The sequence below is a fragment of the Emys orbicularis genome, chromosome 1, assembly GCF_028017835.1.
Source record: "Emys orbicularis isolate rEmyOrb1 chromosome 1, rEmyOrb1.hap1, whole genome shotgun sequence".
In the NCBI taxonomy this organism is placed as follows: domain Eukaryota; kingdom Metazoa; phylum Chordata; order Testudines; family Emydidae; genus Emys; species Emys orbicularis.
In genome coordinates, this window is record NC_088683.1 from 367,125,136 (window position 1) to 367,197,224 (window position 72,089).

The 72,089-nt window shown below is 45.2% G+C and overlaps 4 protein-coding genes across 4 annotated transcripts; 1 reads left to right on the forward strand and 3 right to left on the reverse strand.

The window, feature by feature from the left end:
• Positions 1–455: 455 nt before the first annotated feature.
• On the forward strand, positions 456–1,394 carry LOC135893085 (olfactory receptor 52E2-like). The gene has a single exon (XM_065420874.1). The coding sequence runs from the start codon at positions 456–458 to the stop codon at positions 1,392–1,394; it is 939 nt and encodes a 312-aa protein (XP_065276946.1).
• Positions 1,395–15,667: 14,273 nt separating this feature from the next.
• On the reverse strand, positions 15,668–16,639 carry LOC135882738 (olfactory receptor 52N4-like). Its single transcript, XM_065409755.1, has one exon. The coding sequence runs from the start codon at positions 16,604–16,606 to the stop codon at positions 15,668–15,670; it is 939 nt and encodes a 312-aa protein (XP_065265827.1). The 5' UTR covers positions 16,607–16,639.
• A 23,643-nt stretch (positions 16,640–40,282) lies between these two features.
• LOC135873019 (olfactory receptor 52N2-like) lies at positions 40,283–41,221 on the reverse strand. The gene has a single exon (XM_065397488.1). It carries the CDS (start codon positions 41,219–41,221, stop codon positions 40,283–40,285), a length of 939 nt encoding a protein of 312 aa, XP_065253560.1.
• Positions 41,222–47,358: 6,137 nt separating this feature from the next.
• On the reverse strand, positions 47,359–48,297 carry LOC135895429 (olfactory receptor 52N4-like). The gene has a single exon (XM_065423540.1). The coding sequence runs from the start codon at positions 48,295–48,297 to the stop codon at positions 47,359–47,361; it is 939 nt and encodes a 312-aa protein (XP_065279612.1).
• Between the last annotated feature and the right edge of the window lie 23,792 nt (positions 48,298–72,089).

Consider the following 72,089-nt stretch of genomic DNA (forward strand, 5'->3'; position numbering starts at 1 on the left):
AACTACCTCTTTAGCGTAGGGAAAATTCACAAGCCAAAACAAAAGATAACCTAATGCATTTCTTTGCCTTACTTACAATTTTTGTAATTTTATATGGGTCATTTCCGTTATGTTTTCAGGAGATGTTGTACCTACCTGGTCTCTCTCTTCATCCGGAGAGGGAACAAACAAAGAGAGCCACAAATAAAACCTCCACCCCACCCCCAAAGTTTTGAGAGTATCTTCTTTCCACATTGGTCCTTCTGGTCAGGTGCCAACGAGGTTATTTGAGCTTCTTAACCCCTTACAGGTTAAGCGTTTCAGTACAGCTGCCCAGGAGGAATTTTATGCTACCCTTATCTCTATGTTTATGACAGTACTATTTTTTATAAAACATGTAAACCCCGTCACTCTGCTTCTCTCCCTTCACAGGCACCTTGAGCATTTCTGAATCGTATCGACACATTGACCACTTCATGGCAGCTTTCAACGTCACCTATTCTGACCCTTCAACATTCATCCTAACAGGCATTCCTGGCCTGGAAGCTGCTCATGTCTGGATTTCCATCCCTTTCTCTACATTCTACATTATCAGTCTATTGGGAAATTTCACGCTTCTGTCTGTTGTAGGTAAGGAGCAGACCCTGCACAAGCCGATGTACCTGCTGCTCTGCATGCTGGCACTTACAGACATCGCCACACCTACCTTCGTTGTGCCAAAGGCGCTGGGCATATTTTGGTTCAATTTGAAAGGCATTACTGTGGCTGGATGCCTCACCCAGATGTTCTTCCTTCACATGGTTTCTGTTATGCACTCAGCCACCCTCGTGACAATGGCCTTTGATCGCTATGTTGCAATATGTAACCCTCTGAGATATTCCACTATCCTCAGCAATGCACGAATAGCTAAGCTAGGGCTTGTAGGTTTGATAAGAGCTGTTCTCTTCATTCTGCCCCTACCCCTGCTCATGAGTCAGCAGCCATTCTGTGCCAACCGCATTATCCCCCATACGCAATGTGAGCACATAGCTGTGATGAAGATGGTATGTGGGGACATCACAGTCACCAGGATATATGGTTTGGTGCTAATGTTTGTAGTTATGGGGTTTGACCTGACGCTCATTGCCCTGTCCTACATTCTGATCATCAGGGCTATCCTCAGAATCTCCTCTAAGAAAGCCCACCAAAAATCCCTTAACACCTGCACAGCCCACATCTGTGTGATGCTGACATATTATACCCCTGGCCTCTTCTCCAACCTGACACATCGGTTCGGTCAAGGCATTGCTCCCCACATTCACATCATCTTGGCCGACCTCTATCTCCTCATTCCTCCCATGCTCAACCCTATCATTTATGGGGTCAAAACTAAAGAGCTTCGTGACAAAGTAGGCAAATACACCTGCAGAAGGTGATCACCTGGGGCCACTGACTTGAAACCTGTGTGACAAGAGGGGGAAAGCATATCTCCTTGTTAATCAAGGGTGCCCTGTCCCAGTTTGGTTGAGCTCAGCATGGTGGAAGTTCACAGTCAGAGAAGTTCCTCCCACCCAATATCTGATAATTCCATCACTAAGCACTGCTCTCAACGGTGCTGAGTTTCCTCTCTCTGACCATCACCTGACCTCTTTCATTGTCACCCATCATCCTCCAATCCCCCACACCCTGTTACTCAGCCTTTCTGTGAGTCTAAGGCTATTTCTGCACTACTGCAGTAAGTCGACCTACTCCACACAACTCCAGCTACGTGAATAACTGTAGCTGGAGTCGATGTACCGTAGGTTGAGTTACCACTGGGTCTACACTGCGGGGAGGTCGACAGGATAAAATCTCCCATCGACTCTTCTCATTGTGGGTAGACTACAAGGGTTAGATACACTAAATCGACCTCTGGTGGATCGATCTCAGAGCATCGATCCCCGCTGTAGTGTAGACGTACCCTAAGACTACCATAAGATACTGTACCATTTTCATGCAAAGTGGTTTTCCATTAGTCTCTATGTGGTCAGGGGTCTTGTTCAGTTTTACAAACAGAAGCTACACTTTCAGATAGCCAAAGAGAAAACAAAATTAACGGCAATGCTGAACTTCTTTATCATATGTACAGTGATCCGGTGAGCAAAATTTACCTGATTTTTCTACGTCGAATCCATCAGGAAACCCGGAGTAAAACGCAACAGAGGGTCCTGTGGCACCTTTAAGACTAACAGAAGTATTGGAGCATAAGCTTTCGTGGGTGAATGCCCACTTCATCAGATGCAAGTATATTCCTCAGATCCCACTGAGGAATACACTAAGAAACTGCACCATCTACTCAGGACACTCCCTACAGTAACACAGGAACAAATCAACATACCCTTAGAGCCCCAACCGGGGTTATTCTATCTACTACCCAAGATCCACAAACCTGGAAATCCTGGGCGCCCCATCATCTCGGGCATTGGCACTCTCACTGAAGGACTGTCTGGATATGTGGACTCCCTACTCAGACCCTATGCCACCAGCACTCCCAGCTATCTCCGTGACACCACTGATTTCCTGAGAAAACTACAATGCATTGGTGATCTTCCAGAAAACACCATCCTAGCCACCATGGATGTAGAGGCTCTCTACACAAACATCCCACACACCGATGGAATACAAGCTGTCAGGAACAGTATCCCTGATGATGACACAGCACAACTGGTTGCTGAGCTCTGTGACTTTATCCTCACGCACAATTATTTCAAATTTGGTGACAATATATACCTCCAGACCAGTGGCACCGCCATGGGCACCCGCATGGCCCCACAATATGCCAACATTTTTATGGCTGACCTGGAACAACGCTTCCTCAGCTCTCGTCCACTAACGCCCCTTCTCTACCTACGCTACATTGATGACGTCTTCATCATCTGGACCCATGGGAAGGAGACCCTGGAAGAATTCCACCATGATTTCAACAGCTTCCACCCCACCATCAACCTCAGCCTGGACCAATCTACACGGGAGGTCCACTTCCTAGATACCACAGTACAAATAAGCGATGTCCACATTAACACCACCCTATACCGAAAACTCACCAACCGCTACGCCTACCTTCATGCCTCCAGCTTCCACCCCGGACACACCACACGATCCATCGTCTACAGCCAAGCGCTGAGGTACAACCGCATCTGCTCCAACCCCTCAGACAGAGACCAACACCTCCAAGATCTTCACCAAGCATTCTCAAAACTACGATACTCACACAAGGAAATAAAGAAACAAATCAACAGAGCCAGACGTATACCCAGAAGCCTCCTGCTACAAGACAGGCCCAAAAAAGAAACCAACAGAACTCCACTGGCCATCACCTACAGTCCTCAGCTTAAACCTCTCCAATGCATCATCAGTGATCTACAACCCATCCTGGATAATGATCCCTCACTTTCACAGACCTTGGGAGGCAGGCCAGTCCTCGCCCACAGACAACCCGCCAACCTTAAGCATATTCTCACCAGCAACCACGCACCGCACCATAACAACTCTAACTCAGGAACCAACCCATGCAACAAACCTCGATGCCAACTCTGCCCACATATCTACACCAGCAACACCATCACAGGACCGAACCAGATCAGCTACAACATCACCGGCTCATTCACCTGCACGTCCACCAATGTTATATATGCCATCATGTGCCAGCAATGCCCCTCTGCTATGTACATTGGCCAAACTGAACAGTCACTACGCAAGAGGATAAATGGACACAAGTCAGATATTAGGAATGGCAAGATACAAAAACCTGTAGGAGAACACTTCAACCTCCCTGGCCACACAATAGCAGATGTAAAGGTAGCCATCTTACAGCAAAAAAACTTCAGGACCAGACTCCAAAGAGAAACTGCTGAGCTCCAGTTCATTTGCAAATTTGACACCATCAGATAAGGATTAAACAAAGACTGTGAATGGCTATCTAACTACAGAAGCAGTTTCTCCTCCCTTGGTGTTCACACCTCAACTGCTAGCAGAGCACCTCTCCCTCCCTGATTGAACTAAGCTCGTTATCTCCATACTGATTTATACCTGCCTCTGGAAATTTCCATTACTTGCGTCTGATGAAGTGGGCATTCACCCACGAAAGCTTATGCTCCAATACTTCTGTTAGTCTTAAAGGTGCCACAGGACCCTCTGTTGCTTTTTACAGATTCAGACTAATACGGCTACCCCTCTGATACTGGAGGAAAATGCTAATATTTCATTTGGAAAGTCCTAATACAGGAGAACTGCAGTAGGATTTGGGAACATTCTACTAGCACTTGTTTGTGAGTGTTTCCTGTGCTATTTTATTATGGGGTTAGAGCAGTAAACCTGATATTGTTTATTTGGCCTCTTGAACCCATTTCATAACAAATGAAAGCTTGGTCAAGCAATTGACTACACAATTGATCAACAACCAATATGAATCACTCCTTCCTCTCAGATTCAGTATTCAGACACAATGAAGGCACCCACAGAAGTAATTCTCCTGAGCAAAAATGCTGATGAAGTTTATGAGACTCCAGCATTAAAGAAATTAATGGAAAATTTTAGTTTTGTTTTTCTCATTGTGCTCCAAAGAAAGATTCTGGAAATAGTAAATGCTGGTTCCGAACCTCTACAATTCAAAGACACACATCTATATGAAGCAGTAGGATTACTTCCCAAATGCACTGAACTGCTAGCTACATTTCAAATTGAGTTAAACGAAGCCAGACATTCAGCAAGTAAATTATCAGGAAAATGGGGCAGAGAACTAAAGTCTGAAAAGACATGCTTGAGAAAGGCTAAAAGGCATGGGAGTAGCTCATTTTGTGTTAGACCAGGGAGGAGAGCAGACCTGCTACCGGCAGTTCCAGGGAGATGAGCTGAGGAAAGGCAGAATCTCCCCCTGAACAACTGCCCAAAGTTCCCTCCATGAGGGAAGGGAGGGCCTGCTGCTGGGACAGCCTGAGAGGGAAGCATTCATCTCTCATATGAATGTTGGTCTTGATTGATCCACTTTATTTGCTGTTTGGAGTACCCCAGCAGGGAAGAGCTCTGGGACTAAGCTGGCTCCCGGAGGTTAGGCCATACCACAGGAAGAGGCAGTTGCTGCCCAAGAAGACAGGAGAAAGACCTTGTTACATGCAACCAGTGTTACCTCGGTAACTTTTACTCAATCACCTGAAATTTCCTTGTGGGGAGGGAAATCTCACCCCAGGACGAAATCTGCTTCCTGACAGTTTATCTTTGGAGGGTAGCTAATGTGCCGCCAATTTTTAAAAATGGCTCTGGAGGTGACGCCAGCAATTACAGGCCAGTAAGCCTAACTTCAGTACCGGGCAAACTGGTTGAAACTATAGAAAAGAACAAAATTGTCAGACACCTAGATAAACACCATTTGTTGGGGAATAGTCAACATGGTGTTTGTAAAAGGTAATGCCTCACCAATCTACTAGAATTCTTTGAGTCAGACCTCAAAAAATCATAAGATTGGCTTAAAAGCCTCAAAAATAGGTACTTTGGTGTTTATTGTGTCTTCTGGTTTCTAGGCCATTAAGTTGCACCTGGGTCATGTTTTCAAGGTTTCCTCTGTAACCAGAAGGCTGAGAACTGCTGTGTTCTTTACAGCTGAGATTCTCACTTAATCCCAGGACTCCAGGAGTTGGTGTATTGAGAAAAACATCAAATATCATGAGACTTGATATCAAATCATGAGAGATAGCAACACTGTTACATCGGCAGAGTTGCTCACTGGCTGTAGTGCAGGGTGATTTCTGGGGTCGGGGGAGGCTGTGTGCTTGTGAAATGTGGCAATAATAATACTGAAGCACAAACAGTATGTGTCGGCTGACTGAAGTGGCTAAGGAGCGTGAGTATCAACCTCAGGGAAGACTGCTAAGGAGAAGGGCACATCTCCCAAAGTGGTTGTGACTCTATACTTTGATTTCACCAACCAACTATCAGTGTGAACCCTTCAAGCAGTACAATAGCCTTAACATGGAGTTACAGACAGTTGCCTGGGTACTCTCTGTCTTGCCAACAAGTTAAGCCTTCCTTTGTGATAGATGGTCCCTTACACCAAAAATCACAATATTCAGGTTACTCCCAGTCCCAAATGACCAGTCACTTACCCCAAATGCACCTTAGATCTCACACCGAAGACACCGCTACAATAAATTAAAGATTTATTAACCAAGAAAAAGAAGTGAGTTATTTACAAGTTTAGAGTAGGTCAGTATACACACACCAATGAGTTACAGTCTTAGGTTCCAAAAGGAGATAGAAGCTGCTGTAATATGCAATCTCTGTGTGTCCATTAAGCCTAACTCAGGCTAAGCAGCTGGGGATTCCTTGCTTATGCTTAGAAATCTTTGCCCCTCAGAATCCGAGCAGCGCAAAGAGAGACAGTTCCTTCTCAGCAGAGATTTTTAGTCCAACAGTTCAAGCTGTTGGGGCGAGGCCAACTGCTTGTCTCCTCTTCATGGGTGTGGGGGGAGCTATGAACAGTCTTTTATCCTCTAATGTTCCACAGTGGCTTGTCTGGTATCTATGGGCCTTCTCTTGTTGGGCAGGAGATGACACCTCTTGGGGATAGCTAGTATCTCCCACTTAGGAAAGCTTCTCCCCTGACTATGGGGGTTTCCAGTTTCATAGCAAACAATTTTATAGTTACAGAGCACTGAAATATTACCTTTAACATGGGGTACAGATGTTACCATTAATGCAGGCAGCAACTTGCAAGCATTTCATAAAGTGTGAACACTAAACACATTTTTATTAATCTAACACCTATTTTAACAATACCAACACACAGGTGAGCCAGACTGGTTTCCAGCTATCTGTTTGGCAGTGCTCAGTGAGGCTAGGGACCTTGGTGTCAGCTTGCAACTGGTTTGCCAACGTCACAACATGCTTGGATTGACTGAGTTTATTGGGGCAGCCAGGAGGACACTTCCCCCTGGTGTTTCCATCAGAAGTTGGTTTGCTGAACTGTGTTTATATGTAAACCATAAGGCAGTATCTCCAAGTCATCTTAGCATATGCAGTGGGACCCAGAGAGTTGGAGGATTCCAGCCAGGGGAGGAGATGGTCCGCTGTCCGCTTTGGGGCAGCTTGTGTGGCGGGTTACAACCCCTCTGCTGTCCCTTCTAAATTGCTTTTATAAACTGAAAAATAAATGAACAGTACATACCTCAGTGGCTATTCATCATTTCCTGATTTTACATGCAGAGTTAACATTCAACCCAACAGAGCCTAGTGCAACTGGTGTGCATTTATGCAAGGATGCAATGTCGGCTGCAGGGGGCTCGGCGGTTGTGGGGGATTAGTGGCGTGTTAATAGCACTCTTTGCCTCTTCATTCAGCACCACCGATTATAAAGCACAGAGTAAATGCTGAGCCGGTTACCTCTCAAGTAAACTGATGTAATTCCATTTGTTTCACCTGAGCACAAAGCTGATTTGACCAGCGTTCTTATTTTTTGAATCCCTCCTGTATGAAGTTTAATGCCGTGGAACTAGCTTTGGAATAAGCCCTCCCACCAGGATTCTGAACTATCATGTGGCCATTAATATTGCAGCATTGGTAAAGACAATGCCTCTCCTAATACCCAGGCAAAATCCAGCCACCGCCTTGTGGGTGACGCTCTTGCCGCAGTCACTGCAGACGAAGACGCTCTCTGCCGTGTGGCCACGCTGGTGCTCCACCAGGGTGGTGTGCCGCCCAAAGCTCTTGCCGCAGTCGGTGCAGATGAAGATGCGCTCCGCCACGTGGCTTTGCTCATGCTCGTCCAGGGACGCCACATCTCCAAACCGCCACCCGCAGTCAGCGCAGGCCAATGTCAGTTCCCCCACAGGGATCCTCATTTGGGAGGCTCTGGCACTGCGGTTCCCAAGGGTCCTGCTACACTCAGCGGGAGCGTCCTGACCACTCCCTGGCTGGCTTCCAGGTGCCAGAGGGCTCTTGTAGGGCTTCCCTGCCAGCACCCAGGGGGCCTCCAGCTCCTTGGTATGGTCCTTTCCTGACCCTTCTTCCTTAATGGCTTTCGCAGCCCAGTCACCTTGTTAGAGGGCTTATTCCTTCAACCTCTCACTTCCCTGGTCCTTCTCTCATGAACAGAGAGCAAGAATAGCTGAAGTCCGAAGGTGCAAACAATTCGATGTTTATTGGGGTGAACTTCCAGCAAGCTTAAATCCAAGTTCCTTTTTTCCTTATTTTTGAATCCCAACTTACTTCCTGTTTGCCCCTAATTTATATAGTAATACTCTCAGCTATACCTTAACCAATCATTTTACTGAAATTTACCTAACCAATCCTAACATATTGTAACATGATTCTCTAACAAATTATATCCCACCACCCTAATTAACTTACACCTAGCAAACTTAATTATACAGCAGACAGAAACAGTTAGAGAACCAGACAGATTAACAATAGTAAAGTGGGGGCCATAAAGATAAAACATACAGAAATGAGGGTTTCACAACCACAACTATTGAGAAGTGATTTCTTGCCAGACAGGTTTTCTTTAAGCATCTTTATCTGGTGGTGACAGGCGTTATCAGGACAGGATTGTATTCCTAACAGCCCCATAGCACCTTATTTCCATGTGACTAGTTTGGGATGTGAGGATGTGACCGTTCACTTCCCAGGTTATGGCTGCCTCTGCTGCTTAGCCAAAGGCCTTAGCCTAAGAACAGGGCCTCAGACTGTCACAGTGAGAAAAGGCCCTTACACCGGCAAACAGTGATTTTGATTCTTTCTTTTATACCTCTATAACTAGCTAAATGATAAACATATATCTACATTCTTAAAGTATAGGCCTTTAGAGGCAGGCCTGCATATCTATATCCTAACACACCTGTGCAGGGCAGGGGAAAGAGAAGCCAGAGACACTGTTAGTGGCTGCTAAGGCAGGGAACAGCAACAGGCCAAGCCACTTCCTGCTGGAGTGCAGTTATCAGAGGGTCTGTGTAAACAGCCATCTCCTCACACAGCTCTGCTAGGGTGTGTTTTTACTGCTTTCCCCCGTTATCTGGTGCAGGGACTCTGGTCTCAGTTCTCCCCGTCGTGCCCCTTGTGTAGCCAGGGCATCTCTGCAGAGGGCATGGAAGAAGCTGCCATTCAGAGGGAGTTTGCACAGGTGTGCGTGACCATGCAAAGTGCAAGGCCGTGGCAGTTCAGGCCCAATTCTCACTTGGCACCAGGAGTAACTCCAGGGAAGCTAACGGAGCTACAGTGGAGTCAGAATCAGGCCCGCTGCCTCTGCTGGAGGGAAGAGAGGGATTCTCTTCTGGTTTGTGCCTCTACAACAGAGATGCTAGTGAAGTGCCACTCGTGGGGCCAGCTGCTACCCCGAGTTGCATCTGTGCAGCTCTATTGAAAGCAGTGAGGTCCCCCAGGTGCAGAGAAGCCGGCAAAAATCTTCTAGTGACAAGAATATAAGAACAGCCACACTGGGTCAGAGCAATGGACCATCTAGCTCAGTATCCTGTCTTCTGACAGGGGCTAGGGCCAGTTGCTTCTGAGGGAATGAAGAGAACAGGGAAATTATTGAGTGAGCCATCCACTGTTGGCCAATCCCAACTTCTGGCAGTCAGAGGCTAGGGGATGGACATCCAAAGGATGGGGTTGTGTCCCTTACCATGATGGCTAATAGCCATTGATGGATCTATCGTCCATGAACTTATCTAATTCTTTTTTGAACTCAGTTATATTTTTGGCTTCACAACATCCCCTGTCAACTAGTTCCCCAAATTGACTGTGCGTTGTGTGAAGAAGTGCTTCCTTTTGCTTGTTTTGTGAAGGTGTAAACATTCACTTTCAAGTCACTTTCTCCACACCATTCATGATTTCATAGACCTCTACAATATCTCCTCTTAGCCAAGCTAAACAGTCCGTCTTTTTAATCTCTCCTCATACAGAAGCTGTGCCATACTCCTAGTCATCTTTGTTGCCCTTTTCTGTACCTTTTCCAATTCTAATATATGTATTTTGAGATGGGGTGACTAGATCTGTACACAGTATTTAAGATGTGGGCATACCATGGATTTATATAGTGGTATTATGATATTTACTGTCTTCTTATCTACCCCTTTCCTAATCATTACTAACATTCTGTTCGCTTTTTTGGCTGCTGCTGCACATTGAGTGGATGTTTTCAGAGAACTGTCCACAATGACTCCAACATCTCTTCCTTAAGTGGTAACAGCTAATTTGGACACCATCATTTTGTATGTACAGCTGGAATAATATTTTCCCATGCGCATTACTTTGCATTTATCTACACTGAATTTCATCTGCCATTTTGTTGCCCAGTCACCCAGTTTTGTGTGATTCCTTTGTAACTCTTTGCAGTCTGCTTTGGACTTAACTCCCGTGAATAGCTTTGTATCACCTGCAATCTTTGCCACCTCATTGTTTACACCTTTTTTCCAGATCATTTATGAATATGTTGAATAGCACTGGTCCCAGTACAGATCCCTAGGGGACACCACTATTTTCCTCTCTCCATTGTGAAAACTGACCATTTATTCCTATCATTTGTTTCCTATCCTTTAACCTATTACTGACTCATGAGAGGACCTTCCCTCTTATCCCATGACTACTTACTTGCTTAAGACCCTTTGGTGAGGGACCTTGTCAAAGGCTTTCTGAAAGTTCAAGTACAGTATATCAACTGGATCACCCTTGTCCACATGTTTTTTACTGCCTCAAAGAATTCTAATAGATCCATAAGGCATGATTTCTCTTTACAAAAACCATGTTGAGTCTTTCCCAACATATCATGGTCATCTACGTGTCTAATAATTCTGTTCTTTTAATCAGTTTTCCTGGTGCTGAAGCTAGGCTTACCAGCTTGTAACTGCCAGGATTGCCTCTGGAGCCCTTATTTAAAAATCAGCATCATGTTAGCTATCCTCCAATCATCTGACACAGAGGCTGATTGAAGTGATAATTTACATACCACAGTTAGTAGTTCTGCAATTTGATATCCTTCAGACCTCTTGGGCAAATGCCATCTGGTGCTGGTGACGTATTACTGCTTAATTTATCAACCTGTTCCAAAACCTCCTTTGTTGATATTTCCCCTGATGTGTCACCTAAAAAAAAAAAAAAAGCTCAGGTGTGGGAATCTCCCTCACATCCTCTGAAGTGAAGACTAATTAAAATAAATCATTTAGCTTTTCTGCAACGGCCTTCTCTTCCTCGAGTGCTCCTCTAGCACCTCGAGTGTCCAATGGCCACAGTGATCATTTGGCAGCTTTCCTATTTCTGCTGTATTTAAGAATTTTTTTGCTATTAGTTTGTGTCTCTTTTGCTAGCTGTGCTTCATTTTATTTTTTGGCCTGCCTGGTTATACTTTTTCACTTTATTTGCCAGAGTTTGTGCTTTTTCTATTTTCCTCAGTAGATTTAGCTTCAGAATGTAATATGATGCCTTTTTGCCTCTAACTGCTTCTTTTATTTTGTTGTTTAGCCATAGAGGCATTTTTTTTGGTCCTCTTACTGTTTTGTTTTGTTTTTATTTGGGGAATACATTTAATTTGAGCCTCTATTATGGTGTTTTTTAAAAGTTTCCATGCAGTTTGCAGGCATTTCAGTCTTGTGACTGTTCCTTTCAATTTCCACTTAACTAGCTTCTTCATTATTCTGTAGTTCCCCCTTCTGAAATTAAATGCTATTGTAGATGTTATATGGTTGCTATTACCAAATGGTTCAGCTATATTCATCTCTTGGACCAGCTCCTGTGCACATTTTTGAATGAATCAAGAATTGCCTCTCCCCTTGTAGCAGCTCCAAGAAGCAGTCATTTATGGTGTCTAGAAATGCTATCTCTGCATCCCATCTTGAGGTGACATAGCCAATCAATATGGGAATAGTTGAAATCCCCCATTATTAATGTGTTTTCTATTTCTGGAGCCTCTTTAATCTCCATGAGCATTTCACAGTCACCATCACCATCCTAGTCAGGTGGTTGGTAGTATATTCCTACTGATGTACTATTATTCAAGCATGGACATTTGATTCATTTAAGAGTTTTACTATATTTGACTCTCTGCTGTCTTTCACATATAGTGCCACTCCCCCACCAGCACGACCTACTCTGTCATTCCTCTATAATTCATACCCTGGTATTACCACATCCCATTGATTACAATCCTTCCACGAAGTTTCTGTGATGCTTGTTACGTTAATATCCTCATTTAATACCAGGCACTCAAGTTCACCCATCTTAGTATTTAGACTTCTTGCATTTGTATGCAGTCAATTATAAGATTTGTCAGTATTTAGTTGTCTGCCCCCATGTGATGTAAATAAAGTGAATATCTCATGCAAATGCATGATACAGATAAATACCCAGGTGGCAGGTAATGAGACGAAGAGGAACATTCACAGCTGTAGAGTCTCTGGAGATCAGGAAACCCTGCAGTGATTAGGGGAGTTAGACATATATATTATATATATACTGCCACATGAACCTGAGACAGGCAGTTCCTGTGCTTTGGATGTCACATTCATTTCGGTCTAGGACACAATTCCAGTAAGTGGCTTGACTCATGGTGCTTCTTTTTATGACCTGGTGCTGTTGCTGTATAAATGCTCAGTATTGAGATTATTTTTCATTGGGAAGGGGCTGGATTACCAAGGAATGGTTTAAAAGGCTGAGTTATTCCTGCCTGTGGATTATCTGCCCTTTACAGACTAAACATACACACATCTGCTATTTGGGAAAGTCTCCTGCTTTGTGGTGTCTTCCCAGCCTGCCACTGACACAGCTATTGTTTGTGGGCTTGGGAGACCATCATTGCCAGGATACTCCAGCTTTTGAGGAGAGAAGAGAATGTTAAACCCTATTGAATTCAATAGGCGGCAGCTGAAATTCTCTTTCCTTGCCACTAAGTTACACAAGATTCAAACTCCTGGGACCTGATTTGGATCTCAGTTACCCCAGTGTAAATCCAGAGTAACTTCAATTAAATCTTAATATTCATATCAGTGATAATTAGGGCTCTCAATTAATTGCATTTAATTCAAGTGATTAATTTGTTTTGAGTTAACTCGATTAAAAAATTAATTGCGATAAATCACAGTTTTAGTCTCAGTATTAAACAATAATAGAATACCAATTTAAATTTATTATAAATATTTTGGATGTTTTCTACATTTTCAAACACATTGATTTCAATTACAAAACAGAATAGAAAGTTTACAGTGCTCAATTTAAATTATTTTTATTACAAATATTTTCATTGTAAAAAAGATAAAAAATAGTATTTTTAAATTCACCTCATACAAGTACTGTAGTACAATCTCTTTATCTTGAAAGTGCAGCTTACAAATGTAAATTTTGCAGTTACATAACTGCACTCAAAAATAAAACAATATAAAACTTTAGAGCCTACAAATTCACTCAATCCTACTTCTTGTTCAGTCAATCTCTCAGACAATTGCTAAGACAAACAAGTTGGTTTACATTTATGGGAGATAATATTGCTTGCTTCTTATTTACAATGTCACCTCAAAGTGAGAACAGGGGTTCACATGGCAGTGCTGTGGTTAGCGTTGCAAGATATTTATGTGCCAGATATGCTAAATATTCATATGCCCTTTCATGCTTCGGCCACCATTCAGAGGACATAATTCCACACTGAGGATGCTAGTTAAAAAAATAATGCACTAATTACATTTGCGACTGAACTACTTGGGGAAGAATTGTATGTCTCCTGCTCCATGGTTTTACTCACATACTGCCATATGTTTCATGTTATGGTAGTCTCAGATGATGTCCCAGCATATGTTGTTCGGTTTAAAAACACTTTTATTGCAGATTTGACAAAACACAAAGAAGATACCTATATGAGATGTCTAAAGATAGCTACAGCACTCAACCAAGGTTTAAGAGTCTGAAGTGCCTTCCAAAATCTGAGAGGGACAAGGTGTGGAAAACCCTGAAAGAGCAAACAAATCAAGTTCACTAAAGTCTTTGTCCACAGTGGCAGCCATGTGTTCGAGATCTTCAACCCAAAACTGCCCTACTTGATTATTCGCAGTATCAGGCCAGTGAAACATAGGCAAAACTGTCCACTGCTGCTCCAACTGTCCAAGGTCTCCACGAAACAATGGCAAAAATGAGATATCAGCCAATCTAGGTCATGAAGCACTTAGTACTGCAAGTGATTCAATCACCTGGACATTTAGTGGCAATCTCTGTTTCCTCTGTTTCACAAACTCCAAGATGAAATCTCAACACCTAAATTTGATGTCTTGGACAACAGGAATGGTTAGTGTGTATTTTGAAATTTCCAATGGAAAGTGACTCCAAAATTGACTGCCCAAAGCTGTAAGTTGTTGGACTCCATGGTGATGTTGTAGTTTAACACAGCAGTCTATTACCTGCGGTTTCAGAACCCACAGCAGGGGCAACTTCACTATTTCACTCCAGGCATTGTCAGGAATAAATTAATGGGAAGATAGCAATTCCGTCTGATCAAGGATTAAATGCAAGTAAGCATGCTCTTCTCTAAATCTGCAGTTTATTAGATTTGAGCACACACAGACATAAGCAATAGGTTTAAAACATCCCAGATATTTACCTAAGATCTGGAGTGGTACTGAGTAATTAACAGCAGGTTCACTGTGTCCAGTTGCTCACCTGATGGGGAGAAAGGGTGTCAGGAAAAAGGTCTCTCAAGCTGGATTCAGAGGACTACTCCAACTACACAGTATGAGCTAATCTTTCATAATTTCTATAACACACATAGGTCATAGTGACCCCTACTGGATCATCACTTTTCCTAGCTTACAGTAAACTTCTAATATCAGAGGCATCTAGGGTCAAGGTTTTCATCCATTTATGTTCTTTCATTCTCACTTGTTTACTTGTCTGTCCACTCCTCCCATTCTGATTAGCAGAAACTGCCAGTTAGATTTTGACTTTGCACCTAAAAGCCTGCTTTCCAATTAACCCTAAACTATGTGGTGCTCTATTTTATTAATTCATAGTGGCTGAATGAACATCATATGGTTGCAATTGGCTTGATCACATTCTGGGGTACACTCCCCTCGAATCCAGGGTAACCCAGTCCAGTTTTCAAAAACCCACAGTTCCACAACTCTCACCAATAAACTCTAGTAGAATGATCTCAATTTCTGCAGCAGCTTTCCAGAATTAGCACTTTCCAACTGAAACATTTAGTTTATACGTCAGGCTTCCTGAACGATTAGATGTAGAAATATCAGGTACATTTTGCTCACAGAATCAGTATACTTATGATAAAGAAAGTCAGCATTGTTGTTGCTTTCTATATTTTTTGGCTATCAGAAAGTGTGGCTTCAATTTGTCAAACTGATCCATAATGCTGTTCACACAGGCTCTAATGCAAAGCCACCTTGCTTCAGAAAGCTGCAGTATCGTCTGTGTTCTGTAAATCATGGAACGGCTGAGTGACAGAGTGTGTGGATCTGGGAGCTGCTGGGTGATGCTGAAAGAGATTCGGTGATGGTCAGAGAGAAGGAACTTAGCAACAGAAAGAGCAGTGCTTGGTGATGGAGTGATAAGATGTTAGGTCTGAGGAGCTTTTAAGACTGTGAACTTCCACAATGCTGAGCTCAGCCAAACTGGAACAGAGCACCCTTGATTAATGTGGAGATATCCTTGCCACCTCTTTTTACACAGGTTTAAAGTCAGTGGCCCCAGGCGATCACCTTCTGCAGGTGTACTTGCCGACTTTGTCACGAAGCTCTTTGGTTTTGACACCATAAATGACAGGGTCAAGCATAGGGGGGAGAAGCAAATAGAGGTTGGCCAAGATGATGTGAATGTGGGGCGCGATGCCCTGACCAAACCGGTGTGTCAGAGTGGAGAAGAAGAAAGAAGGATAGGACATCAGCATCACACCGATGTGGGCTGTGCAGGTGTTCAGGGCTTTCTGGTGGGCTTTCTTGGAGGAGATTCTGAGGACAGCTCTGATGATCAGACAATAGGACAGGGCAACCAGTGTCAGATCTAACCCAATGACTACAAATGCCATCACCAAGCCATATGTCCTGTTCACTGTGATGTCCCCACATGATATCTTTGCCACAGCCATGTGGTCACAGTACGTATGGGGGATAATGCGGTTGGCACAGAATGGCTGCCTGCTGAGGAGCAGGGGAAGAGGCAGAATGAAGAGAATGGTTCTTATCAAACCCATTAGCCCTAGCTTAGCTATTCGTGCATTAGTGAGGATGGTGTCATATCTCAAAGGGTTACATATGGCGACGTAGCGATCAAAGGCCATTGTCACGAGGATGGCTGAGTGCATCATAGAACCCGTGTGAAGGAAGAACATCTGGGTGAGGCAGCCATCCATAGTAATGCCTTTCAAATTGAACCAAAATATAAACAGTGCCTTCGGCATGATGGAGGTAGATGTAATGATTTCTGTGAGTGCCAGCATGCAGAGAAGGAGGTACATCGGCTTGTGTAGGGTCTGCTCTTTCCCTACAACAAACAGAACTGTGAAATTTCCCAACAGGCCAATAAGGTAGAACATAGAAAAAGGGATGGAAATCCAGACGTGAGCAGCTTCCAGGCCTGGGATGCCCGTTAGGATGAATGTTGAAGGGTCAGAGGGGGTGAGGTTGAAAACAGCCATGAGGTTGTTGATGCATCAATCGAGATCAGAAATGCTCAAGCTACCTGTGAAGGGAGAGAAGCACAGCGAGGGGGGTAACACTCTTTATAAGAAATCGCATGGTAAATATTTTATACTTATTAACAATCTAGAAAGGGGGGTGAGGAGTGAGATGGCAATATTTGCAGATTGCACCTGTTTATTTTAGTCGTAGTCAAGTCCAGAGAAGTCCTCACAGGGAGCTAACCAAGACAGGTGAATGGGCCGCATGATGGCAGATGCATTTTGATGGTAATAACTGCAAAATGCATGCCCATTGGAGGGAAAAGTTTGAAGTCCTCAAACACCTAACAAGCTTCTAATTCAACTGTATGAACTCAGGACAGGGACCTGTGCATCTTGGTACACAGCTCTGTGAAACCCTGCTCAAAGTGCAAGCACAGAAAAAAATTAAGCAAAACATTAGGATCCAGGAGTAGTGGGTTGGGAAATCATACAAAAAATGAAATGCCATGAGATCAGTCAGTCAATGTTTCACCCTCCTCTGTACACCTCTGTGTAGTACTGCACTCCCTTTTCACACAGGATGTTGCAGAACTAGAGGAGCTTATTCAAGGGGAAAGATCAATGATCTGGGAAAACTCTTATACGGAGAGAGACTGAAAAGACTGGGATTGTTACCTTACAAAAGAAAAGAATTAGAGACGAGATGAGAAAAGTCTATAAAATACTGACTGGTAGAGAGTAGCGTAGATTGAGAATGTGGTCTCCCTGACTCATAACACAAGATCAAGAGGACATTCAATTAAACTGAAACATGGCAAATTCAATAAAGATAAAAACGAATGCTTTCTTCGCTGAATGCTAATTAGATTGAGGAACTCATTGCCACAAGCGGTAGTTGAGGTCATGAACTATTTAAGAGTCAGGAAGGGTTTGGACATTTACATGGACAGAGAGATATCCAGTTACAATAGTTACAGCTAAATAAATATTTTGGAAATCCTATATGCCAACATGTTTTAGGGCAAAAGCCAATCTCTAGCTGTAAGGCATTAGGGTGATGCCCTCAGGATGGTAAGGTCATCCCTCCATCCACCTACAGCTAGGTTTCTAACACCTTCTTCTGGAGCACCTGGGGCTGTCACTGTCAGAGGCTGTCACTGGACAAGATGGACCATAGGTGTGGTCTATGGTGCAATTCCTATGTTGGAAAGGAGCCAAGTTTCCCCCATGAAAACAGACTTTATTATGCTGGGCTGTGGAAGGGCACAAGGGTCTTGATATCTGGGGCTACAGGACTGCACTTCTGTTACTTCCCTTGTTTCTTTTAGTGAGACAATTATTGCAGGCAACCAGTTTCGTTTGAGACATAAGTTACTGGAGTTAAATGACGAGTGTAACTAAGACTTGTGTCAGCAACTCAGCCACTTCTCCTCCTCATGCCTGAAAATGGATGAAGCTTTGTCTGAGGCATAAGTTACAATTGTTAACTGACAAGTATAAGCAGAGACATGTGTCAGCAACTCAGCTACTACCACTTCTTATGTCTGAAGTTTGCAGATGACATAAAATTTGTGGATTGCAAATAATGAAGAGGACAGGTCACTAATTCAGAGCCATCTAGATTGGATGGTAAACTGGGTCGAAGCAAACAATATGTGTTCTCATATAGCTATGTATATACACCTCTACCCTGATATAACGCAATCTGATATAACACAAATTTGGATATAATGTGGTAAAGCAGTGCTCCACGGTGGGCGGGGCTGCGCACTCTGGTGGATCAAAGCAAGTTCGATAGAACGCGGTTTCACCTATAACGCGGTAAGATTTTTTGGCTCCCGAGGACAGCGTTATATCGAGGTAGAGGTGTATCTACATCTAGGAATAAAGAATTTAGGTGATGCTTGCATGATAGGGGGCTATCGTGGGAACACAATGACTCTGTACAAGAATTGGGGGCATGAAGGGGTAATTAGATTAACATAAGCTCCCAGCATGACCATGTGTCCAAAAGAGCAAATGTGATCCTGGGATGATAACCAGGGGAATGTCATGGAGATGTAGAGAAGTTATTTTATCTTTATATTTGGCACTGGTTCAACTGCTGCTGGAATCCTTTGTCCAATTTTGGTGTCCATGATTAAAGATGGATGTTTATACTCTGTAGAGTGTTCAGAGAAGAATCACAAGAATTATTATAAGATTAGAAAACTTGCCATATAGTGATACACTCAAAGATCTCAAATTATTTAGTTTAATAAAGATGGTTAAGGGGTGACTTGATAAGAGTCTGTAAGTACCTACACGGGGAACAAACCATTGGGCATCTGAGTGCTAAAGACAAGCACACTTCTGTTAGCTGCTTTCAGGTAAACCTGCCACTTTGGGGCAAGTAATTCAGACCCTGGGTCTGTGTTGGAGCAGACAGGAGTGTCTGGCTCAGCAAGATGGTACTGGAGTCCTGAGCTGGCAGGGAAAACAGGAGCAGAGGTAGTCTTGGCATATCAGGTGGCAGCTCCCAAGGGGGTTTCTGTGATCCAACCCATCACAAATGGTAATTGGGACAAAATACAACATGGTTTTACAAAAGGTAGATTGTGCCAAACCAACCTGATCTCCTTCTTTGAGAAGGTAACAGATTTTTTAGATAAAGGAAACACAGTGGATCTAATTTACCTCAATTTCAGTAAGGCATTTGATACAGTTCCACATGGGGAATTATTAGTTAAATTGGAAAAGATGGGGATAAAAATGAAAATTGAAAGGTGGATAAGGAACTGGTTAAAGGGGAGACTACAATGGATCATACTGAAAGGTGAACTGTCAGGCTGGAGGGAGGTTACTAGTGGAGTTCCTCAGGGATCGGTTTTGGGACCAATCTTATCTAATCTTTTTATTACTGATCTTGGCACAAAAAGTGGGAGTGTGCTAAGAAAGTTTGCGGATGACACAAAGCTGGGATGTATTGCCAATACAGAAAAAGACCAGGATATCATACGGGAAGATCTGGATGACCTTGTAAACTGGAGTAATAGTAATAGGATGAAATTTAATAGTGAAAAGTGCAAGGTCATGCATTAATAAGGTCATGGATTAATAACAAGAATTTTTGTTATAAGCTGGGGACTCATCAGTTGGAAGTAACCGAGGAGGAGAAGGACCTTGGAGTATTGGCTGATCACAGGAAGACTATGAGCCGTCAATATGATATGGCCATGAAAAAACTAAGGTGGTCTTAGGATGCATCAGGCGAGGTATTTCCAGTAGAAATAAGGAGGTGTTAGCACCGTTATACAAGGCACTGGTGAGACCTCATCTGGAATACTGTGTGCAGTTCTGGTCTCCCATGTTTAAGAAGGATGAATTCAAACTGGAACAGGGACAGAGAAGGGCTACTAGGATGATCCGAGGAATGGAAAACCTGTCTTATGAAAGGAGACTCAAAGAGCTTGGCTTGTTTAGCCTAACCAAAAGAAGGCTAAGGGGAGATATGATTGCCCTGTATAAGTATATCAGAGGGATAAATACCAGGGAGGGGGAGGAATTATTTAAGCTCAGTACCAATGTGGACACAAGAACAAATGGATATAAACTGGCCATCAGGAAGTTTAGACTTGAAATTAGATGAAGGTTTCTAACCATTAGAGGAGTGAAGTTCTGGAACAGCCTTCCAAGGGGAGCAGTGGGGGCAAAAGACATATCTGGCTTCAAGACTAAGCTTGATAAATTTATGGAGGGATAGTATGATGGGATCGGCTAAAGTTGGCAATTAATTGGTCTTTGACTATTAGCGGTAAATATGCCCAATGGCCTGTGATGGGATGTTAGATGGGGTGGGATCTGAATTACTACAGAGAATTCTTTCCTGGGTGTCTGGCTGGTGAGTCATGCCCACATGCTCAGGGTTTAGCTGATCACCACATTTGGGGGCAGGAAGGAATTTTTCTCCAGGGCAGATTGGCAGATGCTCTGGGTTTTTTTCACCTTCCTCTGCAGCGTGGGGCACGGGTCACTTGCTGGAGGATCCTCTGCACCTTGAAGTATTTAAACCATGATTTGAGGACTTCAATAGCTCAGACATAGGTTAGGGGTTTATTAAGGAGTGGGTGGGTGAGATTCTGTGGCCTGCGTTTTGCAGGAGGTCAGATTAAATGATCATAATGGTCCCTTCTGACCTTAAAATCTATGAGTCAAGAGTGTGCCCTTCTTGGCAAGAAGACTAACCACATATTGGGCTGCATTAGGAGGAGGGTTGCCAGCATATCGAGGGAAGTGATTATTCCTCTCTATTCGGCTTTGGTGAGGGTACATCTGGAGTATTGCGTCCAATTTTGGGCCCCCCACTACAGAAAGGATGTGGGAAATTGGAGAGAGTCCAGTGGAAGGCAATGAAAATGATCGGGGGCTTGGGAATATGACTTAGGAGGAGAGGCTGAGGGAACTGGGCTTATTTAATCTGCAGAAAAGAAAAGTGAGAGACGGGGGGATTTGATAGCAGCCTTCAACTACCTGAAGGGAGGTTCCAAAGAGGATGGAGCTCGGCTGTTCTCAGTGGTGGCAGGTGACAGAACAAGGAGCAATGGTCTCAAGTTGCAGTGGTCTAGGTTGGCTATTATGAAAAACTGGTTCACTAGGAGGGTGGTGAAGCACTGGAATGTGTTTCCCAGGGCGGTGGTGGAATCACCTTCCTCAGCATTTTTGGAGGTCTGGCTTAACAAGGCCCTGGATAGGATGATTTAGTTGGATTTGGTCCTGCTTTGAGCACGGGGTTGGACTAGATGACCTCCTGAGATCTCTTCCAACTGTAATCTTCTATGATTCTATGATTCTATACAAATAGGATAATCATATTCAGAAATCATAACTTTTCAAATGACATCTTACATGAGCCATATTGCATAAAATGCATCATAATTATGTTATAATCATATCATAATTATATCACTATGAAGAATTTGTATTGGAGTGTCAGAAAAATGATCAATGGTTCTTTCCACTGGTGAAATACCTGAAGTTACATAACAACAACAGCAGTTGGAAACAAAACTGAGTAAAGGTTGTGACACCCAGGCTGCACTTCTGTGGCTTGCCAGGGCAAAGAGCCCCTCTAACCCCCTCAAAACGCAGTCTGGGCCAGGAAAGGTCTCAGTGCTGGTCTTTGACCAAAAATCACAAAGAAAAATTTAATTTCAGCAGCGTTTCCCACCTGTCCGTCTACATTCTGCTCTGCATCCCCACCCGCCCCAGTGCTGCTCGCCTGTCTATGTATCCCCTCCCTAACCTCACCACAGGCTGACTGCTCTTCAGCCAGGCTCTCCCCTTTGATCAGCCTTTCAGTCGCTTGGTGGTGGTGGTGTCTGTAGATGTTGGTGGAAGAGAGAGAGCATGGCAAAATGTCTCTCCCTTTTATCATGTACTTTCTTTCCTCTTGGCTTTGCCCTACTCCCCGCCCCCTTTTCCAAGTCAGGTGAGCATTACCTCATCGCAATTTCAAACTGCCCAAAGGAAGGGGGTGGCTCCTTCAGGGTCTAACAGATTCTTTTGTTGCTGCCTGAGCCAGTGTCCCTTGTTCCTGTGAGGCTGCGCTTGTCCCATCCATGCCTTGATGTGGTGTGAACTGCCCCTCTGTTCTTGGAGAATTTTTGCATGGGCTTGCTTTAAGCCATGAGGATACATTTTCAGCCTCATAACTATATACATGAAATTATAACCTATAACCTCACTATAACATTACTGTAACAATTACTATAACATCACTATAACAACCATGCTCAGTGCATCATGAGCCTTCCGAACACACCCAACATGACAAACTTTGCATTGGATACCTCACAATCATTTTATAAAGATGAACATGGGGGAGTAGGGTGTTCCCCCAAGGTACAGAGTGTCCCAGTTGGCAATCGCTGACATTGCACGAGGCTGAAGTGGGATTGCTCATGGCAGGAAGGATGGTCCAGATGGGGGAAGGTGTCAGAGACAATCTGCCACAGTGTGGTACACGTTGCATTACTGTCTGAGATATCCTTCTGGCCCAGGATGCCTTGTTACATCTCTTTGGTTTGTGCTATGGCAGCATGTCCATTCCCTATTTCACCCGGTTTCAGGACTACAGGCCACTGTGGTCTGGATACTGCACATCCCAGCACCCACACACACATACTGTGCAGACTTCCCCCAGTTAGATTTCCAACACCACCTGCCTTCTTTTAAGCCAAAAACATACTTTTATTTTTACTGCATTTTGTACTTCTCGTCCTCTCCAGACCCAGAGATGCAAGGGCAAAGAGAGAGCAGACTCCTCTCCCTCCCTGAAAAAAAATGGTTATCCTGATTTTTCTTAACCTCTAAACTTGTGAGTATGCGATTTCAGCAACTCTCCTGTCAGTTCTTCTTTGGTGCAAACAAGCTCACCCATCCTGGAGGCTCATGGTTGGTGTAAATCAGGCCATTTATTTAAGTCCCTACATGTGGATTTAGGGTGAAATTCTGGCAGTGGTGAGAGTTTTGCCATTGATCTCAATGGGACCAAAATGTCACGACCTCAGGTCCTGCTACAGACAGCACTATTATGTTAGGGAACTCAAAGAGTTTGAAGGAAACCCCTAGTTTAGGTGGCGTTCGGAGACCAGGCATGAACAATGGGTTTTTCAAAACACATGGGCTCCGATTTTGCTCTCAGGGAGGCCAGTGTCAATCTGGAGTGACCCACTGAAGCAGAATGTGAGAGCAGAATCTGGCCAGTGTGCAGCCCATTCTTGTTGTGAACCCTCTGGTAACACAGATACCCACTGCAGAGGCTTTGGCTGCACTTCCTAACGGGGCAATGGCATTGCTGATTTGGAAAAATTGAGCAAACCAGAGGAAAAACCACACAGCCCCAAAAAAGGGCACCTACAAGATCTCTATCAAGCATTCTTAAAACTACAATACCCACTTGCTGAAGTGAAAAAACAGATTGACAGAGCCAGACGAGTACCCAGAAGTCACCTCCTACAAGACAGGGCCAACAAAGAAAATAACAGAATACCACTAGCTGTCACCTTCAGCCCCCAACTAAAACCTCTCCAGCGCATCATCAGAGATCTACAACCTATCCTGAAAGATGATCCCTCACTCTCACAGATCTTGGGAGACAGACCTGTCCTCGCTTACAGACAACCCCCCAACCTGAAGCAAATACTCACCAGCAACCACACATCACTGAACAAAAACACTAACCCAGGAACCTATCCTTGCAACAAAGCCCGATGCCAACTCTGTCCACATATCTATTCAAGTGACATCATCATAGGACCTAATCACATCAGCCATAACATCAGGGGCTCGTTCACCTGCACATCTACCAATGTGATACATGCCATCATGTGCCAGCAATGCCCCTCTGCCATGTACATTGGCCAAACCGGACAGTCTCTACGCAAAAGAATTAATGGACACAAATCTGACACCAGGAATCATAATATTCAAAAACCAGTGGGAGAACACTTTAACCTGTCTGGTCATTCAATGACAGACCTGCGGGTGGTTATTTTACAACAGAAAAGCTTCAAAAACAGACTCCAACGAGAAACTGCTGAACTCGAATTGATATGCAAATTAGACACAATCAATTTAGGTTTGAATAAAGACTGGGAATGGCTGAGCCATTACAAACATTGAATCTATCTCCCCATGTAAGTACTCTCACACTTCTTATCAACCTGTCTGTACTGGGCTATCTTGATTATCACGTCAAAAGTATTTTTTCTCTTACTTAATTGGCTTCTCAGAGTTGGTAAGAAAACTCCCACCTATTCATGCTCTCTGTATGTGTGTGTGTGTATATATCTCCTCAATATATGTTCCATTCTATGCATCCGAAGAAGTGGGATGTATCCCACGAAAGCTTATGCTCAAATAAATTTGTTAGTCTCTAAGGTGCCACAAGTACTCCTGTTCTTTTTGTTGATACAGACTAACACGTCTGCTACTCTGAAACCTGTCATTATGCAAGGCACTGCATTTAGCCGTATGGAGTGGAAATCCATCAACTTCATGAAAAAACTTGTACAGATACAGACAGACATCATCTTCCTTTCCAAATGCAAACAGATGGACATCATACCAAAAGGACTAAAGGTAAAAAATCTATTACAATCTACATACCACACAGACTATGCTGAGAGACTGTGTCACACACTCTCAAAGAAACTGCGAAACCACCTGATCAGCATCCTATACAGCAAACAGGGAAAGATTAAGAATGAGCTCTCAAAACTGGATACTCTCATGAAAAACCAACCTTGCACACAAACTTCCTCATGGATTGACTTTACAAAAACTAGACAAGCCATTTACAACACAAACTTTGCCTCTCTACAAAGGAAAAAGGACACTAAACTATCTAAACTGCTACATGCCACAAGGAGCCACAACAGTAGTTCCCTTAACCCACCCAACAATATTGTTAATTTTTACAGCTATACTCTTAGCCCAGCAGAAGAGTTTGTCCTATCTCGGGGCCTCTCCTTTTGTCCCTCCAGACCCACGAACATGACACAGTTCTGCGGTGACCTAGAATCCTACATTCGACATCTCTGACTCAAAGAATATTTCCAACATACCTCTCAACAGCATACTAACCCACAGAATCCTCCCTACCAGCACTCCAAAAAAAAGGATTCTGCGTGGACTCCTCCGGACGGTCGAAACAACAGACTGGATTTCTACATAGCTTGCTTCCGTCAACGTGCAAAGGCTGAAATTGTGGAAAAGCAACATCACTTGCCCCACAACCTCAGCCATGTTGAACACGCCATCTACAGCCTCAGGAACAACTCTGACATCATAATTAAAAAGGCTGACAAAGGAGGTGCTGTCGTCATCATGAATAAGTTGGATTACGACCAAGAGGCTGCTAGACAGCTCTCTAACACCACATTCTACAAGCCATTATCCTCTGATCCCACTGAGGATTACCTAAAGAAACTACACCATCTGCTAAAAAAACTCCCTGACAGAGCACAGGAACAAATCTGTACAGACACATGCCTAGAACCCCGACCAGGGACATTCTATTTGCTACCCAAGATCCATAAACCTGGAAATCTTGGACACCCCATCATCTCAGGCATTGGCACCCTAACATCAGGATTGTCTGGCTATATGGACTTTCTCCTCAGGCCCTACGCTACCAGCACTCCCAGCTATCTTCGAGACACCACTGATTTCCTGAGGAAACTACAATCCATCGGTGATCTTCCAGAAAACACCATGCTGGCCACTATGGATGTAGAAGCCCTCTACATCAATATTCCACACAAAGATGGACTACAAGCTATCAGGAACAGTATCCCTGATAATGTCACAGCTAACCTGGTGGCTGAACTTTGTGACTTTGTCCTCACCCACAACTATTTCACATTTGGGGACAATATATACCTTCAAGACAGCGGCACTGCTATGGGTACCCGCATGGCCCCACAGTATATCAATATTTTTATGGATGACTTAGAACAACACTTCCTTAGCTCTCGTCCCCTAACGCCCCTACTCTACTTGCGCTACATCGATGACATCTTCATCATCTGGACCCATGGAAAGGAAGCCCTTGAGGAATTCTACCATGATTTCAATAATTTCCATCCCACCATTAACCTCAGCCTAGATCAATCCACACAAGCGGTCCATTTCCTGGACACTACTGTGCTAATAAGCGATGGTCACATAAATACCACCCTATACCGGAAACATACTGACCGCTATACTTACCTACATGCCTCTAGCTTCCATCCAGGACACACCACAAGATCCATTGTCTACAGCCAAGCTCTAAGATACAACTGCATTTGCTCCAATCCCTCAGACAGAGACAAGCACCTACAAGATCTCTATCAAGCATTCTTAAAACTACAATACCCACTTGCTGAAGTGAAAAAACAGATTGACAGAGCCAGACGAGTACCCAGAAGTCACCTCCTACAAGACAGGGCCAACAAAGAAAATAACAGAATACCACTAGCTGTCACCTTCAGCCCCCAACTAAAACCTCTCCAGCGCATCATCAGAGATCTACAACCTATCCTGAAAGATGATCCCTCACTCTCACAGATCTTGGGAGACAGACCTGTCCTCGCTTACAGACAACCCCCCAACCTGAAGCAAATACTCACCAGCAACCACACATCACTGAACAAAAACACTAACCCAGGAACCTATCCTTGCAACAAAGCCCGATGCCAACTCTGTCCACATATCTATTCAAGTGACATCATCATAGTACCTAATCACATCAGCCATAACATCAGGGGCTCGTTCACCTGCACATCTACCAATGTGATATATGCCATCATGTGCCAGCAATGCCCCTCTGCCATGTACACAGGCCAAACCGGACAATCTCTACGCAAAAGAATTAATGGACACAAATCTGACATCAGGAATCATAATACTCAAAAACCAGTGGGAGAACACTTTAACCTGTCTGGTCATTCAATGACAGACCTGCGGGTGGCTATTTTACAACAGAAAAGCTTCAAAAACAGACTCCAACGAGAAACTGCTGAACTCGAATTGATATGCAAATTAGACACAATCAATTTAGGTTTGAATAAAGACTGGGAATGGCTGAGCCATTACAAATATTGAATCTATCTCCCCATGTAAGTACTCTCACACTTCTTATCAACCTGTACTGGGCTATCTTGATTATCACTTAAAAAGTTTTTTTCTCTTACTTAATTGGCTCTCAGAGTTGGTAAGACAACTCCTACCTGTTCATGCTCTCTGTATGCGTGTGTATATATATCTCCTCAATATATGTTCCATTCTATGCATCCGAAGAAGTGGGATGTAACCCACGAAAGCTTATGCTCAAATAAATTTGTTAGTCTCTAAGGTGCCACAAGTACTCCTGTTCTTTTAGTAAGACACAAGGAACAGATCTTAAAATCAAATATTTGTCTAAACTATTTCCAATACATTTGTAGTTCCAATTTTACCCAGGTAAATCTGCTCATGTTTCTGACAATACTAAACAGTTGAAGTTGCTGTGCTGGTAAATTCCTGCCAAATGGTTCTTGACTTGAACCCCGAAACCCTTCCTAAGCCCTTACTAACTTTAATGCAGAAAGAGGAAACTCACCTCAATCCTGCTGAGCAGAGAGAAGAAATCTCCTTACTGTGACAGGAAGGCACAGCCCTGAGAATCAGTGTTTGAATCTCACATGTGTGACATTTGGTGTCCTTAGCAGCAACCTTTATGGTTGATCTGTACAGTCCCTGTGGACTGTCAGGTTGGCTAGGATTCAGAGACAATTCCCTTGGCTCTGTGAGAAGCAGGAAGAGCAGAAAATAGACACTGGAGAACTTCAGGTTGAGAGCCTCCCCTGGGAGTGAAGAAATGATTCACCAATACCAGGGGCTCAGATTTTCAGTGTAAACTGAGTCTTGCAGACTGTTCAGCCTAGCAACTGCTGATGGCTTTCTTTTCTTTGTGTAGTGTACTGCCATCTGTACTATGTGTGGAATGGTACCACAAGATATGGGACCAAAAACCATTTTCAATTGATCGTAGCAGTGTACCGCTGCATACTGCCCATGCAGTTGTAATATCCAGTCCATTAACCTCTGAAGAGTGACTGCCACCATGTGGAGGTGAAATGAAGTGATCCTATACTGACGTAAGCAGAAGAGCATGGAAAAGTCTTTCTTCTCCCAGCATTCTGGCATCAAAGGTATTTGCTAGTATCACTTTGTGAGGTCTAAAGTGGATATTTATCTGGCAGCTCCCAGTTGTTCTTATAGTTAATCTACTCTATGCATTGGGTAAGCATAACATTTCAGTACTGTGTCGATCTTTCAGAAATCAATGCAGAAACAGGTTGTGCTATGCTATGTCAGAACTAGTACCATGGGCCCTCTCCACACACTCTTCATCTCACATGGTATCCCACATTTTATGAGGGAACAGCCACAGAGTTTCCCTGATCTGTTGCCATGGGGCCATTTAGGGATGGTAGCCCTGCTGGGGTGTGAACACAGTGGTAAAGGAATCAAACAACTGCTACATCTGGATCTTTTGTTCTGGCTACAGTCCTTCAACCATGCTTGCGTCATAGGTGCCTGGGGGACCTAATTTGGGCTCCAGAGTGATGAGTTGTCACCCCTGGGATGCAGTCTGGGAGCAGTGAGAACTGCAGCAGCCCTTAACCATCCAGCTGAGCTGGCCTGTTTTCATTCTGCTTTGTTAGTGATTCACCATCTCCAGCCCTGTTATCACCCAACACAAGAGAAGATGGCACCACACACCCAACTGAGCTACTTGAGGGCTTACTTAAGCCACCCAAATAGAAACAGCAGACACCAGCTCATTTCCCTTCTCCCCAGGCTCCCCCCCCACTAGAGAATAAATCCAAAAATACACTGTCTTGCACTGCACAGGGATCTGTACAATGTAAGCTCATTAACAGAGTTCGCCCTACCTTTGATGTGAGAAGGATATGCATCAAGCCTGTGTGAACCAACCTGAGATTTTCCCTAACACATGACTCAAAGGCACACTGGTTTAGATAAAGCAAAAAATAAGTTTAAGTACAGAAAGATGGATTTTCAGTGATTATAAGTGCTAGCAAATACATCAAAGCAAATTACCTAGCAAATAAACAAAACCACAAACTAAGCCTAAAATGCTAAATAGATTGGATCACATAATCATATAATCATAGAAGATTAGGGTTGGAAGAGACTTCAGGAGGTCATCTAGTCCAACCCCCTGCTCAGTGCAGGACCAACCCCAACTAAATCATCCCAGCCAGGGCTTTGTCAAGCCAGGCCTTAAAAACCTCAACTTCCAACCTCAACTTCCCCCACTGCAACTTGAGACCATTGCTCCTTGTTCTGTCATCTGCCACTACTGAGAGCAGCAGAGCTCCATCCTCTTTGGAAGCCCCTTTCAGGTAGTTGAAGGCTGCTATCAAATTCCCACCCTGCAACTCTTCTTTTCTGCAGATTAAATAAGCCCACTTCCCTCAGCTCCTTTTCATAAGTCATGTGCATCAGCCTCCTAATCATTTTTGTTTCCCTCTGCTGGACTCTCTATAATTTGTCCACATCCTTTCTGTAGTGCGGGCCCCAAAACTTGACACAATACTCCAGATGTGGCCTCACCAGTGCCGAATAGAGTGGAATAATCACTTCCCTCAATCTGCTGGCAATGCCACTACTAATGCAAGCCAAATGCCGTTAGCCTTCTTGGCAACAAGGGCACACTGCTGACTCATATCCAGCCTCTCATCCACTGTAATCCCCAGGTCCTTTTCTGCAGAACTGGTGCTTAGCCAGTTGGTCTGCAGCCTGTAGCAGTGCATTGGATTCTTCCATCCTAAGTGCAGGACTCTGCACTTGTCCTTGTTGAATCTCATCAGATTTCTTTTGGCCCAATCCTCCAATATGTTTAGTTCACTCTGGAGCCTATCCCTTCAGCATATCTACCTCTACGCACACCTTAGTGTCATCCACAAACTTGCTGAGGGTGCAATTCACCCCATCATCCAGATCATTAATGATTTACCAGGACACAAAAATAGTTCTTGATGTGTACAGCACTCTTAACATGAAGGTTACTGAGGCTTCTTACTGTGTGGCTTTGTGCATTGCCAAAGCTGGTAAGCCACACAATATAGGTGAGAAACTAGTACTTCTAGCTGCAAAGGATGGTTGACTGGGCAACAAAATGGCAGATGAAATTCAATGTTGAGAAATACAAAGTAATGCACATTGTTAAACGAAATCTCAACTACACATATAAAATGATGGTGTCTAAATTAGTTGTTACCACTCAAGAAAGAGATCTTGGAGTCATTGTGGAAGTTCTCTGAAAACGTCCAATCAATAAGAACATAAGAATGGCTGTACTGGGTCAGACCAAAGGTCCATCCAGCCCTGTATCCTGTCTACCGACAGTGGCCAGTGCCCTGTGCCCCAGAGGGAGTGAACCTAACAGGTAATGATCAAGTGATCTCTCTCCTGCCATCCCATCACCACCCTCTGACAAACAGAGGCTAGGGACACAATTCCTTACCCATCCTCTCTATTGTGGAGCGACAGTCAAAAAAGCTAAAAGAATGTTTGGAATCATTAGTAAAGGGATAGATAATAAGACAGAAAATATCATATTGCCTCTATGTAAATCCATGGTACACACACATCTTGAATATTGCATGCAGATCTGGTCGCCCTATCTCAGAGAAGATATATTAGAATTAGAAAAGGTTCAGAAAAGAGCAACACAATTTTTTAGGGGTATGGAACAGCTTCCGTATGAGGAGAGATCAATAAGACTGGATCTTTTCAGGTTGGAAAAGAGACGACTAAGGCAGGTATGAGAGAGGTCTATAAATCATGACTGGTGTGGAAAAAGTAAATAAGGGAGTGTTAATTACTCTTTCTCATAACACAAGAATTAGGGGTTGCCAAACCAAACTTACAGACAGAAGGTTTAAATTGAACAAAAGGAAGTATTTCTTCAGATAATGCACCATGAACATTTGGAACTCTTTGCCAGAGGATGTTTTAAAGGCTAAGACTATAACAGGATTCAAAAAAGAACTAAGTGACTTCATGGAGGATAGGCCCATCAGTTGCTAATAGCCAGGATGGGCAGGGATGCAAAACCATGCTCTGAAGTGTCCCTAGTCTCTCTTTGCCAGAAGACTGGGAAGGGGCAACAAGAGATGGATCACTTGGTGATTATTTCTTCTGTTCATTCCCTCTGAAGCACCTGGCATTGATCACTGTCGGAGTACAGGATATTGGGAAGGTATTTCCCAAGCCTGATCTTGTTGTGAGTATTTAGCTAATGCATATATCTGCATTGTTTCTAGGATAGAACACATAAGTGCGTATCTGCTTGTATTTTGGATATAATCAACACCAAGTTCCCTTTGGACTAATAAAGGAATTGTTGTGTGGAAACTTAGTTGTGCTAAACCTTAATAAACTTCATAGGGAAATTATTTCCAAAATCTGTCCTTTCTGGTGATATACGGGAGGGACTAGAAGCACTTTAGTGAAGTTGTGAAAGACTTCACCAGCTGACTGAGAAGATGGAGGCTGACACCCCGGTGATAGTATTTGTAGAACCAGCAGATTTGGTAGGAATAGGGCTGGAAAAGATGATGCTGTGGAGGACACTTCCAGCCAGGTTAGTGGGCCTGCAACTACCACATCCCTTGACAGCATCCAGAATATGTTCAACTGAGGAGTGGCTATCCTGGCCCGCAACATAATTCAGGAACGAGGAGCAGACCAGATGATCAGTCATGCCTAAGTTTAAGTTTTTGTTATGGTTATTTTTAGTAAAAGTCACGGACAGCTCATTCAGTAATAACCAAAAATTCACGGAAGCCCCTGACCTGTCTGTGACTTTTTATAAAAAATAATGGGGGCGGGGGAACTGACAAGGGAAATATTAAAGCCCCATTGGGAGGATGAGAGCCCGAACCACACTTTGGAATGGGGGAGAGTCCAGCATCTGCTGCTACCAAGGCTAACAGCTCTATGCCCCCCACTGCAACCCCAGCAGGTAAGAGCTCCTGAGCCCCTGCCACAGCCACAGCATCACAGAGTTCCGAGGTCCCCACTGCCCATGGCAGCTCGGAGCTCTGAGTGCCCCTGCCACCCGCAGCAACTTAGAGATCTAGGTTCACCCGCCACCCAAGGTGGCTGAGAGCTGCTGGGTCCTTGACCATCAATGCCAGCTGATAGCTCGCCCCCCGCCCCCCACCAGCTGACAGCTCTGACTTTGCTGCCTCGGGGTGAAGTGAAAAATGTCATGGAGGTCTCTGAAAATCAGAGAATCCATGACTTCTGTGACATAATCTTATCCTTAACCATGCCTGTAAACAACTCGCTGTGTGAATGGGGAAGTAGTGGAACCACAGAGATTGCGGCAGTAGCCATACTTTGGGCAGGAGGAACAACAGTCACCGACTGGCTCCAGACAGTATAGTTGCTCACCCCTGGGTTCAGAGTGTCAGCTAGGTGTTGTTAAGTACTGAAGGTTAGAAAGCTGTTGCTCAGTAATGCTTTTCAGGCAGCTCAGTGCTTCTGTCCTTGGAGCTCTAGTGTTATCAGTATTATTAAATAAGGTAACCTGCTAATTCAGCAGACCTACAATGTTACTCATAAAGAACGACCACAGGCATGGTTTGGAGACAAAGGCACCCAGTCAGGTTTACTGACCTCTAGGCATAGTTCTAGCACTCTGACTATGAGCCAAATGAGCAAATGAGCTTATGAAATTCCTCTCCCAGGTGGTAATATCACAAGAAATTCTTACTGATCAAAGACCTAACTTCACATTTCAACTAATGAAAGAACAGTGTGATTTACTGAGAGTATTTCCATTAAGAACGTAGATCTACCATCCCCAAACTGATGGGATGGTAGAGCGATATCACAGAACTTTGAGGGTGACATTAAAGAACTTTGTAGCATTGGATTCCAAACACTGGGACTAACACTTCCCCCACCTACTTTTTGCTATCAGGAAGGTGCCACAACCTCCAAGTTTTCTCTCTTTGAACTGCTGTCTGGGAAGCAGCCTCGAGGCTTTCCCGACAGACAGGAGAAACATGGAAGAGCAAAGACCCCAGGCAATAAATATAGTCTGATACATTCTTCAGTTAAGTAATTGCTTGAAGACTTTGTGGGCGTTTGCTAGAAAAAATATTGCTAAATGCACAGTAGGTACAAGAGAAGGCCTATAGAAAAGGGTCCAGCTGTGAGTGTTCAGACTGGGTGATTGAGTGTTATTGCTGATACCAAGTTTGCTGTTCAAATTACTGGTTCAATGGCAGGGACCATTTGAGGTAGTGAGGCATGTAGGCCCTGTTGTCTATGAAATCCAGCAACCAGAGAAGAAGAAGGACACTCAGATAACAACGTGACAATGGCCATACAGGGTCAGACCAATGGTCCAGCTAGTCCAGTACCCTGTCTTCTGACAGGGGCCAATGCCATGTGCTTCAGAGGGAAAGAACAGAACAGGGCTATTATCGAGGGATTCATCTCCTGTCATCCACTCCCATCATCTGGCAGTCAGAGGCTTGGGAAATATGAACATGGGGTTGCATCCGTGAATAACTTGGCTAACAGTCATTGATGGACCTATCTTCCACGAACTTATCTAGTTATTTTTGAACTCCCTCTTAGTTGTCTCTTTTCCAACCTGAAAAGACCGTCTTTTTAATCTCTCCTCAGATGGAAGCTGTTCCACACGTCTGATAATTTTGGTGCCCTTCTTTGTACATTTTCCATTTCTAATATATCTTTTTTGAGATGAAACAATCACAACTACACGGCATATTCATGGTGTGCTATTTATATAGTGGTATTATTATATCTTATGTCTTCTTATCTATCCCTTTCCTAATGGTTCCTAACATTCTGTTAGCTTTTTTGACTGCTACTGCACACTGAACAGATGTTTTCAGATAACTATCTGTTATGACACAAGGTCTCTTTCTTGAGTGGTAACAGCTAATATAGACACCATCATTTGGCATCTATAGTTGGGATTGTATTTTCTAATGTGCTATCATTTGAATCTTTTAAAGGCCTAGGAGGGGATCCGCCTCATAATCTCATTGTGACTCTGCACTCCACATTCTTCATAGTTCTATGAATATGAATAATTATGATACATTTTGTACAAGATATGTCTTGTTAGGTGTCATTGGAAAAGTTATGATTTGCTGAAAATGATTATCCTATTTCTGTGCTTATGCCCCACCTGAAAATGTTCAACACAGCCTATACGTAATGTCTGCTATGACTCAGCAGGGCATTAAAGGGCATGTGACCAGATTACATGACACTGAACTACATTCTGGATACCTGTATTTCTCCACAAGCTGGACTGAGAACAGATTTTGGAATAAATGATTCCCACCATAGGCTAAAGCTTCATAAGATAGGTGTGACATCACCTAGAGGCCTTACTTCCCACACAAGAGAACTCCTGGAAACAAGTGAGGAACAAAGACGGAACTGGGGGAAGTGCTGGTCCCAGGCTAAAAGGATTTCTAGACTGTGCATGGAAAAATGGTGGACTGCTTGTTTCAGAAGCTAGGGTGCAAAATTACTAATTCATATCAAAAGCTTTTTATACGGTCTCCCACAGTATTCTTGCATGAAGGAAATATTTGGCAGGCCTTAAACTTTAGTCAAGACCCTGAGTTTGGTCAAGCTTGCTTACAGGCCTTGAACTAAGATCCTGCTTGTTTATGTGTACAAAGGGCAGAAGGAGTCAGAGTGGGAAAAAATCCCCAAACAGAACAATTTGTAATAGCCCAAGCTTAGGAAATATATAACCGCAATAGCACTGTTAGAAAAGTCAAACCGCAAACGAACCAGACTGTGAATAACAATAACAAGAAAAGCCAAATAAGAAGGGTGTTTGTTCTTTTTGCTTTTGACCTGTATTAATTTTGCAGTGTATTCCAAATAAGGTAATTAATACGGCAGTATCTGTAATTTGTCTGTGGTTTTAAGCTTTAAAAAGCTTATGTGTCCCTGGACTCAGGGGGGGCAGCTCCAATAGTTGTCACCCTCTGCGCGCTTGCAATCAATAAAGGGCCTCAGACTGATTTGATTGAAAACACAATGCGTGTATCAACGTTTTTCCACGACACTTGCCAGCAAGTTAAGAAAGTATGGTTTGGACGAATGGACTATAAGGTGGATAGAAAGCTGGCTCGATTTTCAGGCTCAACAGGTAGTGATCAATGGCTCGATGTCTAGTTGGCAGGCGGTATCAATTGGAGTGCCCCAGGGGTCAGTCCTGGGGCCGGTTTTGTTCAACATCTTTATTAATGATCTGGATGATGGGATGGATTGCACCCTCAGCAAGTTCACAGATGACACTAAGCTGGGGGGACAGGTAGATAGGCTGGAGGGTAGGGATAGGGTCCAGAGTGACCTAGACAAATTGGAGGATTGGGCCAAAAGAAATCTGACGAGGTCCAAAAAGGACAAGTGCAGAGTCCTGCACTTAGGATGGAAGAATCGCATGCACCGCTACAGGCTAGGGACCGACAGGCTAAGCAGCCATTCTGCAGAAAAGGACCTGGGGATTACAGTGGATGAGAAGCTGGATATGAATCAGTAGTGTGCACTTGTTGCCAAGAAGGCTAACAGGATATTGTGCTGCATTAGTAGAAGCATTGCCAGCAGATCGAGGGAAGTGATTATTTCCCTCTATTCGGCACTGGTGAGGCCACACCTGGAGTATTGCATCCAGGTTTGGTCTCCCCGCTACAGAAAGGATGTGGACAAATTGGAGGGAGTCCAGCGGAGGACAACAAAAATGATTAGGGGGCTGGGGCACATGATTTATGAGGAGAAGCTGAGGGAACTGGGATTATTTAGTTTGCAGAAGAGAAGAATGAGGGGGGATTTGATAGCTGCTTTCAACTACCTGAAAGGGGGTTCCAAAGAGGATGGAGCTCGGCTGTTGTCAATGGTACCAGATGACAGAAGAAGGAGTAATGGTCTCAAGTTGCAGTGTGGGAGGTCTAGGTTGGATATTAGGAAACACTATTTCACTAGAAGGGTGGTGAAGCACAGGAATGGGTTACTAGGGAGGTGGTGGAATCTCCTTCCTTAGAGGTTTTTAAGGTCAGTTTTGACAAAGCTCTGGCTGGGATGATTTAGTTGGGAATTGGTCCTGCTTTGAGCAGGGGGTTGGACTCGATGACCTCCTCAGGTCTCTTCCAACCCTGATATTCTATGATTCTATGACTCTAAGTTGCAGTGGGGAAGTCTACGTTGGATATTAGGAAACACTATTTCACTAGGAGGATGGTGAAGCACAGGAATGTGTTACCTAGGGAGGTGGTGGAATCTCCATCCTTAGAGGTTTTTAAGGCCCGTCTTGACAACCACAGAGGAGGTTTAGCCTCTCCTGGCCTATTATACCCACCGCCTATGTAAGGTGGCCATCCCTGGGCCACTTCCTACCACCTCCCTGCAGTTGTCCACAAGGTCTCCGTCTGGGGTAGGCAGCATGAAGAGTGTCTGCTCACCCCAAGGCACCCTCTAGTGGCTGCATGTAGTGTTGTCATTCTCCTTTCCTCTCAGGCAGCAACTGCTTCCTCCTGGGGTTTGGCCCAGCCTCCGAGGGCCAGCTCAGACCAATGGCTCTCCCCTGCTGGAGCAGTCCAAACAGCATATAAAGGGGATCAATCAAGTCCAGCAGTCATATGAGAGATGAATGCTTCCCTTTCAGGCTGTCCCTGCAGCAGGCCCTCCCTTCTCTTAGAAAGAGATCTTTGGGCAGTTTTTCGGGGGGGAATTCTGCCTTCCCTCAGCTCATCTCCCCTAGAGATGTCGGTGGCAGGTCTGCTTTCCTCCCTAGTCTGCGACAAAATGAGCTGCTCCCCTGAATTTTGCATTTCTCAAGCACTTCTTTTCAGACTTGATTTGTTTGCCCCATTTTCCTGAAAATTTACTTGCTCAATGTTTGGCTTCTCTTAACTCATTTTGAAATGTAGCCACAAATTCACTGGCTTTGGGAAGTAATTCTGCTGCTTTCCATAGGTCTGTTTTTATGGATTGTTAGGAGATTTGAAACAGCATTTACCGTTCCCAAAATCTTTCTTTGGAGCACAATGGAAAAAAAAACTATTTTTTTCCATTAATTTCTTTAATGCTGAAGGCCAGTAAATTTCATTGTCCTTTTTTGCTCAGGAGAATTATTCCTGTGTGTATCTTCATTTTGTCTAAATACCAAATATAAGAGGAAGGAGTGATTCATACTGGTTGTTGATCAATTGTGTAGTCAATTCCTTGACCAAGCTTTCATTTGTTATGAAATATGTTCAAGAGGCCAAATAAACAATGTCTGGTTTACTGCTCTAACCTCATAATAAAACAGAAAAAGGTTTTATACTATACTAGTCTCTAGGAAACCGTCTAGTGCAGTGATGTTACATTTACCTTACACAGAAGGTGTGGTCCCCAAAGTTACACATTTCAGCTTTTATCGTTTATTTAAAGATATCACAAATTACACATCTATTTATATATCACTAAAATCCAACCTATCATTTTCTCACAGTTCCCTAATATAAGTGGGGAACTATTGTTGGGAACTTTCCTGGCTTTTGTATTATCCCAGGGGAATTGGCTAGTGAAAGAGTCTGAGTTCCCACTCTCACTCCCTTTACCCCAAGACCTGCCAGGCCTCAAGGACTCCCCTTCCACTCTCCTCTGTGGAAGAGTCCTCGTAATGGTGACATGGCTGATTCCAGGATTCCTTGGAGACCAAAACCCCAGTCTCATCATTGTCACTTAGGAGAGGGGCTAGGGTGTCCCCACTCCGGGGTACTCTCTTCACACTGGACTCCTTCCTGACCCACTGATCACTACATTAAGTTCAAACGAAATACAATTTATTAAACAGCAACTGAAAGAAAATTAAGGGTAAATGGGAAAGTTCAAGGAAACAAGGAACCCTGCACTGACAAACAGCAGTATCTGGGATGTAAGAAATGTTCACTGTGTGTTCATCACACATCCCAGGCCCCCTGCCACGTTCTGGTTGTAATGCGGTGATACTGTCAAGTCAGACACTAGCATTTGCAGTGGCTCTAGGTGGCAGGACCCTTCTCCCCAGCATCTGACCCCACATCAGATTGACGTCTTCTCTTCTGAGCCCAGTCTTAAAGACCCTCTTGTCTGGTGACATCTTCCTGCACTGGGCCCGCTACCCATGGCTCAACCTTCCTCTCCCCAGCTGCTCATTGTGATCAGCTGCCGTGTTACTTGTGGCCGGCATCCAGTATCCTGGCCCTGCAGCTCCCCACTGTTGCTCAGCCCTGGCTCCCAGTTGGTGCAGCTGGTTTGTGCAGATCCAGCTCCCTGCTCTGGTCTGCTCCAACTACAGCTCGCCATCTCTGCCTCACCACTGCTGTTCTGCCTCCAACTCTTCTGTGGCCTCAGCCCAGCTCTGCCTTCAGGGCTGCTTCTCTGGACCTTTTTTTTTCTGGCTGCTCCTGCTCTGCCTCCAGTGCAGCTTGAGGTACTGCATCAGGTTTGCCAGATTTCTACTGCTTTAATAGCCCCCAAGTCACATAAAGTAGCCCAGTCTATTTCGTGAAACAAAGGATTTTAATAAACACATTGATCTATACATCAAGTAACAAATGAAATCTTTTGTTAGCTACCTAGCACAGATCTGATTTAAAAAGGAAAGAAAACAAAAGAAAGCTACAAGGCCCAGCAGCCCCACATTACCAACAAATCTATGAGATGACAATCAAATGCAAAATCAAAACCTCAGTACTGGTATTTGAATCCCAATTGACGGCTGGCAAGTGTTTCAAACAAAAAACGGCAAAATATGGTGTTAAAAATAGCCCAAAGGTAGCCCAAAATGTATGTAGTATAAAAACAACAATAACATTATTGTATTATTTATTTCTAATTGCATTCAATGATGGTAATCAATGTCCATATTTTGAGTTGGATTATTTTGTTACTGTTAGTCTCTAAAAGGCTACATTTCCTCTTCAGTGTCTTTGTTGGAAGTAAAATGCTTCTGCTGCTGGTCATACATATCAGCAGTGACCAGTGCAATCATTTGTTTAATTGGTGCAAGCTCTTCACAACTGATTTTGTATCGTTGTATATATGCCCTAACATGAAGAATGTTTTCTAAAAGTTCCTCTTGTATCTTGTTGCACAGTTTCTTTTTTTATCACGTTCATCTGAGAAACCAGTCTTTCAACTACAGCATTGCTAAATGGTAGCAACAACCATAAAAGAGCAAAGAAGTCAAGTTCACTAAAGTCTTTGTCCACAGTGGCAGCCATGTGTTCCAGACCTTTAACTCAAAACTGGTCTACTTGGTTGTCTTGAGTATGAGGCCAGTGAACCATAGGCAAAACTTTCCACTGCTGCTCCATCCTTCCAAGGTCTCCACAAAACAATGGCAAAAATGAGACATCAGCCAATCTAGGTCATGAAAGACTTAGTAATGCTAGCGATTCAATCACCTGGACATATAGTGGGAATCTCTGTTTCATCTGTTTCACAAATTCCCCTCAAATTCAGAGTAACGCGGTCCAGTTCTCAGAAACACATAGTTTCAGAACTCTCACCAATAAGCTCTAGTAGAATGTCCTCAATTCCTGCAGCAGCTTTCCTGTATTAGCACCCTCCAACTGACACTTTTGGTTTATCCTCCAGGCTTCCTAAAGTATTGGATGTAGGGAAATCAGGTAAATTATAGCATTATACTTGCTTAATTTGTCTTTGGCTATCAGAAAGCATGGCTTCAGTTTGTCAAACTGAACAAGCTACCAGTTCACACAGGGTATAATGGAAAGCCACCTTGATTCAGAAAACTGTCATATCTTCTGTTGGTCTGGAAGTAACGGAAAGGCCGAGTGACAGGGTGTGTAGAGGTGGGGGCTGATAGGTGACACTGAAACAGATCAGGTGATGGTGAGAGAGAGGGAACTCATCAACGGAGAGATCAGTACTTGGTGATACAGTGATAAGAAGTTAGGTGTGAGGAGCTTCTCAGACTCTGAACTTCCACAATGCTCAGCTCAGCCAAAGTAGGACAGAGCACCTTTGATTAACTAGGAAATAACCTTTCACCCTCTTGTCATGAAGGCTTAAAGTCAGTGGCCCAGGCAATCACATTCTGCAAGTGTATTTAAGCAATTTCTCACGAAGCTCTACAGTTTTGGCCCCATAAATGATAGGGTTGAGCATGGGGAGGAGAAGGTAATACATGTTGGCCAAGATGATGTGAACATGGGGAGGAATTCCCTGACCAAATCGGTATGTCAGAGTGGACAAGAGGGAGGAAGGATAAGACATCATCATCACACTGATGTGGGCTGTGCAGGTGCTGAAGGCTTTCTGGTGGGCTTTCTTGGAGGATACTCTGAGGACAGCCCTTATGATCAGACCATAGGACAGGGCAATAAGCGTCAGGTCTAACATGATGACTACAAATACTATTACCAAACCGTACATCCTGTTGACTGTGATGTCCCCACATGACAACTTTGCCACAGCCATGTGGTCGCAGTACGTATGGGGGATAATGCGGTTGGCACAGAATGGCAGCCTGCTCAGAAGCAGTGGCAAGGGCAGAATTAAGAGAAAAGCTCTTAGCAAACCCACTAGCCCTAGCTTAGCTATTCGTGTGTTGGTGACGATTGTGGCGTATCTCAGAGGGTAACATATGGCAACATAGCGATCAAAGGCCATTGTTACGAGGACGGCTGAATGCATAACAGTACCCGCATGAAGGAAGAACATTTGGGTGAGACAGCCACCCACAGTAATATCTTTCAAATTGAACCAAAATATGCACAGCACCTTTGGCACGACGGAAGTAGACGTGCCAATTTCTGTGAGCGCCAGCATGGAGAGCAGCAGGTACATCGGCTTGTGCAGGGTCTGCTCCTTGCCTATAACAAACAGAAGCGTGAAATTTCCCAACAGGCCCATAATATAGAAGGTAGTGAAAGGGATGGAAATCCAGATGTGAGCAGCTTCCAAGCCAGGGATGCCCATTAAGATGAATTCTGAAGCTTCAGAGGGGGTGAGGTTGAAAACTGCCATGAGGTGGTCGATGCGTCGATCAGGCTCAGAAATGCTCAAGGTGCCTGTGAAGGGAGAGAAGCAAAGCGAGGGGGGTTACACACGTTATAACAAACTGTATTGCAAATATTAACAATCTAGAATGGGTGTTGAGCAGTGTGGTCGCAACATATACAGATGGCATGAGATTGTTTTGGTCATATTCAAGTCCAGAGAAGGCTTCAGAGAGAGCTAACCAAGCCAGGTGAATAGTCAATCTCAATGGGAAAAGATTCACTCTTACTGTTTAACTTTCAGCTCTGAGCTGCAATACTCATGGCTTTGAGTCCTGATACAGAGAGTGCTATTCTGTTTGGGTGATGAAAGAGTCTGAATGAAACCCATGGTTTATGTGGCATTCTGAGACCAGGCATGGAAGACATGGATTTCAAAAGACGGGGCTCTGATTTTGGTCTACGGGAGGCCAGTGTCAATCTGGAGTGTCCTACTGAAAGCAGAATGTGAGAGAAAAATCTGGCCAGTGTACAACCCATTCTTGTTGTGAAATCTCTGGTTACACAGATACCCAGTGCAGAGGCTGTGGATGCACCTCCTAACAGGGCAGCGTAGTTGCTGAATTGGAAACTTGAGTGAATCAGAGGAAGAACCACACAGCCCAAAAAAGGAAGTTATTGGGACAATTAGACAGATAGAAGGGCACAGTAAGAAACAATACACTGATCTTAAAAACAAATATTTGTCTAAACTATTTCCAATATATTGGTAGTTCCAATTTTACCAGGTAAATCTGTTGGTGTTTCTGACAATACTAAACAGTTCAAGTTGCTGTGCTGGTGAATTCCTGCCCAGATTGTTACTGACTTGAACCCTGGAACCCTTCATGAGCCCTTAGCACTAACTTTAATGGAGAAAGAGGTAACTCACCGAAATCCCGCTCAGCAGAGAGAGGAAATCTCTTTATTGCGACAGGAAGACAGAGCCCTGAGAATGAGTGTATGAATCTCACATGTCTGACACTCGGCGTGCTGGGCAGCGACTTTTATGTTACCCCGTACAGTTCCTCCAGACTCTCAGGTTGGCCAGGACTCCCAGACAATTCCCTTGGCTCCATGAGCAGTGGGAAGAGCAGATAATAGAGCCTGGAGAGCTTCAGCCTGAGAGCCTCCCCTGGGAGTCAAGACATGATTTGCTGATCCCAGGAGTTCAGATTGTCAACGCAAACTGAGTCTTGCAGACTGTGCAGCCTAACAATTGATGATGGCTTTTTTTTTCTCTGTGTAATGTACCGTCATCTGCATCGTGCTTGGGAATGCTGCCAAATGATAAGGGACCAAAACCCATTTTTTATGGATCATAGCAGTGTACTGCCCAAGAATATTCAGTCTATCATCCTCTGAAAGGTCGCTGCTACACTGTGGAGGCCAAATGAAAAGATCCTGAATTCATGCAACGAAAAGGTTGTGGAAAAGGCTTTCTTCTCCCAGCATTCTGGTATCAAAGGTATTTGCCAGTATCCATTTGTCAGGGGTGGCTCTAGGCACCAGCAAAGCAAGCACGTGCTTGGGGCAGCCCATTTGCAGGGGCGGCAGGGATCCAGCATGGGAGCTGAGAACCAACAGGGGGCCCTGGGAGCTGTAGTTCCTTGGTTAGCTCCCTGCCTATAGAGCCAGCCCTGGAGCAGGGAAAGAACTACCTTTCCCAGCATTCCCTTGGCCACTACCAACAGGAAAGAGGGGGAGGGAGTGAGGAAGCTGAGACCTCATGCTGCAGCCTGCTGTGAATGGAGAGCTGCACTGTGAGTAGGGATTCCATGTTTTAACATTCAAAAAATAGGACACTCCACAGGGAGGGAGGGTAGCCCCCACCCTGCCCCCATCCACTCCCTCGGACTGCCCCCCACAGAAACCCCAACCCATCCAACCCACCTGCTCCCTGTCCCCTGATCACCCCTTCCCGGGACCCCTGACCCAACTGCTCCCCAGGACCCCACCCCCTAAGCCCCACTGGTCCTTGTCCCCAACTGCCCCCTCCTGAGACCCCCCCCAACTTCCCCCCTAGGACCCCACCCCCTACCTGTCCCTTGACAAACCCCTGGGACTCCCATGCCTATCCAACTGCTGCCTGTCCCCCGACTGCCCCCCCCCGAACCGCTGACCCATCCAACCCCCCCTGCTCCCTGCCCCTGACTGCCCCCTCAAACCTCCACCCCATCCACCCCCCCTGCTCCCTGTCCCTTGACTGCCCCCCCGGAACCCCCCACCCCTTCTCCAACCCCCCAGCCCCCTTACCGTGCCACTCAGACCAGCGTGTCTGGCTTTGCGCAGCACCAGACACGCTGCTGCGTACATGCTGCCGTGCTCCCCTGCGGAGCCACAGCCCCCCCCCCTCGCCCCCAGCACCTGCCTTCCAGATTTGAACACCTCAAAATTCAGGAGTGCTCAAGCTCAGTTTGGGCAGCTGTTACTTCATTTCTCCCAAATCAAATATACTGATCCACTGTAACTTGCTGTAGAAAAAGTAGGATAAAATTGAGCAAGAAATGTTTCCCAGTGGTTATTAGGACTGGAATTGCTATTTTCAACAGCCATTGCCTTTTGGTTGGTTGGTTGTTTAAAAAGAAGACAGTGATATTACCTTGGCAAATTCCCCATAGGAGGAAAGAGTGGAACAAAAGAATAATAAAGGCACCTCAACTTTTCCTCATTTATGTAGGACAGTCTTATAATATGCATCCAGATATCCTCCAATCACACAAGCTGAAAATTGTTCCACTTTACTGCAGTTCTGTAACCATATGAGAACCAATCCTGTCTGTGTTCTGTGCACATCTAAAATTCCTGCTGAATGACCCGCCGTGGGAGCGAGTTACCAGTGACCCAGGGCTGGGGCGGAAGGAGGGTGCAGGTGGGGGGGGGAGAGCCTAGGGCTGGGGCGGCAGGAGGTGTGTGTGGGGGGCAATGGTGGGGAGGTAGGGGGGAGCCCAGAGCTGGGGCGGCAGGGTGTGTGTGTGTGGGGGGGGGAGAGCCCAGGGCTGGGGCGGCAGGGGGGTGCAGGTGGGGGGGGTGAGAGCCCAGGGCTGGGGCAGCAGGGGGGTGCAGGTTGGGAGGGGAGAGCCCAGGGCTGGGGCGGCAGGGGGATGCGGGTGGTGGGGGAGAGCCCAGGGTTGGGGCAGCAGGGTGTGTGTGGGGGGGGGGGGAGAGCCCAGGGCTGGGGCGGCAGGCGGGTGCAGGTGGGGGGGTGAGAGCCCAGGGCTGGGGGCGGCAGGGGGGTGCAGGTGTGGGGGGGAGAGCCCAGGGCTGGGGCGGCAGGAGGTGTGTGTGGGGGGCAATGGTGGGGAGGTAGGGGGGAGCCCAGAGCTGGGGCGGCAGGGTGTGTGTGTGTGTGGGGGGAGAGCCCAGGGCTGGGGCAGCAGGGGGGTGCGGGTGGGGGGGGTGAGAGCCCAGGGCTGGGGCGGCAGGGGGGTGCGGGTGGGGGGGGTGAGAGCCCAGGGCTGGGGCGGCAGGGGGGTGCAGGTGTGGGGGGGGAGAACCCAGGGCTGGGGCGGCAGGGGGTGCAGGTTGGGAGGGGCGAGCCCAGGGCTGGGGCAGCAGGGGGGTGCGGGTGGTGGGGGAGAGCCCAGGGTTGGGGCAGCAGGGTGTGTGTGTGTGGGGGGAGAGCCCAGGGCTGGGGCGGCAGGGGGGTGCAGGTGGGGGGGGAGAGCCCAGGGCTGGGGCGGCAGGGGGATGCAAGTTGGGAGGGGAGAGCCCAGGGCTGGGGCTGCAGGGGGGGTGCGGGTGGTGGGGGAGAGCCAAGGGCTGGGGCGGCAGGGGGGTGCAGGTTGGGAGGGGAGAGCCCAGGGCTGGGGCGGCAGGGGGGTGCAGGTTGGGAGGGGAGAGCCCAGGGCTGGAGCAGCAGGGGGGTGCGGGTGGTGGGGGAGAGCCCAGGGTTGGGGCGGCAGGGGGGGGCGGCGAGGAGCCCAGGGCTGGGACGGGGGGCAGCCAACATTTTTTTTGCTTGGGGCGGCAAAAAACCTAGAGCCGGCCCTCAGGACGGCTGCTCTGCCTACAAACCAGTTCTGGCTCCAGCACAGCTCTGCCTCCTGGGCTGCTTCTCTGGCCCTTGTGTTTCCGGCTGCTACCGCGCTGCCTCCAGCTCAGCTTGAGGTGCTGCTCAGGTTGGCCAGAATTCAGCTGCATTAAGAGCCCCAAGTCACTTAAAAAGTAATCGAAATGTGGCCCAAGTCAACTGAAATGTATTTCTTGAAACAAATGTTGTTGTTGTTTTTTATTACCACATTGGTCCATAGTTCAAGTAACAAAGGAAAGCTTTCGTTAGATACCTAGTACAGATTTGATTTCTTTAAAAAAAAAAAAACCCACAAGCCCCAGCAGGAGTTTGTCTACATTAGCAACAAAGCTAAGAGATGACACTGAAATTCAAAATTAAACCCCCAATACTGGTACTTGTAACCCGATGGAGGGTTGGCAGGGGTTTTTAAAAAATGGCCAGTAACAGTGTAAAATAGCCAAAAGGAGCCTAAAACATATGTAGTGTAAAAACAACAAGACCATTACATTATTATTTTTTTCTAAATGCATTCAACGATAGTAGTCAATGTCCATATTTTGAGTTGAATTAGTTGGAGATTCCACCACCTCCCTAGGTAACCCATTCCAGTGCTTCACCACCCTCCTAGTGAAATAGTGTTTCCTAAACACCTGGACATTTGATGGCAGTCTCTGTTTCATCTCTTTCACAAAGTCCAAGATGAAATCTCGACACCTAAATTTGATGCTTTGGACAACGGGAATAGTTAGTGTGTATTTTGAAAGTTTCAGCTGAAAGCAACTATAAAAATCAACTGTGCAAAGTGGTAAGTTTTTGGTTTCCACGGCAATTTCGTAGTTTAACACAGCAGTCTGTTACACAGGTTTCTCAACTTAACTCTTTCACCCCAAGCAGCAATTCTATCTGATCAAGGATTAAATGCAAGTAAACATGCTCTTGTCTAACACTGCAGTTTATTCGCTTTTAAGCACACACAGACATAAGCAATAGGTTTAGATCATTCCAGATATTTACCTAACTTCTGGAACAGTACTGAGTAATTAACAGCAGGTTCACAGTGGTCAGTTGCTCACCCACCAGGGAGAAAGGGATTCAGAAAAAAACGTCTCTCAAGATGCCTTCAGAGGACTGCTCCAAAGTACGCTGTATTAGCTAATCTTTTATAACTTCTACAAAACACATAGGTCATAGTGACCCCATCACTTTTCCTAACTTTCAAAAAACTTCTACTATCATAAGCATCTAGACTCAAGGTTTACATCCATTTATCTACTTTCTTTCTAATTTATTTTCTTGTCGTCCACTCCTCCCATTCTGATTAGCAGATACTGCCAGCTAGATTTTAACCTTGCATCTAAAAGCCTGCTTTCCAATTAACCCTTAACTATGTGGTGTTCTCTTTTATTAATTCATAGTGAATGAGTGCACACCCTATGGTTGTAATTGGCTTGATCACATTCTGGGGCACACACTCTCAAATCTAGGATAACACAGTCCAGTTCTTAAAAACACAGAGTTTCACAACTCTCACCAATAAGTTCTACTCGAATGTCCTCAATTCCTGCAGCAGAGTTCCTGTATTAGCACTTTCCAACTGAAACATTTGGTTTATCCTCCAGGCTTCCTGAAGTAAGGACGTATTAAATTCAGGGAAATTTTGCTCACCGGATCACTGTACTTATGATAAAGAAGTTCAGTATTATAGTTGCTTTCTTTTTTTTTGACTATCAGAAAGCATAGCTTTAGTTCGTCAAACTGATCAAGAACGCTGTTCACACATGGTCTAATGGGAAGCCTCCTTGCTTCAGAAAGCTGCAGTATCTTCGGGTGGTCGGGAAGTCAAAGAAAGGTGAAGTGACAGGGTGTGTGGAGGTGGGGGCTGATGGGTGACACTGAAAAAGATCAGGTGATGGTCAGAGAGAAGGAACTTAGCAACAGAGAGAGCAGTGCTTGGTGTTAGAGTGATAAGATGTTAGGTGTGAGGAGCTTTTAAGACTGTGAACTTACACAATGATGAGCTCAACCAAACTTGGACAGTGCACCATTGATTAATGAGGAGATCTCCTTTACCCCTCTTGTCACAGAGGTTTGGAATCAGTGGCCTTAGGTGATCACATTCCGCAGATGTATTTGTGCATTTTGTCACGAAGCTCTTTGGTTTTGACACCATAAACAATAGGGTTGAGCATGGGAAGGAGGAGGTAATACAGATTGGCCAAGATTATGTGTATGTAGGGAGCAATGCCCTGACCGAATCGGTATGTCAGAGTGGAGAAAAGGAAGATAGGATAAGCCATCAGCATCACACAGATGTGCGCTGTGCAGGTGTTGAGGGCTTTCTGGTGGGCTTCCTTGGAGGGTATTCTGAGGACGGCCCTGATTATCAGACCATAGGACAGGGCAATAAGTGTCAGGTCAAAACCGAGGACTATAAATACTATCACCAAACCATACATCCTGTTCACTGTGATGTCCCCACAAGACATCTTTGCCACAGCCATGTGGTCGCAGTACGTATGGGGGATAATGCGGCTGGCACAGAATGAATGCCTGCTCAGGAGCAGGGGCAGGGGCAGAACGAAGAGAACAGCTCTTATCAAACACACTAGCCCTAGCTTAGCTATCCGTGCATTTGTGAGGATGGTGGCGTATCTGAGAGGGTTACATATGGCAACATAGCGATCAAAGGCCATTGTCACAAGGACGGCTGAATGTGTCACAGAACCTGCATGAAGGAAGAACATCTGGGTGAGGCAGCCACCTAAAGTAATTCCTTTCAAATTGAACCAAAATATACACAGTGCCTTTGGCACAATGGAAGTAGATGCACCAATTTCTGTGAGCGCCAGCATGCAAAGCAGCAGGTACATTGGTTCATGTAGGGTCTGCTCTTTGCCTACAACAAACAGAACCATGAAATTTCCAAACAGGCCAATAATGTAGAACGTAGAGAAAGGGATGGAAATCCAGAGGTGAGCAGCTTCCAGGCCAGGGATTCCCGTTAGGATGAATGATGAATGGTCCAAGTCACTGAGGTTGAAATCTGCCATGAGGTGGTCTATGGGTTGATTGGGCTCAGAAATGCTCAAGGTGTCTGTGAAGTGAGAGAAGCACAGTGAGTGGGATTACAAATAGTACAATAAATATTTTATAGTTATTAAGACTCTAGAAACAGTGGTGAACAGTGAGGTGACAAAATTTCCAGATGGCACCAGATTATTTAGGTCATAGTGAAGTCCAGAGAAGTCCTCAGAGGGAGCTAACCAAGCAAGGTGAATGGGCAACATGATGGCAGATGAACTTCGATGTCAATAACCGCAACGTGCACACCCATTGGAGGAAAAAGCTTGAATTCCTCAAACAGCTTACAAGGTTCTAATTTAATGGTATGAACTCAGGACAGTGACCTGGGTGTCATGGTACAGAGCTCTGTGAAACCCTGCTCACAGTGGAAGTATGGACAGAAACTAAGCAAAACATTGGGATCCAGGCGGACTGGGATGGGAAATCATAAAGGAAATACAATGCCATGAGACCAATCAGTCAATATTTCATGCTCCTCTGGCCTCCTCTTTGAAGAATGGGGCACCCTTCTCACACAGGTTATTACAGAAATAGAGGGGTTTGGGCAAGGTCAACAAGAATGATCAAGGGCCCGGGGAAACTCTCCTAATGATATAGGTTGGAAAGATTGGGATTGTTACCTTAACAAGGAGGTATATTAGAGGGCCATGAGAAAAGTCTATGAAATACTGACTGGTAGACAGTAGATCGAGAATGTGGTCTCCCTGTCTCATAACACAATATCAAGAGGACATTAAATTAAACTGAAATGTGGAAAATTCAAAACCGATGTGAAAAAAAATGATTTCTCTACTCAATGCCTAATTAGACTGAGGAACTCGTTGCCACAAGAGGTATTTGAGGCCATGAGATAAATGAGAAACAGGAAGGGTTGGGAGATTTAGATGGATAGTCAGACTATCCAGTTATAATAGTTCCAGCTAAATACATATTTTGGAATGTCTATACACCAACGTATTTCAGGGCACAAGTCAAGAGGTAGCTGCTAGGTGACACCCTCAGGGATGGTTAGGTCATCCCTCAATCCACCTACTGCTTGGTTTCTTACAACTTCTTCTGCAACATCTGGGCTGTCCCTGTCAGAGAGAGGACACTGGACTAGATGGACCTATATTGAAAAGAGCCAAGTTTCCCCCAGGGAAACAGACATTTTAATGCTGGGCTATGACTTTGTGCTCAACAGAATGGGCACGAAATGCACAAGGCTCTTGGTATTTAGGGCTACAGGCCTACACCTCTATTACTTCCCATGTTTCTTTTGGTGAGACACTTTCATGCAGGCAACCAGCTTTGTCTGAGACATAAGTTACAGATGCTACCTGACAAGTGTAAGCAGAGACATGAGGCAACAACTCAGCTGCTAACCATTCTCATGCCTGAATATCGATGAAGTTTGCAGATGACACAAAATTGTGGGATGGTAAATAATGAAGAGAACAGGTCACTGATTCAGAGCAATCTGAATTGGTTGGTAAACTGGGTCGAAGCAAATAATATGTGTGTTCTAATAGAGTTATGTAGATATCTATATCTAGGAACAAAGAATTCAGGCAATGCTTACATGATGGGAGGATATTATGGGAAGCACAATGGCTGTGAAGAAGATTTGTGGGCATAAAGGGATAATTAGCTGAACATGAGCTCCCAGTGTGACCTTGTGCTGAAAAAAGCCAGTGTGATCCTGGGATGATAAGCAGGAAAATCTGAAGGAGAGGTAGAGAAGTAATTTTACCTCTGTATTCAGCACTGCTGTGACTGCTGTTGAAATCCTGTATCTAGTTCTTGTGTCCACAATTAAGGATGGATGTTGATTCACTGAAGAGGTTTCAGAGAAGAATCAGAATTAGTAAAAGATTAGATTTCAGAGTAGCAGCCGTGTTAGTCTGTATCCGCAAAAAGAACAGGAGTATTTGTGGCACCTTAGAGACTAACAAATTTATTAGAGCATAAGCTTTCGTGGGCTACAACCCACTTCTTCGGATGCATATAGAGTGAACCATATATTGAGGAGATATATATACACACACATACAGAGAGCATGAACAGGTGGGAGTTGTCTTACCAACTCTGAGAGGCCAATTAAGTAAGAGAAAAAAAACTTTTGAAGTGATAATCAAGATAGCTCAGTACAGACAGTTTGATAAGAAGCAAGTGTGAAAATACTTACAAGGGGAGATAGATTCAATGTTTGTAATGGCTCAGCCATACTGCTGAGCTGGAATTGATATGCAAACTAGACACAATCAACTCAGGGCTAAATAGGGATTGGGAATGGCTGAGCCATTATAAACATTGAATCTATCTCCCCTTGTAAGTATTTTCACACTTGCTTCTTATCAAACTGTCTGTACTGAGCTATCTTGATTATCACTTCAAAAGTTTTTTTTCTCTTACTTAATTGGCCTCTCAGAGTTGGTAAGACAACTCCCACCTGTTCATGCTCTCTGTATGTGTGTATATATATCTCCTCAATATATGTTTCACTCTATATGCATCCGAAGAAGTGGGTTGTAGCCCACGAAAGCTTATGCTCTAATAAATTTGTTAGTCTCTAAGGTGCCACAAGTACTCCTGTTCTTTTTTTAAAAGATTAGACATATTGCCTTATAGGGATGGACTCAAAGAACTCAATCTATTTAATTACCAATGATGGTAAAGGGGTGACTGGATAACAGTCTGTAACTAGGTACACGGGGAACCAATATTTTATAATAGGCTTTTCAACCGAGCATACAGAGGTATAACATGATTCAATGGCTGGAAGTTGAAGGTAAAGAAATCCAGGGGTGGCAATGGTCCTGGGTCACCACCAATCAGGGCCGGCTCCAGGGTTTTGGCCGCCCCAAGCAGCCAAACAAAACAAACAAAAAGCTGCGATCGTGATCGGCGGCGGCAATTCGGCGGGAGGTCCTTCGCTCTGAGCAGGAGTGAGGGACCATCCGCCGAATTGCCGCCGAACAGCTGGACGTGCCGCCCCTCTCCCAAGTGGCCGCCCCAAGCACTTGCTTGGTAAGCTGGTGCCTGGAGCCGGCCCTGCCCCGAATGCCAAATCACCAGTGGGCACCCCAGAGACCCCCAGTAGCAGCGTTCACCCTGGACTCCCCCAGCATAAGGGGGTGCCCCAGAGCCCCCCTCCAGGGCAGTAGCTGTGCCCTACGGACTCCTCCAGAACACCAAAAATTTAGTCAGTGATTTCTCGTACAAGTCATGGACAGGTCATGGGTCTGTGAATTTTTGTTTATTTCCCTTGACCTGCCCATGTCTTTTACTAAAAATCCCCTTTACTAAAACTTAACCTTACTTATAGGCTGTCTGGAGCATTTTCGGGAAAGCTCACCAGATGAGAGGTAAGTTTCTCCAACAGACTATGTTTTCTTAATGGCTCATGGCCCTGAATAGTCCCTCCCCAAACATCTATCTAGACTGAAAGCAACATGCCTAGTGGATGTTACCCAGCTGTAACTATATGTTAAATAGAGATACACAGTCAGTATTTATAACTTCAGATGCAAAAATGATCAATGCACACAAATAGGATAACCCTATTCAGAAAATCATAACTTTTCCAATGGCATCTTACATGACTCATCTTGCATAAAATGTATCATAATTATGCTATAATCATATCATAATAATATCTCTATGTAGAATATGGGGTGCAGAGTCACACAAAGCTCAGTGGTTCTTTTCACCAGTCAAATGCCTGAACTTACATAACGAGAGACAGGAGTACAGGACTGCGCTGGAAACAGAACTGAGTCAAGGTTGTGACACCCGGGCTGCAGTTCTGTGGCTTGCTAGGGTAAAGAGACCCTGAGACTGGCCCAAGCCAACAATCACAAAGAAAAATTTAATTTCAACAGCGCTGCCCACCTGTCCCTGTATATGTTGCTCCACGCCCCCACAACCCCGCAGTGCTGCTTGCCTCTAAACCCCCTACCTATCCCCACCACCTACAGCGCTGCCCTCCTGTCTGTGAACAGCCCGCTCCCTACCGCACAACCCACAGTGCTGACCACTTTTCCATGTAGGCCCCCCACCCCCACAAATTCTAGCCCTGCCACACAGCAATACCCCTTACCCAGGACCAAAACCAGGTTCCAGACCCCACAGCGACAGTTCACAGAAATATCTCCTCAGACGAGGTTAAACTCAGTGTCTGCCTGCACCGGGGAAAAGGGGGAGATCAGCCTGAACTGCTTTTCTGGCAAAGGGAACCCCAGCGGCGGCTCAGCCTGTGCAGGGAAGGAGAAAGGGACAGACCCGGTGGGAGGGAGAGAGGACATGGAGACTAAAAGTAGCCAGCGTGAGTAACTCTTCCTCAAAACAAAACAAAGCTTTAACATTGCAGCCTGTTAGGAACCTGAACAATCCTTCCTGAGGCAGTGTTTCTGTGTTGGCAATTGCTTGCCAAAAAACGTTACCATGAGGCTGTAGTGGGATTGCTAACAGGTGGTCAGATGGTCCATATGGTGGATGGTGTCAGAGACAATCTGCTACTGTGTGGTCCATGTTATGTCACTGTCTGAGACACCCCTCTTCCCCAGTAGGCCTCATTATTCCTCTTTGGTCTGTGCATTAGGCAGGATGTTCATTCCCTATATCACCCAGTTTCAGGGCTCCATGCCACTGTGATTTGGATACTGTATATCCCTCTGTCCCCCCGTCCTCCCAAACACACAGAAACACTGTGTATTCCTGGACCTCCCCTGGTGAGATTTGCAGCAGCACCTGCTTTCCTCTAAGCCAGAAACATACTTTATTTTTACTGCTTTTTGGTGCTTCTCGTCCGCTGCAGAACCAGAGATGCGGGGGCACAGAGTGAGCAAACCCCTCTCCCTCCCTGAAGAAAATGGTTATCCTAATTTTTCTAAACCTTTAAACCTCTGAGTTTGAAATTTCAGCAACTCTCCTCTCCTGTCAGCTCTTCTTTGGTCCAAACGAGCTCCCTTGTTCTCAGAGGCCATGTGACCACTCCAGCTGAAGTCACCGGAGGCTCATCGCCAGTGTAAATGAGGCCAATTATTTAAGTTCCTATATGTGGATTTAGGGTGAAGTCCTGGCCGTGTTGGGAGTTTTGCCATTGATCTCAAAGGGATCAAGATTTTACTCTTAGTGTTTAACTTTTGGCTCCCAGCTCACAAATCACAGCCTCGGGTCCTACTACTACAGAGAGTGGTATTCTGACAAAGTGCTGAGAGAGTCTGAAGGAAACACCCAGTTTATGCAGAGACTGGGCATGAAAGTTAGTGATTCCAAAACACGTAGGCCCTGATTTTGCTCTCAGGGATGCCAGTGGCAATCTGGAGTGACCCACTAATGGAAGAATGTGAGAGCAGAATCTGGCCATTGTGTGACCCATTCTTGTTGTGAACCCTTTGGTAACACAGATACCAACTGCAGAGGCTTTGGCTGTACTTCCTAAAAGGTCAATGAAGGTGCTGAATTGGAAAAACTGAGTGAAACATAGAAAAAACCTCACAGCCCAAAAAAGGAAGCTACTGAGACAGATAGAAGGACACAATAAGAGACAAGGACCTGATCTTAAAAACAATTATTTGTCTAATCAATTTTCAATACATTTGTAGTTCCAATTTTACCAGGTAAATCCCTTGGATTTTCTGACAATACTAAACAGTTCAAGTCACCGTGCTGGTGAATTCCTGCCCAGATGGTTCTTGATTTGAACCTTGGGACCCTTCCTGAGCCTTCAGCACTAACTTTAATACAGAAACAGGCAACTCACCGAAATCCCACACAGCAGAGAGACAAAATGTCCTAACTGAGACAGGAATGTAGAGATCTAAGGATCAGTGTATGATTCTCACATGTCTGACACTCGGCATGCTGGGCAGCGACTTTTATGATTCCCCTGTACAGTCCCTGCAGACTCTCTGGTTAGCTGGACTACCAGACAATTCTCTCAGCTCCATGAGCAGTGGGAAGAGCAGAAAATAGACCTTGGAGAACTCCAGCGTGAGAGCCTCCCCCAGGAGTGAAGAAATAATTAGCCAATAACAGGGGCTCAGATTGTCAGGGCAAACTGAGCCTTGCAGACTGTTCAGCCTAGCAATTCCCAATGGCTATTTTTTCTGTGTGTAATGTACTGTCATCTGCACCATGTCTGGGAATGCTGGCACAAGGTACGGGACCAAAAACCATTTTCAATTGATCATAGCTGCATACCACTACATACTGCCCATGAATTTGTAATATCCAGTCCAGTAGCCTCTGAAAATCACTGCCACCCTCTTGAGGCCAAATAACTTGATAGTGAATTGATGCAAGGAGCCATTAGGAAAGGGATTGATAAGAATAGAGAAAATATAATAATGCCACTATATAAATACCACACCATGGATATTGCATGCAATTCTGGCCACCTCATTTTTAAAAAAAGGTATATTAGAAATGGAAAAGGTACAGAGAAGGGCAACAAAAAGGATTAGGGGTATGGAACAGCTTCCATCTGAGGAGAGATTAAAAAGCCTGGGACTTTTCAGCTTGCAAAAGAGACGACTAATAGGGGATAAGATAGAGAGCTATAAAATTGTGAATGGTGTGGAGAAAGTGAATACGGAAATCTTGTTTACTCCTTCACATAACACAAGAACCAAGGGTCACACAAGGAAATAGTATACACAACACACAGTCAACCTGTGGAACTCATTCCCAGGGGATGTTGTGAAGACTAAAGGTATAATTGGGTTAAAAAAACAACTAGATACATTCATGGCGGCTAGGTCCATCAATGGCTGTTAGCCAAAATGTTCAGATATGCAACCCTATGTTCTGGGAGTCCCCAGCTTCTGACGACCAGATGATGGGACTGGATGACAGGAGATGGATCCCTCGATAATAGTCCTGTTCTGTTCTTTCCCTCTGAACACCTGGCATTGGCCACTGTCAGAAGACAGGATACTGGACTAGATGGACCATTGGTCTGACGCAGTATGGCCATTCTTATGTTCTTATCTGAGTATCCTTTTTCTAATCTGGGTGCTGGACCTGATAGTCGACGGGGCCCACACGCCTCACTACCTCAAATGGTCCCTGTCATTGAACCAGTAATTTGAACAGCAAACTTGTCAATAACAATAACACTGAATCACCCATTTTGAACACTCGTGGCTGGAACCCTTTGTTATAGGCCTTCTCTTGTACCCATTATGCATTTAGCAAAATTCTTCTAGCAAATGCTCACGAAGTCTTGAGGTGCTTGTCTAATTTGAGAATGTATTGGACTATGTTCATCATCTGGGGTCTTTGCTTTCCCATGTTTCTCCAAGCAGGTCTGGAAAGCCTAAAGGCTGCCTCCCAGACAGCAGTTGAAAGGGAGAAAACTTGGAGACCTGAGGCACTTTCCTGATAGCAAAAAGGAAGTGGGGGAAGAGTTGGTCTCAGCATTTGGAATTTGAGGATACAAACTTCTTTAATCTTGCCATCAAAGTTCTGCGAAATTGCTCTACAAACCCATAAGTTCTTAATGTCTTTACCTTCAGTAGATCACAAAGTTCTTTCATTAATTGTAAAGTGAAGTTAGGTCCTTGATCAATAAGGATTTCTTGGGGTATTACCACCTGGGAGAGGAATTCCATAAGCTCATTTGGCTCATAACTAGGGTGCTAGGTCTATGCCTAGATGGCAACAAACCTGGCAGGGTCCCTTTGTCACTGAACCATGCCTGTGGTCTTTCTTTATGAGTAACATCATGGTCTGCTGAATTAGCAGGTTACCTTATCCGTGAATACTGATAACACTCAATCTCCAAGGACAGAAGCACTGAGCAGCCTCGACAGCGCTACCGAGGCAACAACATGCCAGCCTTTAGCACCTAATGACACCAGCTGACACTCTGAGCCCAGTGGTGAGCAACTCTACTGTCTGGAGCAAGTGTGGCCACTGCCTCAGTCACTGGGGTTCCACCACTTCCCCATTCACCACAGCAAGTTGTTCACAGGCATGGCTAAGGATATGATTATGTCATGAAAGTCACAGATTTTGTGACTGTCAGAGATCTCTCTGACATTTTCCACTTCAGCCCCGGGATGATGGAGACAGAGCTGTCAGCCAGAGGGGACCCCCGAGTTCTTAGCTGCCATGGGTTGCCAAGGCCACAGCAGATCTCAGCAACCGCTGGTGGCTGGGGGACCCGGAGCTCCAAGTTACCGTGCGGGGGGGACCCAAAGCTCCAAGCTGCTACTGGCAGCGGGGGCTCTGGAGATCTGTGACACTGGGGCTGCAGCAGGGGCTCTGGAATTCTGCAACACGGGGACTGCAGTGGGGACCACAGAGCTCTGAGCTGCTGGGGCTGCAGCAGGGGCCATGGAGCTGTTAGCTGTGTTAGCAGTAGGTGCTAGACCTCCCCCCATCCCGAAGCCGGTCTTGGGCTCTCATCCTCCTGATTGGGCTTTAATTGCCCCGTCCGTCCCCCGCTCCATTGTTTTTAGTAAAAGTCACAGACAAGTGATGGGCTTCCATGTATTTCTGTTTATTGCCCATGACCTGTCCGTGACTTTTACTAAAAATAACTGTGACAAAATCTTAACCTTAGGCATGACTGATCATCTGGTCTCCCTGTATTGTCTGAACAAAATTTGTGTCACGGGCCAGGATAGACACTCCCTGGATGAATGCATTCTGGATGCTGTCTAAGGCTGTGGTCAATGCATGTACACTGACCTGGCTGGAAGTGTCTTCCCCAACATCATCTTTTTCCTCCCCTATTCCTATTAATGGTGCCATTTCTGGTCCTTTCTATTTTCCTCAATGGGATGTAACATCCACTTTTTTAAGGATGTGTTTTTGCCTCTAACTGCTTCTTTTACTTTGTTATTTAGCCATGGTGGCTCTTTTTTGGTCCTCTACTGTGTTTTTTTAATTTGGGGTATACATTTAAATTGAGTTTGTCCAGATCATTTTGAATTTTAATGCTACCCTTAAAAGCACTTGCAACCTCTCCCATCTTAGTATCATCTGCAAACTTTATAAGTGTATGCTCTAAGCCATTATCTAAATCATTGATGAAGCTATTGAACAGAACCGGACCTAGAACCGATCCCTGCGGGACTCCACTCATTATGCCCTTCCAGCTTGACTGTGAACCACTGATAATTACTTTCTGGGAATGATTTTCCAACCAGTTATGTGCCCACCATATAGAAGCTCCATCTAGGAAGTATTTCCCTAGTTTGGTTATGAGAAGGTCATGTGAGACAGTATCAAAAGCCTTACTAAAGTCAAGGTATACCACATCTACTGCTTCCCCCCATCCACAAGGCTTGTTACCCTGTCAAAGAAAGCTATGAGGTTGGTTTGACACGATTTGTTCTTGACAAATCCATGCTGACTGTTACTTATCACCTCATTATCTTCCAGGTGTTTGTAAATTGATTTCTTAATTATTTGCTCCATTATCTTTCCTGGTACAGAAGTTAAGCTGACTCGTCTGTAATTACCTGGGTTATCCTTATTTCCCTTTTTATAGATGGGCACAATATTTGCCCTTTTCCAGTCATCTGGAATCTCTCATTTTCACTGGCATTCACTATGTTAGACGTCCAATTTCCGCCAACCTTCTTGATGAAAACCAAAACAAAGAAGTCATTAAGTACCACTGCCATTTCCCCAGTTTCTGTTATTGTCTTTCACCTCTCATTGAGTAATGGGCCTACTCCTTGGTCTTCCTCTTGCTTCTAACATATTGGTAGAATATTTTCTTGTTACCCTTTATGTCCCTAGCTAGTTTGATCTCGTTTTGTGCCTTGGCCTTTCTAATTTTGTCCCTATAATCTTGTGTTATTTATTTATATTCATCCTTTGTAATTTGACTGAGTTTCCACTTTTTGTAGGACTCTTTTTTGAGTTTTAGATCACTGAAGATCTCTTGGTTAAACCAGGATGGTCTCTTGCCATACCTCCTATCTTCCCTATGCTGTGGGATAGTTTGCTCTTGTGCCTTTTACAGTGTCTCTTTGAAAAACTGCCACCTGTCTTCAATTGTTTTTTCCCCCCCTTAGACTTGCTTCCCATGAGATCTTACCTACCAACTCCCTGAGGTTGCTAAAGTCTGTCTTCTTGAAATCCATTGTCTGTATTGTGCTGTTCTCCCTCCTACCATTCTTTAGAATCATGAACTTTACCACTTCATGATCACTTTAACCCAAGCAGTTTTCCACTTTCAAATTCTCAACCAGTTCCACCCTATTTGTCAAAATCAAATCTAAAACAGCCTCTCCCCTAGTAGCTTTCTCCTCCTTCTGAAATAAAAAAAAATTATCTCCAATATATTCCAAGAATTTGTTGGACAATCTGTGCCCTGCTGTGTTGTTTTCCCAACAGATGTCTGGGTAGTTGAAGTCCCCACCACCACCAAGTCCTGTGCTTTGGATGATTTTGTTAGTTATTTAAAAAACCCTCATCCACCTTTTCTTCCTGGTTTGCTGGTCTGTAGTAGACCCCTACCATGACATCGCCCTTGTTTTTACCCCTTTAATCCTTACCCTGAGACTTTCAACAAATCTGTCTCCTATTTCTATCTCAACCTCATCCAAGTGTATATATTTTTAATAAATAAGGCAATACCTCCTCCCTTTTTTCCCTGCCTGTCCTTCCTGAGCAAGCTGTACCCTTCTATACCAACAAACCAGTTGTGCGTATTATCCCACCAAGTCTCCATGATGCCAACTATGTCATAGTTGTGTTTATTTACTAGCATTTTAAGTTTTTCCTGCTTATTCCCCATACTTCTCACATTAATATACAAACATCTAAGATACTGATTTATTCCCCCCCCCCCCATTTCTGTCTTGTCTCTCCCTTATTTCTACTATAACAGCCCATGATCCCCCCAGATTCAGACCCTTCTCCCAGGTCTCCATATTTTTGACTTATCTGTGGCCTTTGATCACCTGCCCCTGCCAAGCCTAGTTTAAAGCCATCCTCTCTAAGTTAGCCAGTCTGTAGCCAAATATGCTCTTCCCCTTCCTCAATACATGGACCCCATCTCTGTTTACCAGTCCTTCTTCCTGGAACAGCATACTGTGGTCAAGGAATCTGAAGCCCTCCTGGTGACACCATCCTTGCAGCTGTTGAGTCTGAACTTTTGATGAGCTTAAACTTAACCCAGACTTGATGTCTCTGTCTGAAACTTTTAATCAAAGCTCTGACCTGCTAACTACTCATGACACCCCCCTCCCCTTAAGTAGCCATCTCCCCTTTTGTCTTTTTAAGTTTACATTTTAACCTGTTTTATCCTGTAGAATCTTGATTGATTATGCATGACCATTATGATCTGTTAATCACTTTGTTTACTTCTGTGTATAAATATTGATGCTCACCCCTAATAAACTTGCCACACTTACTCCGAAGCCTTTTAAGCTAAGGATAGTGTGAGCCCGTTGATCAACGAATTGGTGTCTGGTCTCTGACAAATTGTGAGCCCCATACCAACTCCGCACAAACTCGGGTGCTGGAGAGGTGAGTAAGGACTTGCTTTTTACCTAACACAGCCAGGCATTCACCTCCAGGATGCATATGTCTCTACCAAGGCACGTACCCTTGACTGGAAGACCTGAAGAGAACACCACCTGTGCTCCCAACTCCCTCATCCTTACTCCCAGAGCTCTGTAGTCACTTCTGATCTGCTGAGGGTCATACCTTGCAATATCATTAGTGCCCAGATGGATGATTAGCAGGCACCTCTCACACTGGATGGTACCCCCAGCCTGGCTTTCTGTTTTTGGGAAATGTAGGCCACAGTCTCTGCAAATCCACACCAGGATATGGGTAGAGGCATCCATGGTTATGTTGTCTGTCTGGATACAGGCACGGGTGGAGGAGACAGTATCAGTGTTGGCACTGGTGATGCACACCTTCCTAACCATAGCGATTTTATTACATCTCCTTCCCGCAAACTCCCTCTCTCAAACTCCCCTGTTTGCAGTCCCCTGTTTGCTAACTCCCCTTGGTCACTTAGCCTCTGGCTTTTAAACCCTTCCCTCCTAGGTCAGCCCTACCCCCTCGTTAATCACACAGGGGAGGGTGATCACAAGGCTGATTGAGGCTGATCAAGGATGATCAAGGGAACAAAGGCTCAAACAATCCCCAAACACAGAATCCCAGTTGACCCAATTGTCCCTATAAATAAAATAACCTGAAAGAAAAAGAAAAACACAAACAGCCAAACGAACTCACTCACCCCAAGGTTAGTACTCACACCTTGTTCATTCAGCAGGGTGATTTCCTTCACCCTCTCTCAAACTCCCCTGTTTGCAGTCCCCTGTCCATGCTGGGGTATGACTCTGCTCAACAGAATGGGCACGAAGGGCACAAGGGTCTTGGTATTTAGGGCTACAGGCCTGCACCTCTGTTACTTCCCTGGTTTCTTTTGGTGAGACACTTTCTTGTTGGCACCTATTTTTGTCTGAGATATGAGTTACAGGTGTTAACTGACAAGTATAAGCAGAAACTCAGCTGCTAACCTTTCTTATGCCTGAATATCAATGAAGTTGGAAGATGACACAAAAATGGGGGGATTGTAAATAATGAAGAGGACAGGTCACTGATTCAGAGCAATCTGGATTGGTAGGTAAACTGGGGTGAAACAAACAATGTGTGTTCTAATATAGCTATGTAGACATCTACATTGAGGAACAAAGAACGTAGGCGATGCTTACACAATGGGGGAATCTCGTGGGAAGCAAAATGACTCTGAAGAAGATTTGGAGGCATGAAGAGATAATTAGCTAAACATGAGCTACCAGTGTGAGTTTATGGCGAAAAGAGCCAATGTGATCCTGGGATGATAAATGGGGGAGCCTCCAGGAGTGGTAGATAAGTTATTTTATCTTTGTAGCTGGCACTAGTGTGACTGCTGCTGGAAAACTGTCCACTTCTGGTATCCTTGATTAAAGATGGATGTTTATACATTGAAGACTGTTCAGAGAAGAGTCACACAAATTCTTAAAAGATTAGAAAACCTGCCTTATAGTGATAGTGTCAAAGATCTCAATCTAAAAGTGAAAAGTTTTTAAAGTGCTTATATATTAATGATAGAAGTTTAAGATGCGTGAACTATAGTGCCTCGTATTAAATGAGGATATTCATATTACAGGCATCACAGAAGCTTGGCGGAATAAGGATAATCAATGGGACACAGTAATACCAGGATACAAAATCTTTTGGAAGGACAGAACAGGTCGTCCTCGTGGGGTAGTGCCATTATATGTGAAAGAAAGCATAGAATCAAATGAAGTAAAAATCTTAAATGAACCAAACTGTACCATAGAATCTCTATGGATAGCAATTCCATACTCAAATAATACGTATATAGTGGTAGGGATATATTACTGACCACCTGACCAGGATGGTGATAGTGACTGAAATGCTCAGGAAGATTAGAGAGGCTGTTAAAATAAAAAAACCTCAATAATAATGGGTGATTTCAACTATCCCCATATTGAGTGGGTACATATCACCTCAGGACAGGATGCAGATATAAGGTTTCTTGACATCTTAAATTACTGCTTTTTGGAGCAGCTAGCCCTGGAACACACAAGAGTAGAGGGAATTCTTGATTTATTCCTAAGTGGAGCACAGGATCAGGTCCAAGGGGTGAATACAGCACGACCTCTTGGTAATAGTGACCGTAATATAATTAAATGTAACATCCCTGTGGTGAGGAAAACACCACAGTGGGCCAACACTGAGCATTTAACTTCAGACAGGGGAACTGCACAAAACTGAGGAGGTTAGTGAAACAGAAATTAAAAAGTACAGCACCAAAAGTAAAATCCCTGCAAGCTGCATGGAAACTTTTTTAAGACACCATAACAAAGGCTCAACTTAAATGTATACCTCACATTAAAAAAACATAGTAATAGAACTAAAAAAGAGCCACCGTGGGTAAACAACAAAGTAAGAGAAGCAGTGAGAAGCAAAAAGTCATCATTTAAAAAGAGGTAGTTAATTCCTAGTGAGGAAAATAGAAAGGAGCATAAACTCTGGCAAATGAAGTGTAAAAATATATTTAGGAAGGCCAACAAAGAATTTGAAGAACAGTTAGCCAAATACTCAAAAAGAAATAGCAAAAAAATTTTTGAAGTACATCAGAAGCAGGAAGCCTGCTAAACAACCAGTGGGGCCACTGGATGCTCACGATGCTAAAGGAGCACTCAAGGATGATAAGGCCATTGTCGAGTAACTCAATGAATTATTTGTATCGATCTTCATGATTGAGGATGTGAGGGAGATTCCCAAACCTGAGCCATTCTTTTAAGGTGACAAATCTGGGGAACTGTTCCAGATTGAGGTGTCATTAGAGGAGGTTTTGGGACAAATTGATAAACTAAACAGGAATAAGTCACCAGGACCAGACGATATTCACTAAAGAGTTCTAAAGGAACTCAAATGTGAAATTGCAGGACTACTAACTGTAGTCTGTAACCTATCATTTAAGTCAGCTTCTGTACCAAGTGACAGGAGGATAGCTAATGTGATGCCAATTTTTAAAAAGGGCTCCAGAGGTGACCCCGGCAATTACAGGCAGGTAAGACTGACTTCAGTACTGGGCAAACTGGTTGAAACTATAAGAACAAAATTGTCAGACACATAGATGCACATAATTTGTTGGGGAAGAGTCAACATGTTTTTTGTAAAGGGAAATCATGTTTCGCAAATCTACTAGAAGCAGCAAAGAGTCCTGTGGCACCTTATAGACTAACAGACGTATAGGAGCATGAGCTTTCGTGGGTGAATACCCACTTCTTCGGATGCATGTACATCCTATATGTCTGTTTGTCTATAAGGTGCCACAGGACTCTTTGCTGCTTTTACAGATCCAGACTAACACGGCTACCCCTTTGATAAAATCTACTAGAATTCTTCGAGGGGGTCAACAAGCATGTGGACAAGGGGGTCCCAGTGGATATAGTGTACTTAGATCTTCAGAATGCCTCTCATCAAAGGCCCTTTCAGGTCTCTCATCAAAGGCCCTTAAGCAAAGTAAGTTGTCATGGGATAAGAGGGAAGGTGCTCTCATTGATTGGTAACAAGAGAAGCCGCACAGGTGCCTTCCTTGGCATTTGCCACTCGTGTGTGAGATTTCTCACTGGTTAGCTGGGGTGAAAGTAACATAAAAGACTTTCCAGTGCAGGGGAGCAGCTCTGGGCACCCAGAAAGGGTGGGGCCTTGGGCAGAAGGGGTGTGGCCGCAGCAGCCCTTTAACATTGGCTGTGTACGGGTCAGTACTGGTGGCTACTTCTTACCAGTACACTGTACTGGCCCATAACGGCCCACTCTCACCTCTGCTGGTCATACAGAGTCAGGGATTACCCCCCAGCCAAGGGAGCAAATGTGATGGGAGGCACCTCACCCCCTGCAGAAGAAGAGCTGGGGGGAGCTTGGGGGGCCTCGGAGTTTGTGGGAACCAGGGATGATTGGGGAGCATGGGGCAGACACTGGAGACCAGTGTGCTGTTAAAATCAGAACAGCCTGGGATGGGAAAGGAGAGTATGCACAGGGGTCAGAGAATGATGGGAGAGAGATCCAACTGAATAGCAAAGATCAGTGGTTCTTTTCACTGGTGAAATGCCAACAATCACAAAGAAAAAATTGAATTTCAGCAGCTCTGCCCACCTTTCAATTTACAGCCATTTCCCTCCCCCCAGCCCCCAGTGCTGCCTGCCTTTCTCTGTACACCCCCCTGCCTGCCCCCCCTAACCTCCAGCACTGCCTGCTTCTCTGTGATTTTGGTCCTGGGTGAGGGTTACTGTGTGGCAGGGGTGGGGTTTGTGCGAGCAGGGGACATACATGGGCACGTGAACAGTGCTGGAGGTTTTGGGGGAAGGCAGGGGAGAGTATAAACAGAAGCAGGCAGTGCTGGGGATTGTGGAAGGAGGCAGGGTGTGTACATTGACAAGCGGGCAGTGCTGGGGGTTCAGGGAGCAGGCAAGGGAGTGTATACAGAGAATCAGGCAGTTCTGGGGGTTGTGGGGGCAGGTGTGTGTGTTCTCCCTGTGTGCTGTACCAGCTCTGCGCGGACAGATGGCACAGCAGACCTTGAGCAAACCGCGAAATGACCACAAGATCCATTAAGGTACGAAGGCGCCCGGCCAGGTTTCTTGTCAACGAAGCACAGTAATAGCACCTGGCAGAGGCTACGAGGATACTAAGACATGTAGGCCCGTGACAATGGACGCAGCTCAGTCAGTGGTGGGACTTTCCACTGCCCCCTAGGCTGACCAAAGATACTCCCTCTGAGGGCACGTCTTCACTACCCGCCGAATTGGCGGGTAGCAATCGATCTATTGGGGATCGACTTATCGCGTCTAGTGAAGACGCGATAAAATCGATCCCCGATGGCTCCTCCGTCGACTCCGGAAATCCACCGCGGCAAGAGGCGGAAGCGGAGTCGACGGCGGCGCGGCAGCGGTCGACTCGCCGCCGTCCTCACAGCCAGGTAAATCGACCTAAAATACGTAACTTCAGCTACGCTATTCACGTAGCTGAAGTTGCGTATCTTAGGTCGACCCCCCCCTGTAGTGTAGACCTAGCCTGAGATACATCTTTATACTCTCATATAAACAAGTTACGTACTGTCATCCTGACCTTATCTTTCAGGAGGGGTCAGTGTGTTTCTGTTATCTTTGGGGAATATTTTTGTAAAATCCTTGATATTGGGATGTCTGTTAACACTTAATAGTGGGATGTGTTTGTGTGAGTACTCTGTACTTAGCACTTCTTAGGAATGTGTATTTCTGCAATATGAGCCCTGTGCTTGCCAAATGCTGTGAGGAGGTCCTGCCTCATACCAGGCCTCTGATACAAGGGCTTATGTCTCAAGCTCTCTTCCTGCTACATTAGTATAGCATCTGGTCCTGGTGACTTATTACTGTTTAATTTATCCATTTGTTCCAACACCTCTTCTAATGACACCTCAATCTGGGGCAGTTCCTCAGATATGTCACCTAAAAAGAATGGCTCAGGTTTGGGAATCTCCTGCACATCCTCAGCCATGAAGACTGATGCAAAGAATTCAGTTATATTCTCTGCAATGACCTTATCAACCTTGAGTGTTCCTTTAGCATCTCAATCATCCATTGGCCTCAATAGTTGTTTAGCAGGCTTCCTGCTTCTGATGTACTTAAAAGAATATTTTGCTGTTACTTTTTGAGTCTTTGGCTAGTTGTTCTTCAAATTATTTTTTTGACCTTCCTAATTATATTTTTATACTTTGTTTACCCTAATCCTAACCCTATGGATGCAGTTATACATACTATTGCCTCAGAATACCCCATCCAGTACAGTCGCCCAGCACAGCATCCACCTGAGAAGGGAAGTGGATAGTCCAAGTGCTGTGAAAAAACACCAAGCTCTGTTCTAATAATGCAGAATTCGCCTCACTGGCTCAAAGTCTCTGCTGAGGGTCTCATACCCTGGGGTGCTTCTGCAGGTCTCTCCGATGCTTTAACAGATGTTTCTTTGCTTGTGGGGAGTAAAACATGGTGCAAGACTGTGACAGGTTGGGTCAGAGAGACCCCCTTGGGACTGCCACCTGATGTGCTGGGACTACCTCTGAGCCCATTTTCCCTGGCAGCTTGGGACTTCAGTACCCTGCCTTGATGAGCCAGACATGGTAGCCTGCTACAAACACAGGCCCATGTCTGAACCACATCCCCCAAAAGCCGCAGGCTTAACTGAAAACAGCTTAAGAAGTGCTCCTGTTTCCAACACCCAGATACCCAGTTCCCAGTGGGGTCCAAACCCCAAATAAATCCATTTTACTCTGTATAAAGCTTATACAGGATAAACTCATAAATTGTTCACCCTCTATAACACTAACAGAGAGATATGCACAGCTGTTTGCTCCCCCAGGAATTAATTACTTGCTCTGGGTTAATTAATACGTGAACAATGATTTTATTAAATATAAAAAGTAGGATTTAAGTGGTTCCAAGTAATAACAGACAGAATGAAGTAAGTTACCAAGCAAAATAAAATAAAACACACACGTCTAAGCCTAATGCAGTAGAAAACTAAATGCAGGTAAATCTCATCCTCAGAGATATTCCAATAAGCTTCTTTGACAGACTAGACTCCTTCCTAGTCTGGGTTCAGCAATCACTCACACACCTTTAGTTACTGTCCTTTGTTCCAGTTTCTTTCAGGCATTCCTTTGTGGTGGAGAGGCTATCTTTTGAGCCAGTTGAAGACCAAATGGAGGGGTTCCCAGGGGCTTATATAGTCTTTATCTTGTGCAACATCACATCCACAAAATGCGGTCTCTATCCACCTGGGCAAGTCACATGTCTATGAATAATTCAGCTTTTTGCAGGCCGACGTCATTTTTTATATCTTAGTTTGAACGTTCCCAGGAAAACTCAGACATGGATTGGCGTCTCCCAAAGTCCATTGCTAGTTCAGTATTCCCAATTACTTGAATAACCCCTTCACACTATGTTGACCAAAACTGCCTTATGTGCTTCCTGCAGAAAACACTTTAAATACAAGCATAGAGCCAACGCTCGTAAGTTCAGATATAAAAATGATGCATGCATACAAATAGGATGAATATATTCAGTAGATCATAACCTTTGCAAAGATATGTTACATGGCACATCTAGCATAGAACATATTCAAGTTATGTCATATTTACACTCATAAGCATATTTCTATAAAGCATTATGGGGTGCAACATCACAAAGGCTCCCTCTGTGGTAACTCTGCGTATGCTGGCCAAGGTGAATTGCCAGTGGGGGTCATTAGTGACAGTCCTGGCTGCCTCTTTCAGGCACCGATTCAAGCCCCATCCATCCCATAGGTGAAACCTGTTTTGCTAGCAGGGTTTCAGGTATAATGTGGAAACAACACTTCCTCAAATTCTAGCCTGCAGCAGCCTCTGTTCTCACAGTTGAGGAGGGATTAGATGCGTTGAGGAGGTTCTGAGCCATGCTCATCCCAGACAGTGATACAACGTTCTGAAGAACAAGACTCAAATTAGGCCCATTTGAGGTGCCTCAGAGAGGTAGCCTGATTTTCTGGAAGTTGCATCTTGTGTGCCACAATCCCAGCTTTAATTAAAAAACAAAACAAAACAAGCCCATAAAGTCTTTAGTGTTTCTGTTTGCAAAGGGACTTCCCCTATCTTACCAGTGGGAGGTGTGTGTTTGTTTCCTCGTTGTACAAATTGGTGGAATTTAGGGTTGTAGTGTAGAAAGGAAGATGTAAGTCATCTTCAAGAGACAGCCGGGAGCGATGCTTTGTTTGATTGCAGTTAATGCTGAGAAGCCTGACTCACCTGGGGAGGTGGGTGAAAAAGGAAGGAGCCCCTTAAGAGCCCAGTGTGTTAACTCAGGAAACTCAGATCCCACCGATAACCAAAAGTCTGAGACTGGCATTTGTGTACATTTGTGCTGCATTCCTTGTCGCTTGACAGGGCAATAAGGCTTTCCTCTTTTATTGAAGACAGCGTATGTCATAAAAAGACAGTTAAGGGTTAATGCCTCTTTTACCTGTAAAGGGTTAAGAAGTTCACCTAGCCTAGCTGACACCTGACCAGAGGAACCAATGTGGGGACAAGATGTTTCAAGAGGAAGGAGGGAAGTTTTCCTTTGTCTTGGTGTTCGTTAAGTTTTGTGCCGGAGAGAAAAAAGATCCAGGAATCAGTCTCTTATCAGAGTAGTGAGTATTAGAGAAGAAATAAATAGGTTTATGTTTATTTTCATTTGTGACTTGTCTTGTGCATTAGAGGGATAATCAAATTGGGATTTCTTTTGTGTAACTAAGGTTTTGCCCAGGGGAACATCCTCTGTGTTTTGAATCTGTTGTCTATGAGACAAGCTTGTATGCTCTTTCCCAGAGGTTTTCCTTTCACCTTTCTTTCTTTAATTAAAAGCCTTCTTTTTAAGAACCTAATTGATTTTTCCTTGTTTTAAGATCCAAGGGGGTTGTATCTGGACTCACCAGGAATTGGCGGTGGAAAGGAGGGGGGATGGTTAATTTCTCCTTGTTTTAAGATCCAAGGGTTTGGATCGGTGTTCACCAGGAACTTGGTGGAGAAGTCTCTCAAGGCTACCCAGGGAAGGGTTATAGTACTTGGGAGGGAGATATTTTGGGGGGGAAGACAGAGTTTCCCAAATGACTCATAAACAGCTGTTTTGAATGATTTGGGTGGTGGCAGCATACTGATCTAAGCTGGTAATTAAGCTTAGGGTTTCTCATGCAGGTCCCCACATCTGTATCCTAAAGTTCAGAGTGAGGGTAAAACCTATGTCAGTCTATAAATGTTGGGATATCTCGCTTTAACCCTTCGTCTGGCCTACGGGGTAGTGGCCAGACCTGCCACTGACTGAGCTGGTCCATTGTCACTGGCATACATGTGCTGTTGTGTCTGTGACCGTTGAGCCAGGGCATTCACACCTCACCGAGTTCCTTCGCTACTAGCAGGTATGTGATTATTGGGCAGTTTGATCAGAGCCTGCTGTATGGGCTATCTGGCCAGCGCCAGTGCAGCATGCAGAAAGAACACACATGCACACAGCCGAACATCTGACCACAGTGTCACTTCAGGGATGAGAAACAAATGTTTTCAATGCTAGTGTTCGGATTGCAAACTTGAACTGTGAATTTCTTCTGGAGGACAATGTGCAACAGCGTGGTGGTCTGTCAGTTGATACTACACAGTATTGGTTCTCAAAGCCGGTCCGCCGCTTGTTCAGGGAAAGCTCCTGGTGGGCCGGGCCGGTTTGTTTACCTGCCGCGTCCACAGGTTCAGCCGATCACGACTCCCACTGGCCGCGGTTCACCGCTCCAGGCCAATGGGACTGCGGGAAGCAGCGTGGGCCAAGGGATGTGCTGGCCGCTGCTTCCCGCCGCCCCCATTGGCCTGGAGCGGTGAACCATGGCCAGTGGGAGTCGCGATCGGTCAAACCTGCGGATGCGGCAGTTAAACAAACCGGCCCGGCCCGCCAGGGGCCTTCCCTGAACAAGCGGCGGACCGGCTTTGAGAACCAATACTGTGTAGTATCAACTATGTTTGTCCTGTTAACTCATTGAACTTCCTCTGAAAAAACTCAACGGGTTTAGATACTAAGGCCTGGTCTACACTGGGGGTGGAGGGGATCGATCTAAGATACACAACTTCAGCAATGAGAATAGCGTAGCTGAAGTTGACGTATCTTAGATCGGCTTAGAATCACTTACTTCGCATCCTCGCAGCACGGGATTGACAGCCTCCGCTCCCCCGTTGACTCCGCTTCCGCCTCTCGCCATGGTGGAGTTCTGGAGTCAATGGCACAGTGATCGGGGATCAATTTACCGTGTCTATACTAGACCTCGAGGTCAGGCAGGCCTCCATGTAAAGGGAGCTGGAGTTGGAGTGAGGATTCAGATCCTTTCGCTAGCAAACTCTCCTGGGGTAGGGTGACCAGACGTCCCGTTTTATCGGGACTGTCCTGATATTTGCTTGTTTGTCCCACGTCCCGACCAATGTTAGGTCCTTTTTCCCTTAAACTTTTCCATTTTTTTCTTTATTTTTCTTACCCTTGCTGTTTAATGAATTGTATGTGGTTTGAACGTCATGCAGTGATCAGTGGGTTAGGGAAGTGGCTGGTGCAAAGACAGCACCCAGACTGAGGCCACGCTAGCACCTGTCTTAAGTGATCACAATGGGACGGGGGGTCAAGCCAAATACCGGCCTTTGACGTGGGCGGTCCAAGTGATGTCCCAATGCTAGGTACTGTATGTTTATTCTTCATGCAATATAGAAATGTGCAGCGCTTGGCCCAACAGCGTAGCCAAGGTCTTGCCCCAGGAGTTTCAGTGTTCTGTGAAATACAACTGGTGGAAACAGAAACAGTTACAATCAGAAAGCCTGAGAATGGCGATAGGCGATCAGGGATTGAAAGAAAGGGAGACGGGTTTCAGGGAGGTCACAGCAGGCAGGCAGCACCTACTTAATAGTTAATCTACCATTGTTGGGAACATCCCTAGGACAGAGCACAGTGCAGGGGCAGGGAGTCAGCTTTCTACTCCCCTACCCACTGTGACCCCCATTCCCACTCCTATTCAAATCGGGGGGAGGCACATGGGGGAGCTGATCCCACATCCATTGATCTCCATTTATTTGGGGAGGCAGCCCCTGGGACCAAGCGAGTGAAGCTTCCGAGCCAGGGGAGCAGAGAGGACCCTTATCTGCTGACAGTGGGAGGGCACAATTTGAAGGTCCCCCAACAGCTCAAATCATTCCCCCACTCGCCAGGCAGCCTCCTCCTTACCCTCATTTCCCCTATGGGAAAGCAGCTGTTCCTCCCCTACCTCTCCCTGCGGAGCTAAAGCAGCAGCCCCTCCTTGCAGCTCCCAGCTATTTGGTGCCTGTGCTGTTTGTTTACCTCTCTATGTCCCTGGAACCAGCAAGTGCTGAGCGGGACGGAGGAGAGGAAGAAAACTGGGGGGTAGGTTATATGACCCTGCATGCCCCCCCCCCCATGTGTCACCTCTCTGTCGGGAGGGATGGGAACAGGCTGCAGCATCCGTGGTTAGTGTGGTGCTTAACTGTTAAGAACGAAGTGTGTGCTCCCGTACCTGCCGGGAGTGCGGGGAAAGAGCAAGCCCTTCCCTGGGCAAGTGTGGGGCTGTTAGGGGATGATAGTGCAGGCCCACCCCACCCCTCACAACCTAGACAGCAGGGAGGCTCCAAGCCCCCAGCCAGGACACAGAGCTGCTTGCACACACACCCCTCCTACTCTTCCCCCACACACACCTCAGCCAGCCATCCAGAGATCAGATTGGGAGCCACTTCCAGCCCAACCCCACTCCAGGAATGGCTTCTAACACAGGGGGCCATCTGTCCTGGGAGAGTGGGGAGCCCTGAGCACCCCGCCTCCCACTGGAGGATTTTGCTGGCTTAGTGCCTGCCTGGTCAAGCTGAAGGTTGGGACCACTGTTTCCAGCACTGCAAATCTCTTGCCTATCTGGCTGGTTGCCTGCCTCCACAAGCCGAGCTGGTTCTTTGTCGGAATTCAGGTCATGTGGGAGATACCAAACCATGCCCCATACAGTACCTAGCATTGGGCCATCACTTGGACCGCCCACGTCAAAGGCCGGTGTTTGGCTTGACCCCCAGTCCCATTGTGATCACTTAAGACAGGTGCCAGCGTGGCCTCAGTCTGGGTGCTGTCTTGGCACCAGCCACTTCCCTAACCCACTGATCACTGCATGACATTCAAACCACATACAATTTATTAAACAGCAAGGGTAAGAAAAATAAAGAAGAAAATGGAAAAGATTAAGGGAAACAAGGAACCCCACTCTGTGGGCCTGGGGACACCACAAACAGCTGTCTCTGGGATGTAAGAAAAGTTCACAGTCTGCTCCTCACACGTCCCAGGCCTCCCTCCCAGATCCTGGCTGCACTGCGCTGATACATGGTGTGAGAAACCTGGTCTGGTGGTGGCCACACACCCTCAGGTTCTTGGTGGCAGGACACGTCTCCCCAGCATCTGTCCTCCCATTGGGTTCACGTCCTGCCCTCTGAGTCCATCCTTCAATGGCCTTCCATATGGTAATGTCTCCCTGCACAGGGAACTCTGCCCATGGCCCCACCTTGCTCTCCCCAGCTGCTCATCACGTTCGCCTGCCATACAACTTGTGGCACAGCCGGAGTCCACTATCCTAGCTCTGGCCCCGCAGCTCCTCACTGTAGCTCAGCCCTGGCTCCCCGTTAGGGCAGATGGTTTGTGCTGCCCCATCTCCCGACGGA

Bases quoted from the DNA above. Each gene is read 5' to 3' on its own strand.
- LOC135882738 (XM_065409755.1), bottom strand. From the start codon at position 16,606: ATGGCTGTTTTCAACCTCACCCCCTCTGACCCTTCAACATTCATCCTA.
- LOC135893085 (XM_065420874.1), top strand. From the start codon at position 456: ATGGCAGCTTTCAACGTCACCTATTCTGACCCTTCAACATTCATCCTA.
- LOC135895429 (XM_065423540.1), bottom strand. From the start codon at position 48,297: ATGGCAGATTTCAACCTCAGTGACTTGGACCATTCATCATTCATCCTA.
- LOC135873019 (XM_065397488.1), bottom strand. From the start codon at position 41,221: ATGGCAGTTTTCAACCTCACCCCCTCTGAAGCTTCAGAATTCATCTTA.